This window comes from Aphelocoma coerulescens, chromosome 3 (assembly GCF_041296385.1).
Source record: "Aphelocoma coerulescens isolate FSJ_1873_10779 chromosome 3, UR_Acoe_1.0, whole genome shotgun sequence".
Lineage (NCBI taxonomy): Eukaryota > Metazoa > Chordata > Aves > Passeriformes > Corvidae > Aphelocoma > Aphelocoma coerulescens.
The window spans coordinates 107,663,184-107,735,272 of NC_091016.1; the positions used below are offsets into that span (position 1 = coordinate 107,663,184).

Genomic DNA, 72,089 nt, shown 5'->3' on the forward strand with positions numbered 1-72,089 from the left:
AATTGAGGATATGTAGAAGAGGATTTCAGTTTTATGCTGAAACTGATCAACCTTACTGAAATAAAAATTAAAATGGTTATATATTCCACCAGAATTCCTTCATTAAAAAAGGAATTATCTTCTAGAAATAGCCTGCAAATGCAGGAAAGCCAAGCATATGAAAATAAACTAGAGGTGCACAATGCATAAAATTAATTATTGTGATTAAGAATGTTAAATTAGGTCTGGTTTGAGTCCCTGGTTTTCCAATAGGTACAAAAGTGCCTGATTAAATTACCTCAGGATAAATCTGTAAATGCCTTAGGATTTGCTCTTTTGAGCTTATTGCCATTGCACTATGCACTGTGAAGAATGGAGTAAGTTTTCTATATTGACAATGGCCTTTTTTTTGTTCCTTACTATCCTTATTTTCTTTCTTCCACTATTGTATTTCTCATATGTCCTGTGTGAAATTGACCTCTTGCTAGCTAACATAACTCTTACTTCAGAGGTGTGAAGGCTTCAGTAATGTTTCCATTAGTCTTTTGGGAAAAAACCCAAACCATAATATCCTTGGAACTGTGCTATGCTCACCTTTGTCACTCATAATACTTCTGTTCTTCCAGTGCACTTTTTTATAATTTTATTTTCTGCACGGCTACAAATATCCATATTTATGAAGTACTCATCACCATGGTATCCAAATACACTTCAGTTTATTAAAAGGATTATGTGACGTGACTGCTTGTAATAGCAGAGGATTAGACATGATGACGCAGGTTCCTTCTAGACTCCTGTTTCTATAAATTAATACCATAAAGCATTTCCCTAAAAATAGGTACCATTTAGAAGGTCACTATATAACATTTAAAACAGCACCAGTTTTAAAAAGTACATCATGAGATGTCCAAGGACTCTGCCTTCCCTCTTCCGGGTGGGCTGTTAGCAGCAGGTAGGAAAATCCTGCAGGCTCGTGTTACACTTGAATGCCAGCTGTCTTGTCCTGGCTCAGGCAGTCTCAGAATGGGGGAAAATGTGACAGGACAAGAGATAGTGTGTTTGAATTGAAAGAGGGTACGTTTACCTTATATATTAGGGAGAAATTCTTTATTTAGAGGATGTTGAGGGCCTGGAACAGGCTGCCCAGAGAAGCTGTGGATGCCCCATTCCTGAAAGTGTTCAAGGCCAGGTTGGATGGGGCTTTGAGCAACCTGATGTAGTGAAAGGTGTCCCTGCCCATGATCTTTGAGGTCCAGCCCAAGTAACTATGATTCTGTAATTTAGACTATGCTGTGTATGACCAGCTTTATTGTAGTATGTACTGTAGTATACACCTGGCTTAGCTGAAGGCGTCTGAAATGACTCTCACAAAAGAGGGTTGATAGGCTATATATATATCTATGAATTAATCTTTCTAAATTTGTTACATTTTTCAGTGTTGTTTCAAAAGTCAAAGGTTATGTTATTAGCAATTCATTCTGGATTGGTATTGTAGAGTAAATTTTTTGTTTTCCAGAATGGTCATTCACATTCTTGGGCCAGGCAAAGAAGACATTTTAATTTATATGGGATTGTGTTTACCAAGCAGACAGTGACAGTAGAATTATAGTTCTGTAGATCCTAGCAGATTGTTATTGCACCAAATTTAAACTAGTAAATCATTAGAACCATTCCAAGAGGAAGATTCTCTGTGTGTTGTAATACAAGGCTTATACTATTATATGCTTCATGCATTTTTTGAAAACATTGATAAGTGGAGAGTCGAACAAAAATATACCAAGTAAGTAATTTTAATAAATATTGCTGCTTGCACTCTACTGAAAGTTGCTTCATTTCTAGCCTTGTGAAATTCAGGCTCATAATATGAAGGAGTAGGAGCAGGTTCTCACGGTGACATTTCAGCCGAACAGCTCTACACGTGTTGCATTCATCTCCTTGAATGGTGTATCAGTGCCAGGCCAGTGCTGGACGAAGTACAGCAAGTGTAAACACCCCTTTATCTGAGACTTCAGCTTTGTTCATTTGCAAACACAGCTCTGGTTGAACCACCAGGAGATGCTGAAAACTCAGTAAAAACTGAAGTACCATCAGTCTCTGGTCACCATTTCTTCAATGGTGTAAAGTTTTTTGAAGTGACATGAAACATAAGGCCTTGAAGGGCTTGTATATACTAGGAACATGATTTCAGCTTGGACACTGTGTCCAAGTTAGCTTTAGATCTAGCTGGCTTAGATGTGGTAAGTACTGAAGTGGCCTTGGCATGTGTTTGCTAATCAGGCAATCTTCAATCTGCTGAAATTGGTAGTGCAGCTATTAAATTTGTGTTCCAATAAGTCAAGAATGCTGTTTCTAGCCAAGTACACTTCTATGGAAGACTCCACACGCTCTTGCATTGAATATTAAATCCTATTATCAGGATTCAGATCAAGATTCTCCTACCAAGGTGAAAGAATTGGTTTGCTGTGTTCCCACTAGAACCTGTAAGGAGAGGGAACATTTTTCAGTAACATACTTTTGTAAGACTTAAAGACATATTAAAATGGGAAAACTTTCATTTCATCACTTAAAATGGTCTTGCTGTAGACAAAAAAAAAAAAAACAGCCCTAAATATTTATTGAGCTGTGGGTGTGGACAATAAATTTTTTGGCTGTTAGTTTGCTAGACCATTGCGGGTATGGTATGATCACTAGTTTACTAACAGATGGACATCCTTTTAAAGCCAAGCTGTTTTATATTTTTACCATTTCAGTTTGGATGGAAACCAGCTTTTTTACCTTATGTTGTGCTTTTTATTTCTTATGTCAGAGGACAAAATCACTTCCAAAATGTGCTTCTGAAAAGCAGAAACATTTCTGTAATCCATATGCACTTCTTCACCAGACCAATACTTGCCCTGGGTGTTCCCCTCCTAGAACAGTAGTTATGCCTGACCTGAGGGTCTCCTGTCCCATCCTCTCCCTCTATCAGTGGAATGCTGTTCAGTTGATTGAAGGCCAGGTACAACAGACTTAGGAGATGTCATGGCAGATGCCAGGCCTAGGGGTATTTTATCAGTCTTTTCTGTTTGTTCAAGTATTCTACCATTTGTTGGTTTTGCCATCTGTCACACTTTGCCTGGTGACTCTCTTTGTTCTTACTGACTGTGTGGTAGGCTCTGCTGCCTATATTTAAATCGCAGATCCTGGACCAAAATCAGAGCTGACATCCAACTCCATTGTTATTCACTCCTGTACATGTAAATTTAAAATTTATGTAATATAGATTGTACTCTAGACATAAATTACTATATATATATAGATAGAGGTTTTCACTGGTTTCTTAGTAAAGAACTGCACGTCTGAGTATGATACAAGATACTACCCAGCGTATTCTAAAATTAAGTATATTGTGGGTCTATATGCCACTTCTTTATTGATTCCAACGGCTAATGTCAAAGACTCCTTATTGCATGAAATTTCTTGAATTATTTCAAACAGAAGAGTATCAGTGGAGGCATAATAACTAATAAACAATGAGTTAACATCCCCTTCATTTTCCTTAGCCCAAAAAGCAAACTCTACAGTTTTTACTCAAAAGGAAGAGATTGATTGAAGGAGAAAAGCAGTGTGGCTAAAGAAAGGTATGCTTAATTTTGGAATCCTTACAAAGGTAAAAAAAAAAAACCAAACTAAAACCAGTCAGAAGTAATTAAATTGAGCGAATTGGGTGAGATCTTACAGGCAAATGATACATAAAAAAGTGAGGAAAAGCCTTTAATTTTCAGAAGTACAGTACTAGTTATGGAGAAAGTAAGAAGAGTAAATAGAGACTGACTTGGCAAAATCACAAACTCTTTACTGACATCAAAGGATAAGAAGTAGGTGAAAAATATAAACTAAGTCAAATTGTTAAGGATATGTATAAGGAAATTATAAGAGGATATATATAGCACAACTAGCAGTAGACATCAAGTGTAAAGGAAATAGTTATTTAACTCTATTACCAGAAAAAGAGATTTTTGAGGAAGATCTGCTCCTTCTCACTGATGATTGATGATGCTGAAAAGTATCAGTATTAATGCTACTTTAAAAAAAAAAAAAAGTAGCAGTATTAATAAAATAGCAGTATTTAATGGTTGCTTTTTCTATTGGTTTTCACAAAAAGAAATTAATAGTTACATGGTGAAAAGCTCTTTAGTACAATTATTACCACAAATTGTTGAAAGAGCAAAACCACAGTACAGTGTGGATAGATGAAGCAGGTATGTTCTTATCAACTCTTTGACAAGCTTCCTCATAGGCTAGTTACAAAAAGAATAATGACTCTTACTGGTTATTTTGTGAAAGCTACCTGACAGAAAAGTGAAGGGATGCATCATGTTCTACTTTGAAAAGGAAAAAGGTGAGTCAAGGAAGCATAGGTCAGGCAGGTTTTTTCTGGAAAAAAACCTTTGGGACAAATAGCAAAACATGCTTTTGTAAGTATTACAAACGTAAGAAAACGAATCGAATATATAATTTTCAAAAATTAACTGAACCAACTTATCTTAGCTTCCTCTTGTAGTAGAACATTAGACCTTGTGAGCTGCTACTCCTACGGCTGTCACTTGGGATTGAATAGGGATTTGTGCAACAAGGCAAGTCACACTAAGTCATGGCTGTCACCCTGCCTGGCTTCCCAGTCTTTAGAAATTCCTGTTGTCATTACAGTGACTCTTTTCATGGTATCTCATTGATGTGGGTTTCTTTCCAAGGTTACAGAAAATGGAGTTTCAATGCCAAATTTATGTTTTAGCAGGCATTCTAGCCAAGCACCAGGTGAAGAGTATAAATTAAGTAACTTTTCAAAACTGTTTGAAGAAAATTGCAAGAGAACATAAAATGATTTTGAAAATCCTTTCTTCCACTGTAAAGGGCAACAGAGACATTCCGACAGGTCTTTAAAAATGCTTGCTATTATATGGAATCTAAATGTGGAATAATAGGTACAAAGAAATGTAGATTATTTCTGTTTTGTTCACTTGACTGTAATTTGATTGAGTCAGCTGAGAGAAGTAGCAAAGACCAGCTGAGACAGAGATGGTTTCTTGTTGACATGCAAGTGGCTCCAACCACACTGTCTCCCAAGGAAAACGCAAACAATCAAGTGTGCTGGTCAGCAACCCAAGTTCAGTGTTTAACTTTCAGTTACGGTGAGAACCCATAATTCCTTTGTCCTGTTATCTGCATGTTTTCCCCTGATAGGTTAATGTTTTCCCCTCCCAGTTTTATGTATGAAGTTATGTATATTAATTGCCCTTGTTTAATATGTATCAGTTTCCAGAAAGTTCTTTGTTCCTCGACGCCCCCTAAGTCCCTCCTATGTGTTACTCCCATTGGTTCCCTTACTGTCAACCCCACCTACTTGCTCCTATCTAATTGTCTGAGATCCCTTTCCCCGCCTTCCCCTATCCCCACTATAAAAATCCCTGGTAACCCTCAGATCGTTGGCTCTTTGTCCCTGTCAATTCACCTGAATAAACTTCTGCGTGGAGCACAGAGTCCCCTCTCTTTACTCCTTTGCCTCTGCTTGCATGCCTTCTCAGCCAGCTCAGGGAGAAGCTCCCTTGGGTGAGGAGCTGCCTGTTTTGTGTGAGTGTTTCAGGATTGCTGTAGAAGTGGATGGGTCTGTGCTAGACCTCTGGGCTCTCTTTTTGCTAGCACGCTGCATACGCCGTTAGTTTCTCAGAGCGTAACAGAGCCAGCAGCGTGGGGACCTGGCCAGCGGGGACCCAGATGCACATGAGCAAGGGAGCAGAGCAGATGCAGAGACCACATGTTGGAGCGAGAGTGCAGAGCAGCAGCAGGTTCCTGGTGATGAGGCATGTCAGGCTGGGAGATCAGATCACAGGTCTGGATTAGGCCTGGTGAGGATAACCAGGGTCAGAGACAGACCCATCATTGGTGGGGCCAATAAGACTTATTAGTGCCCTAAAGGCACTTCAGCTAGACCTTGCTGTTCCTGTATGATTTATGCAAGCAAAGATGTGCAAAGGCTGCTGGCAGAAATGCCTGTTGTCCATGCCCACTTTTATATAAAACTTCAAGCCATTTTCTAAACAGTTTTGTGATTTCTTTCTTTCTCACCTTACCTGTCATACTATTAAAACTTTTCTGTGCTGCAATTAAGAGTTATAGCCAACAGTGCCTGGGAAACCTGAAAATATTAAAAAATTGAGAATTAATTTTCATAATTTTCCAAGGCTCAGCAGTTTGTCAGAAGCTGTTATGGATGGTTTACTACTACTCTCCAGCTACTGTAGTTGGTTCATCAGTATTTGGTATCCCTTAAATTGACTTTGTACTGGTATAAGCCAGAAGTGTTTGCAGCTTCAGCACTGATGGAGCAAGAAGGATAAAGCTCCTCTACTAAATATATGCCTACTGTAACATGCATCTGACATTTGGGATAAGAGCAAGTAATATATTTTGAGCCTGCAAATCTTATCAAATAGCTGGGACACCTGCTCCCAGGCACTAAGAGTCTTTGTTTATTTTAACATTTACAGTTTTTCTCTGCCCAAAAATTCTTTGATCAAAGACTCAGAAAATGTGTACACCATATATCAAAATAGTAAAAACCACAGTAAGGATTTACTGGATTAAAACTAAAAATCCAGGCCAAAGTTTCTATCTAAGTTTTCAAATGAACTCTGGTGCATTTGGCAAAATGTGAAAGTTCAGTTTGTGTTAGAACATGTGAGTTATTTTTTTAAACAAACTCCTCCTTAGTGGCCTCACGGCCTCTAAAATGGGCAAAGAACTTTAAAATGGAGGGAATAAATTAATTACTTAAAGAAGTCTTTGTTATTCTAAGCTGTATTTGTTTTGTTATTTGTAACAGGTACCTTTATTGCTGTGGGAACCTCCACTGCTGGATGATGTTAGAAAAGTACTTTCTAGGCATCTTCCTGATCAGCAAAATAAATGGTGAGTTTTGCCTATAAATCCTTGAAAACATTTTCCTTGCTGTTGCCAACTAATTGCTTTTCTTCCACACAGAAGTCCTTTCATAAATGCTACATGGAATTTAGCCCTTGGTAGCCCTCCTGCAGGCAAATAGAGTCAAACAGGCCAGTCTGCAAGTCACTAATTTTCTAGACTAAAGCTTGTCATCTCCCAGGAGAGAACATGTGACTTAGAAACATTTTAAGAAACTGTTCTGTTTTTTTCTTTTTCAGTTGGCAAAAATGTGTCAGAAGTCAGTGTTCTGGCATCTATATTTCACACTTGGATTACCAGTTCTGTGTTATATCAGTATTTAGTATCTAAACTATTACCTTTATCGAGTTCCACTGCTAAAAGGACTTAAAAGCTGTCACTGGCCATCACAGGCTGCGTAGTCTCTTAAGCAGATTGAGCACTACTGCTATCACATGATATTGGAAAATGCATTATTTTTAATTATTTCTTTGAGTTCTAGTTTACTATGCTACATTATGTACATCTACTGGTTTGAAACTAGAGAAACTTTAACGTCCCTACCCAAACAATTTTATGATTCTATACTTATATATCTTTTATACAAGATGTATGTGTAAAGTAAATAATCTGCAGGAATTCACTTACGAATTTGTTAGAAACTTCTCAGTAAAACATTTTTCAGCATTTTGGAATTTAGAATTAACATTCATAATTATCTTGACCTGAGTGAACTATATGAATTTGAAGGAAAATTGCTGCTTAATCAGAACGAATGTCAAGTACTATTTATGGCAAAGGTTTATCAAATGGACAAATACAGACTAGAAAAAGTGGAAAGGATTCTACGGAAGGTTAGTGATCCACAAGACTGAATCCAAGCTGATAGCTGTTGCAAACATTGTCCCCCGCAGTACTGCTAGGTATAAATAGAGGCATAGTTGTACACTCCTTCAAATAACATTCAGTGGGCTTATAATGTTCCTGGTGTCTTGCCTTATAATTGAGAAGACATCTTAAGCACCCTTTTTTTCACAGTCTCTACAGATATTGGAATGTTTTTGTGGTGTTTCATTGATGTATTTTTGAGCATGGGATATGAAAAACACATGAAAACTGAATGGGGAATTCATCAGTTTTTTATTATATTTTTACTTTCTGGAAGAAAAATTACAGGAGTTGATACTGCGTTAGGAAAAAAGAAGCAATGAACCTCCTTGTTCTGATTAATCCTTTCACTGGAACTTGTGGGAGGTCTGTATGCTAGAATATCAGTGTTTCCTCCACTTCACCAGGTTCTCAGGGCAGACAGCTCACTCCCCTGTGGTTTTAGTGACTAAAACCAAGTGAAGGACAGCAGCCGACTTTGTCCTTGTATTACTCTCCAAAGCCTTAATCAGGTATTGCTTGGATCAATTTCCCTAAGGTCATAACAAACACAGCCAGGTAACACTGTGTGCATGACCACCTTTCAGAGACCCAGTTTTGGCGGTAACTGACTTGTTGCCTATGCTAAATATGTTTCAGTGCTAGAATACTTAAGGAAACAGCCCTCTTCTGTTAGTCCTTATTTGCTCCTTTTGAATAGTATGCAACACTAGAAACAAAAAATATGCAGCAAAGGCAACTCACTGAATAAAACAGTTTACATTCTGGCACAGGCATATTCAGAGATCATAATCTTACAGAGAATTCGTGAATTGTACAGAGAGGTTCTCTAAATAACCATCTATCTGTTAATAAGGAAGAATTAAGGTCTTTGAACTGTGGACAGATGCATGCAATTAGAAACAAGATCACATTATTTTTAATAATGGAATGCAAATTCACAGCAAGGGAACAGGTGCACAAATGTCACGGACCATTAAAACTTATCACAGGTGCATTATGAAGCATGTGGGGAAGCAAGTCAATTCATTCTCCAAAGACTGCAATAGGTTTGTTATTATATAGTAAGGAATACGGCAATATTTTTGGAAAATAGCTTTGTCCCAAGTAAGAATTTTACTGCTGGATGTGCATGAATTTTCCTCATTAATAGTACTAATATTTCAGTTTGCTGGGCATTTTTTACTCAGACTGGGTTCTATATTAACATGTGCTATCTATGTATCTTCAGAATATGAGATATCAGTTCATATCTAACCAGCAGCTCTTACTTACCTTTAGAGGTGTATCTCTGGACCTAGCCTTGGCTTCCTGTATGGTAACTCACTGTTAGACGTAATTCTTCCAGCTCTTTTGGATATTTGTGGATGGTTTCTCAGTAGGTCATTTGGTTCATAGGATAGGCTGGGAAATGTCATCCCCTTCTTTGGCAGTGCCTGAGAAGACAGAGGAAAGGACACGTGTCCTGTGTGCCCTAACCAAGAGCAAGCAGATACAGCTGAAATTTCATCCGCTGTAATGGCAGATATGTTTTTGCTGCTCTTTGAGTATCCATACATAAATAAAGTGTTACAGTAGAAGCACTTGGTAAAGTGCAATTTGAAGGTTTTTTTAAATGTGACACTAGGAGTCCTAGCCATTAGCATTTTGAGTGCTTCCTCTGCAGAATAGCTTGGCCTGACTCCTTCTTGCTTCAAGTTGGCCTAATTCCATAGGCAGCAAAGAGTTGGATTAACATTACCAGCAATGAAGATCAGTTGCAGACTTGCAGCAGTACAATGCATAGTGAGTCTGGAGAGGAAATACCCTGTGTACATATCCTTAACATAATTAGACAATCTGCATTTTTTTTAAACTATTGCTGGCTCACTAGAAGTTCACTTGTATACTAACTGTTACTTCATAGTAGCTATCATTACTGTACTTTTTGCTGTATGATAGATATTGTTGATTGAAATAAGCAGCCAATGAGTAGGAATCTGCTGTGGGAAATCTGCATCTCCTCTAGAGGCTTATTTTTTAAAGATACACTTGTAGAAAAAGGAAATAGTCACTTTCAAGAAAAACAGAGCAAATTATGAAGAAAAGCAAGCTGAAAGTTTAAAATTTTTTTGGATCTCCAGAAACTTAATTTTGAAATGCAGTTTTGCTTAAGGAGCTTTAAACTAGATTTGAAGTGGTACAGGAATATAGCTAGGCTTGACAGATATAAGCTATGCAATGGGGACAACTGAAGGAACCGCCCAAGTAGCAAAATGAGACTTCAGAGGGGATACCTCCAATGAGTACAAACACCCAAAGGTGTAACCATGAGACAGGACTGTTGGGGTCTCCCTTTGCACCTCTACTGGGATATTGACATACTTCAACACTTCTATAAAGTGCCTGTACAGAAATGCACACAGTTTTGGGAACAAACCGGAGGAACTAGAGATCTGTGTGCAGTCACAGGGCTTTGATCTCATTGCAGTTACAGAGATGTGGTGGGACAGCTCGCATGACTGGAATGTTGTCATGGAGGGCTACATGATGTTTAGGAGAGAAAGACCAGGAAGGCATGGTGTTGGAGTTTCCCTCTGTGTGATTCAACACCTGGAATGTATTGAGTTCTATCCTGGGGTGGATGATGAGTGAGTTGAGAGCTTATGGCTTAGGACAAAAGGGCAGAGTACCAAGGGTGACACTCTTGTGGGTGTTTGCTACAGGCTGCCTCATCAGGAGGAGGGAGTGGACAAGGTCTTGTACAGGCAGCTTGGAGCAGCCTCATGGCTATAGGCCCTGGTTTTTGTGGGGGACATTAACTACCCTAGCTTGGTCTAACCTGTCCAAGGATGTCAAGGACAAAAAGAACAGCTTCTTAAAAGACATTAAAACCAAAAGGAAAACAAAGGATAATTTGTTTTCAAAAACAAATTCAAAAACAAAACCTGTTACTAAATGGAAGTAACAGAGGACACAGAGAAGGCAGAGATCCTGAATGTCTTCTTTGCATTGGTCTTCACTGACAAGACCAGCTCTCAGGATTCTCTGACACAGCGGACCAGAGTAAGGGAATGCTGAAAGTGCATTAGGAAGAGCATTGGCAGCAGGTTGAGAGAGTTCAATTCTGGGCTCCTCAGGACAAGAGAGATATGGAGTTCCTGGAGTGGGTCCAATGAAGACCTACAAACATGATTAAAGAACTGGAGCGTCTCTCTGACGAGAAAAGGCTGAGGGAGCTGAGCCTGTTCACCCTCAAGAAGAGGTGAGTGAGAGGGGACCTCATCAATGTCTGTCAGTATCTGAAGGGAGGGTGTCAAGAGGATGGACCAGGCTCTTCTTGGTGGTGCCAAGCAATAGGACAGGAGGCAATGAGAAGAAACTGATGCACAGGAAGTTCCACCTGAACATGAGGAAGAGCTTTACTGTGTGGGTGACCAAGCACTGGAACAGATTGCCCAGAGAGGCTGTGGAGTCTTCCTCGCTGGAGATAAGCAGGAACTGTCTGGACACAATCCTGTGCCATGTGCTCTGGGATGGTCCTGCTTGAGCAGGGAGGTTGGACCAGATGACCCTCCATGGTCCCTTCCAACCTGACCCATTCTGTGATTCTGTGAGAAACACAGTAGATTTTGTGGAATTTCTTTCTGTATTAGTTGATACATGAAATTAACAGTATTTTAGTTTGTTGGTTTTTTTTTTCCACAATGTCTAGCCATAGAGGTTGTGTATCCCTAAAGCTGAAAAGTGAGCATGTAAATATACTCTGTTCCACTCAAAAGAGAAACATATTTTTATTCTGACAGAAAAAATCAAATTAATGACCAAGTAAAATGAGAACATTTTTAGTCAGAAATGTTCATCTGAAAACACTCTTTAACAAGAGGTATTTGTCCTGTCAAGTATATTAGCTCCCTTCTTGGCTCTTGATGCAAGTTCCTCCTGTGGGATGCTCTGCACTGTGGCTAGGGAGATTAACTCTTGAGATGTCTTGGTCTTCAGCAGTTTTTCTCCAGGAAGGGTGCTTCTGGGGATTGTCCATTCCAGGGATCACTCCCACTACACAGCAGGAAAAAGCCTGAGCTGGGCTTGGGTCCCTTCCCAGGACCATGGACATATTTTCGTGAGCTTTGTGCTGTGAAACACCCACAAGCACGTTCATTGCCAGTCAGGTTAGGCAGATTGTGCCTTCAGTGTGGCATTACAAAAAAATCATTTAGTAGGTGTTGGCACAGACTTAGGTAGAAATTTAAGGCCACTGAGCAAGTACCAGGGAGGTGGAGGAACAGGATGTTTTAAGGAACATCATAATCAGACAGTTGGAAATTATTGCACCCTGGTTGAAACTTACTTGATTTTTTGGATATTTTTCTATATTATATATTGATGTTTTTGGTTTTTTTTGATGGAAGCACATAATTTTCCTGATGTTTTCTGGAAAAAGAATTGTCCTGGTTTATAAGTGTTTATAAGCTATAAGTGTTTAATTGATAATTCAAGAAAATGACATTTTCTGAGGAAATTTTCATGTTAACAGTGATTATGGTTCCATGAATATGTTCCATATTCCTGAGAGCTTTTTTTTCTGACACACTTAAATTTGCCGTTCTGTTGTTCCAATTAAATTTAACTGTTAAAAGTCATGATCATGGAGTGTGGTGCCCATTAATTACATTAACATAGCATTCCAGACCACTCAAAATCATAGTCATATTGGTTGTTTTAGAAAAGTTTGCAAACTTTAAATCTTTTAATCTAGGCCATATACAACATGAGCACAATAGAGCCCAAAACTACAATGATGGATTCTCTTGCCTCCATTGAGAAGAGGGACTGCTGTTCTGTACTGCTGGTGGTGTTTTATTTTTAATATATATATTATTTATTTATTTAAAGGGCAGTAGCTTCATACTTTAAATGCTGAGAGTTGTAGATCTAAAGCCATTCTCATAAGTGTATGTCAGTGATATTTATTTCCAAAAAAAGGGAACACTAAACATTTATTCTTCCTGATCATGGCTAACCAGTTATTCAGAAACCTGGGGCTGTGAGCTGTGGACATAAAGGCTGCAGTCTGTCTTAATGACTGGAGAATGGACACCCTCACTATAGTGATGTGAAATTCCTCGAAGTGCTGCTCTCTCCTCAGCAGCATCACTTCAGACATAGCGGGAGAAGTCTGTCTCAGTCAGCTACTCCTCATCCATATTCAGGCACTGAGAGCACGGTATTGTCCTGTGCTGAAAAATCAATACTGTGAATACTGTGTGGGCTGAGTCTATTTGATCTCTGTGGTTGTCATGGCTACACTTCAAGGTATTGATTCATCCGCAGGGATCTCAGGGTTGGATGGTCCCTGTATTGAGGCAGAAATCTTTTGTCCTGTGAAATCTAAGCACATTCTACAATGAACCCTGTTTCACACATGCTTAGACCACCAAAACTGGTTTGCTTTTTTTTCTTCTTTCTCTTCTAGAGGTATTGGTGGAAGAAACAATTTCTCAAATATTTCCTACAAATTCCAGCAGATTCTATTACCGATGATATTGCAGACATGGTAAAACGTACAGTGAAAATTATATGGATAAAATGAAAGACACTCAAAATACTGCTGTTTTGCTTCATTGAAAACAGTGAATCATGTAGACTGGGTGTATTCTCAGTGGCTGTTCCTTGGATCCTTTTGTTCATGTATTGGATCTATTATGGTCAACTTAAAGTAAATAAATTGAAAAGATTCTGATTGGAGAGGACTGTAATTTGCATTAGAACTCTATATTAGACACTGCCATTTCATACAGTTTCATACCATTTATTCAGTATTTTATACCATTTATTCAGTTTACTTTTTTGTAGATGTATATACGTGTACATAAGTGTATTTATAAAACAACAGGTCCAAAATTGCCTGTGAGATATATATGCTCTGATTTTATCCAGAAATCATGGCACTCTCTTTTGATACCTTTTTGTTTGTATTCATCAAAGTAACTGATCCATCTGTGCTTGCCATTGGCTTTGATTCCCTGGAATAAGTGTAACAATTTATGTAGTAATGTCTTAGCCAGTTTTACTGGCAGGGAACTGATTAAAGTAATGGTAAGGTAACACGAGACCAAAACACAAGTATTTGAGGTCCAAACCTCCATCAAGTAATCTAATCTCCCATGGTCTTAGATAAATTATATTTTGTATATTAGCATTTCTGAAATCAAATTGTTACTGGATAAAAAGGTGAATCTAGGGGAAATTACCAAAAAATATGGAAGGAAGGTAGTCAAACTGTATCTTATATTTATAATCAATTGTTAGATTCTATGAATATGGAGTGTTGCCTTATGTTACAGTGTAGATCTTTTTGTAAAAACACAGATAAATAATGGGAAACAGTGTTGTTCAGCCTATTAATAGAAGAGGTATGTTCCTAGTGTGTTGTGTGTTGAGAACACTGGGCTTCCTGACAAGCATGCAGATGCATGTTTTGAAAATGTTGGCTTGGGTTTGGGTGAAAGGGTGTCCTGGTAAAGGGATAGATGCTGTTTGTATTTGCACCATAAAATTTATCAAACATGAAGCCCCTGCCTTGTGCAGAAATGGCTTTCTCAGTAAAATTTGTCTATTTATTCTACCCACTGACTGTGTAGAAATCAATGAAAAATCCTGAGGAATAAAGGGAGAAGCCTGCCTCAGCCTTCTGCTTCCTCTCTGATTGCTGCTGAGCTTCTCTGAGGGACTGTTGTTTTATTTGACTGTGGCCTCCAGCTGAACCTCTCTCCAAGGTTTGTCTTACCTTCACTAAGGCTTGTGATGCTGAAATTTATGGAATTTTTTTTCTTCACAGTGAGGTACTGAGGCCCCCTTGTAATTTCTGTCTGTATTTCTGGTGTTAATAGCAGTGATCTTACCCCGTTTGTGTCATCTCTGCTAAGAAGCAAGAAAAATGCCTTAATGGGAAACGTACCAGGTTTCCTAAAATTTAAGCAGTTCCAAAGAATTTTGAATTGCATTTATGTGAGCCTATATTCCCTCCCGTTCCCTATTATGTGTGTTAGCTTTCCATCTGTGTTTTCATTCTTTGAAATCATTGATGGTGTATAAATATTGGAGATGGTTCTGCACATGGAGGAAGTACTCTTAAAAGATTTTTCTTTGGTTATCTTTGGATATACGTGTTTGGTTAATGGACCTACTTTCTTTGTTAGATCTTAAAAAGGTGTTTCTGGAGAAAAAACTGTTCTGTTTCTGATATCTAGAACAAGTTAACCTCTCTTTCTATACACAACTGACTTTCTCCTTCCCTCCCTAGAGTTTTCTGTAGTTTTTACTATTGTTTTCTAATAGGGTGGATACTATTTAATGTCTTCAGTTTTGAGCTCCCCTCTTATCTGGGTTTTTCAGATTTCAGTCATTTTTCCATGAGACATTTTCAGTAAGAAGACGAAAACTCAGTACTTGTTATTGCCAAAGCTGTGTTCCTGAAAGAAGACAGGCAGCTTCCTACAATTAATTTCATCCTGAGTTGTGCTGTATTCTAAAGCTGCATGTTAAGATCTTGGTTAACTCAGAAGAAAGGGTCAATGGGCATTTCAAGCTGAGTACAGACTCTGGTGAAGTATGGTATTCATGTATTCCTGAATATCTCATTTTAAACAGTTGTAGAATCAGAATCTGGAGAGATGTGGGGCCCTGGAGCTACCAGTGACATGTTAGTCTCTGGTCTTTTGTGAGCATCTTGCCCAGCCTATGACCATAACCAGTCAGAAGCCTATTCTGACTCTCAGTAAACTGGAATACTTTGTCTCTTGGTGTTGTGTATTGGCCTGGAGGCAATGCTGTGGCAGTGACTGCAAATGTGGCTCGTACTGAACTATCTAGAAAATGGAAAGTGGGATTTCAATATACTTCTTGGCCATGTGTATACAACTTAAGTATACTGATACAAGGTAATATATCTGTGAAATCTGACTCCTGGATAATGACTAATGTCTGTGGAGTCAAGAATTCTTAATTTTGTCAAGAAAGATCAGGTTCAAGTAATAAAGTACTGTTTGGGAATAATCTTTTACTATTAACAATGCCTTCCTTTAGCTATGGACACATATTTCCATCCATTGTTTTAAGCAATGTAAAATACAATAAATAAACAATTTCTTATTTTTATCTCTTTTTAAAAGGATGTATTTGACTAGTACTTTCCTACAATAACAGTAAACACCCCTAAAACATTGCTCTTTCATAAAAAGAGGTGGAAAGCAGCACCAGAAAATGGCTTTCAACTAGCGAAAGTAGAAAAAATATATGATATGTGGATTTGGTGGCTCTACTCTGGTTACTACAATCAGTGTATGAGAACAAAATCAGATTTTCCATTTTAATGTATCTAAAGTTACGGAATTCTGTCAATAAAGATATTCTATATGATAAAAAACACCTATGGAAAAACAAACTTGAAGAGAAAAATGCGGACAACAGACTCCAGCTATTAGCTCCAGTCTGTTTTATTTTTTTTGATTTGATTTTTTGTGAGAGTGGAACTTGGTCATGACTTACTGTCTTGTAGCAGTGACTAACTGAATTAATATTTTGATTGATATGATGTGAAAATTTGTGTAAATTCCATTAAATCCAGAGCATAAATTGTTAGGCTTTGTATTAATGCACTCAGAGTCAGTCCTAAAATGTTTCTTTTCAAAGTGTGCAGTTGGAATGGGGTGTTGTGGTGATAAACTTGGAGAATAATACACAGATGATGCTGCATGACAAAAGAAGCAGGAAACCTGGGACTGAGGGGAAAGGAGGTAGCACTGGTGGCTGTGCCTCTCATAACTTCACCCCAAGCTCTGGATCTCCATATATCTACTACAAACTGGAACAGTGATAGTTGAGATCTATTTAAAATCATGGCGAAGTTACTGCATCTACTTTTCAAGAACAAACTTAGGAAAAGTCTACTCCATTTTTTTTTGGTTTTTTTTTTTTTTTTTGGTTGGTTTTTTTTTTTTGGTTGGTTTTTTTTTTTTTAATTTGAAGTATATACTATCAAGAGAAAGCAAAAATAGTTGTGTTTCAGAGACTCATAATGCTCCATCTCTGGTTACTGCAGATACCTAGAAAGCTTTCTAGGTGTTCAGAAAAGCCTGTAGTTCTTTTTTTTTTTTGTAGGAGCCCGGGATAATTCATTCATTTATGGACTGTTTAGGGTCTGAATTTCAGCAGTAATCTGCTTAGTAAGCTGTAGCTGATGTATTTTTAAACCCTGCGAAAGGAAGCTATTGCAACCAGCTAGTGGTCATTTCTACACAACTGCTATAGACTGAAATCTGTCTGGAGAATAGTTTAACTGCATGTTCTTTCTTGATTTATGCTTATTTCACAGGAACTAGTACCTCTAAATGTGTGTGCACACATATGCAGACTCTGCACAGTACATGGTGTTTTTAAAAGTCAGAAAAGATGTATCTTAGAAGTGAGGTAATTCAGCTTTTGTGAGGTTAGGAGAATAATCTACACCACTGAGAGGAAAATATAATCCAAATGTTGTTATTGAAGGACTAGATACATATTTTTAGCCTTTTTCTTCTCAAGGATAATTCATTATACACTGAATACTCACAGTGCCTGAGCCTATTTAGTGGAAGTCCAACCAAATGTACAATGAATGTCATTGGCAAATGTCATAGCTAAGTGTAAAGACTATAAGGAGCAAAGACTTCCCATGGGAAGTCTTACCAATGGGATAAAAGGTGTAATTTTTTATTGAATTCCACCACGTTGTATTAGAAAGCGAATTCTAAAGCAGTTGTGTTTGAACCAATTTAAAGCAGAGCAACATAATTTAGTCTGATGTGCGATGACAAAATGTGCCTTTGCCTCACCAAACCCACCAAAACGTGTATTTTTGATAATCTACAGTTAAAATTCTTGCTAACATCAGCAGCGTCTAAAGAGGAGAGAAATGGCTGTGAGGAACAGCTGTGGCTTACTTCAGTTTTCTTAACTGCAAAGAGAGATCTTAGAGTACAGCTCAAATAATTTACTACTCAAATAGTTCTTTTGCAATAAACATTTGATTATGAGAAACTAAGAGAGCATCTGTTAGATTGTTTTAAATAACTATGTCACTTAATCGAAATAGCTTCTAGAGTTAAGGCTTCCTTTAGGAAGGTTTCAGCATTTGCATCTGTTGAATGATTTATATCCCTGACATTAGTTTAATATTATGGGGGAAAACACAGTTCAACCTCCAGCAGGCTGGTATGAGATGTGAAACTGTTCCAGGTTGAATTTTCCTTTTTAAATTTTTCATGAAATTCTCTCAGCAGGCCACTGTTCAGCTCTGAAAGGATTTTGAACCTAATAACCATAACTGCTTCAGTCTAACCATCAGGAAAAAAAAAACAAAGGGGAAAAACCCGCTCCACTGGAAAACAAGCATTTCATCAAAACTCTTTTCCTGCTTTTACAACAGCATAATAACACTGAATGGATTTAGGGCCGTCAATTGTAAAATTATCATTTTTCACCAAAGCAACATTATATTAAATGCTTAATTATTCATTACTAATGCTTGTCATGGTGAAAGATTGGTCTCAGCAATTTTTAAAGCAGTGGGCCTGGCTTTTCTTCCTTGAAGGTTAATGGCTGAGCCCTTGGTTTCATTACCTTCCCTAAACGTATCACACCTCATATGTCTCAGCTTCGCTTTTTGCTTGCTCTCCTCTCTCTGCCTTAGTGACTAAATAGTGGCAATGCTGAAAATTTGGTAGGGTCTGTTGCATGAACTTTGTTTTGGTGTTTGCATTGGGATAAATTGTTCACCCTGGCAGTAAGGATGGGTGGCAGCAGAAGTGAGGTTGGGGACTTTGTAAGATATAATCATTCTTGGCTAAGCTGAATCATTCCTGCGGGGGCCTTTTTAAAATGGTAGCACTTAGCTTTAAATGGAACAAGATGCACTGAGATTATGAGCAAATTATGCAACTTGCAGAAAGCTATTTACTCATTTGAAATTACATGCATGAAATATTGATGGTGCATTAGTTGCATGATGGCAGTAAAAGTGGACTGCATTCAGTCTTGCTAGGTGCAAGGCCAAGGGACTATAGCCTTAAGCTTTTACTCTGTAAACTTCTGAATGTTTAAGGTTTGTATTTATCAGGCCAGTTTCAATATAACCTGTAAATACAGGGTGAAGGTTGTTTGGAGTTTTTTCAAAACTTCAACATCATCTAAAATCCCATGTAACAGAGAGGTCATTAATTTCACAGAATGGGGAATGGTTGTATTTTTGCTATGGCTAGAAGAAATTGCTCCTTATGTTTTTTTTTTTTTTTTTTTTTTTTTTTTTTTTTTTTCCATACTGCTATCCTTATGTACCTTTACAAGTAAGGAGTTTTGAAAACAGGGCTGGGCTGACTGTAATTTGAGCTCTTCTCCACCTCTTTCAAAGGAACAAGGTAAGCCCAGGTAACTGTACTGATTAAGAAATGTGAAGAGTAAGGAACTGAAACAGTCACTGAAAATTCAGGAGTGACAAAGCACACCTAATGGCATTATTTCCATTAATATTACCATCACTACTGGAGATTTCATACTTGATGCTAATTATTGAACTTGATTCCTATAAATAAAGGCATCACTGTATAAATAATGAATTTTGAACCTATCCATACATGTACTAGTCTTCTATAAATATAAATGTGGTAATTTTCAGCAAAGCTATTCAGTGCACTTTAAAGGAGATAAATAATTAATATGAATTCCATTTAGTTATTAAAGAGTCACTGTCAAGATAAAAATCATTGGAGTTTTTAACAAAATTCCCTGATTGCTAGTAGTCAGATTGATAAATGAAACCAGAATTATTTGAAATATCTTGTTCAGGCCTCACCTTTGCTGCCTCTATTAATATCCACCCTTTATATACAATGATGGAAAAAGAATATTTGGCCAGATAGAAGATGAAGGCTAAAAATTTCAATTTTTTTGCTGTCTGTGTGCTTTTCATTCAATCTAGAAATAAAAGTAACTATTTGTTTTCCTAGTTTCTAAGTTTCATTTGTGGTTAGGGGCAGTATTATCTTTCCCTTGTTTACCCCATTCTCTTATCTTAAAAAAAAGTCAGAAATTTAAGATGCTGTAAAATATTGTAATTATACTTTCAATTAAGGACATATATATGTTACAGTTATATATTTATGTTAATAAAAATATTTGATAAATTAAGAAAAGGCAAGAGGAGAAAATAATTATTGCTGCATATCACAGAGATAACTACTGATTTAACCACTATTGATGATAAAATGATTATTTCCTATCTGATCTTAAACCATTGGCTGTTTATTCTATAAAGAAATGGCAGAAGGAGCAGAGGAGAAAAAATGATTATTAACAGCATTATTCTGCTGCAGAACTCAGAGTGTGTTGTTGGCCCAGTTGTTATTTCCTGATGAAGGTTGCCCAGACTGTTTCCTTTTGCTTATCCTTATTTGGGAAGATTTTTACTTGTGTATTTCTTATTCATATTGTGACGGTTAAGCAGAATCAAAATACACAGGAAACCTTTAGTCTCTTATACATGTAAATTTGGGTAAAACCCCAAATCTCCTTCCTCATAGTATACAAATATATTTACTTCTAAACACATGGAAAAAGAAATATGGACAAAATACTTAGGGTCCTCTTTAGAGCTTTTAAATTAAGCATAAACTATGCCCTTTCAGTGTGGCATGTTTTCTCTGTCTGTAAAGGTTAGGTCACATCACAAGAAAGTCAATAATCTGCCAGCAGCATTGCCTACTGGCCTTTTTAGTTGTTTAACACAAACTTACATGAAGTACCAGTGGATTCCAAGGTTAGTCTGAACCTCTGGGAGCCCTGTGAAGGGGCTAAGAATAACTTAAGAATACCTAAGAATAACTTAAGATTGTTGGAAATAGGAGATAGGGACAACATAATAAGACCACTGTTCACCTTGTATTCAGAAATGCTTCTGATGCTCCTAATAATAAATGTTGGCTGCTGTACAGACTGTGAGTTTGTTCCTGCTGTACTCTCTGGGGAAATTTGAGCATAGGCTGAAAGAGCAAGTTCCAGTCCCACAAGAGTATTGTTGTATTAGCAGAGATGCTCAGCTCAGCTGGAGTAATGTCATGGTGCACCAATGCTGCTGTCACTGTGCACCACAGCTACCTGGGGTATTCCTGTGTTGCTCTGCTTTATGTAGCGTCAGTGTGCTCTAAAGGAGATGAGGGAGGATCTTCTCGGTCCAGCATAATTTCTCTTTGCTCAGAAGAGGTGGGCCAGAGTCAAACAATGCCATATGACTGTGAAGATTGGGAATTCAGAATATGAAATGAATATTCATCTGCTACTTTACCATCCACTCTTGATAAGTAACTGGTAGTATATGTGGGGAGATATAACTGTGAGTACCATGAATCTCTGGTGCTATCCCAGGAATAATACTTTTGTTAGTAAATTCTTTCCTCATCAGTCCTGCCTGCCTTCCTGCCTGCCTTCCTGCCTTCTCCTTTGAGATAAAATTGAACATCATATTTAGTATAATATACATCTTTGCTAAATATCATGCTCTGAATGTTTAATTATTTTACATGTAGAACATAATTAGCCATTTGTTTTCTGAACTGTTTTGATTAGAGGTTCCAAACGAGTAAGTAAACGGCATCAACACCACCCTGACAATTTTTCTCTTACAGGAACATTGTATTGTCTAAACTAGTTTAATATTGGTGCTGGAAAAAACACCTCATGCTATTGTGCTGAACTCACATTTGTTTTTAAGGGTCTAGCCTCTTGAGTGCTTGGAGAGTGAGTTACATGGATTCTGTTCCTAGTGAACACGTCCACCTCCATCTGGCTGTTTGCTTTCATCTTGCCTGAATGAGTAGGCTAAGATTACAAGAAAAATTGGAGCAATGAAAATAAGTCAGTGTTTTCATAGAGTTTTCTTGCAAGCGTGATGGGGAAATTAGTAAGTGGGAAGTGTCTGTCAGACAGTCTGGTGACTTGTTAACAAAGACCATCCTTCCCAGTGCACTGCTCTTAAAACCCTACATTAAGACCTCAGAAATGCTCAGTTTCCTTCAGAGAAGGAAGTCACAGGGAAGATTAAGTGAGTTGTCGACAAACTTTTGGAGAGATTTTTGAGAGAATGTTTCTTCCAATTTGTAAAAGAAGAAATTTTTTTTCAGAGAGGTCCTAATTTTGAGAAAATTATTTGGGAACTGGCTTTGAGATCATGTTTACAATTTCCTATCAGAGCAGAATGGATTACATCAATTTGATAGTCAAGTTGTGAAAACTGTGTACCTAAAAGGAACAGCTGTGTTCAGGCTCCTGATTGTGCATGATCTTTTCAGCTTCTAAAAAGATGGGTAGTGGGGTAGCACATGAAAATATTTGTGCTAGAAGTACCCATGCATATCATCTCATCACCCCAGTGACATTTGGAAAGAGGGGAAAGTAATATCCAAATGTTCAGGAAATGAATATGAATCTTGGGTAAAATTCTGCTTCTTTTCTGCACTCTGAGAGAGAAATGAAAGCTGAGCAAATCAAAACCTCCACTTCTGAAATTCTGTTGACTCTGGGAATTTTTTGGTATAGTGTGAAATGTTTCTATTGGAAAAGACTTGCCTCACAGTGATCTCAGGCTTATTTAAAGATCCTTCAAGTTAACGGAGACTAAGTGGCCCCAATTTCTGAGCCTTTGAATTTGAAACCTTAGGGATAGAGAGATATTTGAAGAGAGGTTACAAAATTATGCTGTAATATACAAGGCACTTCAAGCTGCAGAGTTTTTATAGTAAAGTTTCCTCTGGTTTTGGAAGGAAGCTGGCTTTTGATATTGTTCTGATGCTTATGAAACAACTGAAGTGAAATTCTATGATACTATGAAATACCTAAAAATGGATGTTGGCTGCCTTCTTTTTTAAACTCTTTCAAAGATTGTTGCATCACTGTGTTGGGAAAATAAGACTCTTAGCAAATTGGCACCAGTATCTTTCTTATTCCAGCTGTTTTCCAGAAATTCTAATGATGTAGCTGACAATTAATGATATAACTTCTACTACTGAGATGTAATGAGTTTAAAGTATTACAGGCTCTCTAATGCCAAACCATTTGCTGATGTAAGTTGAAAAGGCAGCTTAGTGATCTACACCACACAAGACTAGTCAATATATTCTTATTTCATTCCACTTTTTAATATTGAAAATCTTGAGGAGAAAAATCTGCTCTGTTCATTTCTTCTGGTGGTTCACAAGTGTTATCTCTTATGCTTCCTTACAGGAGCTATGGAAAAAATATAAGATGTGACACAGAACTGTCAAACATCCTGGGAATGAAACTTCCAGGTATTTGTCAGTTTGCCCATGTTGATCCATCCTTAGCCTGTCTGATACAATCTTCACTACAGGCAAATCAGTGTAGTACAGAAGAGTCAAAAGGGTCCGTAAATGGAAGTTGCACTTCCTGTATTTTTAATTTTCCATGGATGTGCAGGATAAATTGAAGCAATTCAAAATAATTAAGGCAAGCTAAATCATCACATAGTGTAAGTTGCCATATTAGTTGATGTAAATAATTTTAACTTTGTGGCATTTATTTCCTTCAGGACTTAACCTAGAGTGTATGACAAAATGGACGCATAGATGTATGCTTACATGAGAGCTGTGATGTTATCCAAGATCTGTATTTTGTACAAACAACATGGAACAAAAGCCAACCCACTAGGGGATGTAAATTGCATTTGAGAGAATTCTTAATAAATTTTTAAAATTAAAATTAAACGTCTCCTTATAATTCTTTCCCAAAACGCAAAGAATTAATCATTCTTCAGGTTTTTATTCCTTTTGAAACTAACATTTTTTAATGCCAAGTGAAGCAAATAATTTATTTATAATACATATGATAATATAAGAAAATGTTAGTATAATAGAAATAAAATACATTTAAATGACCTGCCACAACAATTTTAGTATTTGTGGTACCTGTACCTGAACACTAAGGGTTTAAAGGATCATTCTGTTCTTAAGCTACTTGTTCTAAACGCTATCACTGTTCAAAGAATTCTCTGTAACTCAGGTGGGAGAGACACTGACGTGCAGGCAGGTGCTCTGTAGTTTGAATACCAGACAGAGCAAGACACTTTTTGTCTTTTAACATAGTCCAGAGCACCTGTGTCTGCAGCTGTGGCTCTACCTTGTCTTGTTCAATTGTATGAACTTTCACATGAGGTCTGCACTCTGGGCAGGACATTTGGCTGGAGGCCTGATTCATTCATTACTTCTGCTTTCCTGTGAAGCATCCCAGATGGCTTTTTTGAGTACTCATGGTGTGAACCTCAGGTATTCAGGTACTGAATTAAGTACCCAGGTACTGAAACGCTCCCTGTGCACAAGTATCCTCTTAGCTGCTATAGGCATTTTTAAGCAATCCCAACAGCCTCCATTTATCTCTTTCGTCCCTACAATATGATCACAGAGCATGGTTAGAAACCTATGCATGTTTTTTGCTAACCACAGGAGAAGATAGGATTTGTAGTGATTTTGGACTCAGGACAAGTATCAATAGCCTGCAAAGGAAAAGTGGTCATGAGGCACCAGAGTTTTCATGTTGCTTATGGGATCTCATTCCCAGATGCACAACAGAAGTAGCCTTCAATTCAAGCACAGGAAAAATTCAAAGGCAGCAACCCTCTAAAACAAGGGAAATAGTTCTGCAAGTCATCTATTTTTTGTCTATGTCAGATAATGCTGATTTTTTGTTGCTACTATGAGAGAATACCAGAAACATAATTTCCTTTCTGTTCAGACCATTCACAATAAAGAACTAAGTGGTAGATATTTCTGTCAAGGCTGTGATAGGAGAAGAGTGTATATGACAGCTTTGAATCACTAAATCATCCAGGCTTGTGTAATAAAGAAGTGTCAGAGAGGTTTTAGCCCGAGGTCCTACAATTTTGAATAAAGAAGGACAGGCATACAAGGTGCTCAGAAAGAACATGTCTTTTGTTAATTCCTAGAATTTTTAACAAAAATAAAGCAATTTTTAATGTTTTTCTTAGAAGCTCAATTATTGTATAAAGCATCCCAGAGATCTTGAGTTTTTGTAGAAGTGACTTTTAATTCCTCCTCCCAGTTTTGGAGGAAAGCTCAAAAAAAATCAAGAGGATGCTGTCAGATTCACAATAATACAGCTATGTAGTAAGTTTTAGTGCTTTTAAATGTCAGAAAATTTACATATTGTCTTTCAAGTCCATGTCATTCTCTTCTTGTATTCACAATCTGTGAAAGTTCAGGATAACAAATCTAGGCTCATCAGGCAGTGATTATGTGATCAGGCTCCATGCTGAAGTTCTGGCTGGATACTGCCAACCCTAAGATTCCTGGTTGTTGGTTTTAACTTTTCATGCCCTGTGGAAGGTATCTTTTCAGCTTTTTACCAGCTAGGCTAGTGGTTTAATTCCTTAGAAAGCCTTGAGCAGCCTAGAGAGGCAGCATGGGCGATCTAGCACTTTAGTAGCTCTAAAATCGGTACCTGTATCAGCTGCAAAGCAAATACCATCAGCAGAAGCAAAGAGGGAGAAATATAGCTCCCTGCCCGCTCAATTTCCTGCAGTTAGAAGCTTTCAAAAGAAACAGACAAGAAGAGATGTTCACAGGAAGGTAGCTCAGCCAAGAGAGGGCAGGGCCTCCCTCGACAGTCTCTTTTAATCGGAGAAGGGGAAAGGGGAGGACTGGGGGCAGACCCGGGGTGAGCGGCCAATCAGACACTGCTGAAGAGTCTGAGTTACATTTGGTTTTGCCCGTGCTTAGAACAAAGGAGCTCGGAGCACGTGGCAGAGGCAAGTGTCTTTGGGAGGGGAAGCTCAGAGCAGGCAGCAACGATGCCCCACACACTGCTGACCTCATGTCAATCGTGCATGCTCTCCTGTTGTTTTCCTTGTCCTGTATCCATTAGTCCCTCACCTCTGTTTCCTTTCCTTTTTTTTCCTGTTAGCCCTGTACTTACCAAACAAGCATCCAATAATGTTGATAAAAGGCCAAGTCCCTCTAGTAATCCCTTTTTCTACAAAGATAAAAATCTCAGGTTGTATTGCAAGATGCTGATGCAAGCCATGGCTTTGTTCATGCTCTTGAATTCTTTCTCTTCTCTATTTAAGCTCTAAGGCTTGAATTCATCTCACCAAATGCAGATGTCTCTAGTGTAAATACTCAGCTCTGAACTACTCATCAGAGTTTTGCTTTAGAGAGAATGCAGAAACAGGCAGTTGTAGACTGTGATTCAAATAGTTCTAACACAGAGACCAAAATAGACTAGAAGTCATACTTTAAATAATCCTGTTAATTTCAAGTGACCATGGAGAGAGACAAGGATGTCTTTTGTCTTGAGATGAGTCTCAGAAAATCGATAGAAGTAGCCTACCTTTATGGGCAAGCTTATGGGTACCCAGCTGCATGCCAGGAGGAGTGAGGTTCTCCACACCAGCCCAGGTATTTTTGTTTATGTGATAATAATCACATGTGAGTTCTTTGTGCATCATTACTCCTCTTTGGTGTATTGATGCTTTGGCCAGATTGCTTGCTCTTTCCAGGTTTGCCAGTTACTGCAGTCTTTATTCTGAGATTAGTTTCTTTCCTTCCCTACTTGGCTTCAGCTTTTCTGAATGCTTGTCTTGACCTACAGCCTTGAAGCTTCTGCTGTCTTACTGTGTGATGTCAAACTGCTCATCATGAAGCAATAAATTCAAATTCACTTGGAACAGAAATGGTTTTAAGGAGTAAGGCTGTGATATCCTAAGCTTTCCCTGTTGTCATGGGTTAGCAAGCATAGCCCTGGAAGTGAGTCTTTTGCAAAGAGGTGCTTACAGCTTCCTCTATGACCTGATAGAACGTATCAACTGGCTAGTTTGAATATTGACAAATTTTTAAGCCACATAGAATTTTGACCGCCTCTGTGGTCCACATTTAAGAATGGACAAACCCTGCTCTGTCTCTTGCTTCCAGCCGGGGAACAGGTAACTGGGCTGGGCCTGTGCGGGGCCCAGCGGGGCCTGCCGGGCCCAGGAAGGGACACAGCCATCCTGGAGCCGATGGGCCCTGTTCCACCCGCAGCCCCCATCTCTGCTACGTGCAGACGGCGCGCCCCGCCCCGCCTCCAGTGCGGCCGAGGATTCAGCTGAAGCTGCCCTGCTGCCCGGCAAAGATCATGTGACCAACGGCGATAAGCGAAATTCCAGCTGCAGGGCCTGGGTGAGATTAAGCCTTTTAGTGCTGTAAGTGCTGCAGACATTAAGCAAAGAAAGAAGAGCTGAAATCCTGAGGGAGGAGAAAGAGGAGATGCTTAGAAGCTGAAATTCTGTTGTAAAGCAATGGTGGTGATGGACTATGATACATCAGAGTACCCGTTGTAATTTCATGAAAGCATGGGGGTGGTGGAGCGTTCAACTTGTACTTGTGAGCAAAAGCACCTGTGCTGGAATAAGCAAATGCTGAAGCAGCTGTAATTTGATGACAAGTTTGAACAGGGAGAGATGGAAGTGATGCTCTTGCTCCAATCAGAACGAGAAGACCTCTGTTCCTAGAGATGCTCCCAGAGATAGTCCTAGAGATGAAGATGATAAGGACCCTTATCTCCCAGGAAAAGGGGAGGGCCTCTATTCTTAGAGATGAAATGCTCCCAGAGAAGGGTGAAGATAACTTTTGTTTTTTGAACAGCTCAACCTTAAAATGGTACCCCAATAGCTCAAGATTGGACCCTCGAAAGCAGTTGTGGGAAAAGCTGCAAGTTGGGGGAAGGGACTCACATGTGAGCAGAGAACCAACCCGGGCGGCTGTCTCGTGATACTGAAGCCATGAGAGAACCTCTTGTGGAGATGTCTCCATAGCATGAGCAAGAGAGACCCCTCTCCCTAAGTGAACTGAACAAGGTTATTACAGAAGTGGTAAACAGACTGAACATCTCAAGGGTTGTCTTTTTACAGTGGGAGAAGGGGGAAAGGTGGAAGGAGGAGAAGAGTTCTGAAGGTGTGGTATGATTTTTTTTTTTTTCCTTTCCTTCTTTTAGGTCTGTTAATAAACTTCTTTACATTCTTTCAAGTTTTGTGCCTGTTTTGCTTTCTCCTAATTTTTATCTCACAGAAGGTAAATAGTAATGAGTATTTTGGACCAAACCACTACACCTGTACCTCTCTGTTCAGACGATCATTTAAGAGTTGTACTGCTACCTCTGGAGGCAGTGCTGTGTCCCTGTAAGGAATGCTCACTTGTCTGTATACATAGAAAGGAAGTTTGTAGGGAATTTCAGGGGACAGAGCAGAGAGTTTAACTGAGGAGAATTTACTGAAGATGGAACTAGGAGATACCTGATGACTGGTCAGGCAGTTGTCTAACCCCATCCATCTCCTGTGAGTCACCTGTTTCTTCTTGGATATATTCCATATGGTGCCTTTCACCAAGAAACAGTTCTCATGGCAAAGCATGTAAGCTGCAGGCACAGAAGAAGAACATTTGATAACTATTTAATCTACACAAGGATCACATATCATCTACTTGACATATCTATTCTGTATTTTGCCATGGCAGCCTTCCTGTGGGTGAATACTGAGACATGCATGTCTTAGCAGAATTTGGGTCTGCACTTTTAATATTTCAACATGTAATTATAAAAGGGTAATCTGGCAACTGATAGTACTAAAAAGTATGTTTCAATGCATAGGCTAATGATTATGAAAGATAATAGGCTTTGCATGCTAAACAGCTGCTCTGGATTGGAATGTATGAACAATCATTAATGCTAGAAGACTTCAGCTCCTACTTAACAGCTTTAAAAATTTATTTTCCACAAAAAAAAAAAAATCACAATTGTTTGTAATTGTTTTTTGCATGTGTGATTTATTTGACTTTTCTACCAACATATTTTGCCTTGGGATAGCCTTGGAAATGAACTGAGTTATCTTGGTGAGTTTTTCCTGATGAAATACTTTAAAATAAATTAGCTTTCTAACAGGTTTATGGCTTGCCATCTGTACTAAATACATCTCTATGAAAAAACACTTCAGGCTAAACATAAAGGAGGCTTGGGAGGTAGAATCCTTAGCAGTCTAACAGCCTGAGAGCCAGCCTGAGAGCTGGGTAGAATTCATGGTGCTGTTAGGCGTTTAAATTCCTTGTACTGTGCATTGGGAGAAGCAGGATGCTTTGGACAGCTGGCAGAGAATTCAGGAGAGAGGGTCTGTCTGATACTGAGGTTACAGTTCAGGACTGCTGAGCATGTCTGACATATGGGATTCAGGATGTGTAAATTACTCACTGAAGTCATGCATTTAGGTGTATAAAGATCAGCTTTTGTTTAAAAATAAGACAGGTTATGGAAATTAGACATTCTTGAAATGGGGTCCAACTTTTTTCTAGGTGTCACTCAGACCAAGGAGTTCATGGACCTCTTGTGCAATGTAACATAACATGGTTGTGCATAACAACTCCTAACACAAAAATAATGCAACAAAACCAAATGTTTGAAATGATATATTTAATAAATCCAAAAATGCAAAGATCAAATTAAAGAGAAAATTGATTTCAGGGTATGAAAAAAATGTAATGTGGTAAAGAAACTGGTAGTTATTAAAACAAAATAGAATGGCTGGAAGCTTTAACAGTGGGGGAGATACTTCATGTCAGGAGATTTAAAAATTGGGATTGTAAATTTTCCTGAGATATGATCTTTTGACCCTTATAACCTTAATCTGTAGCATCTGAACACAAAACACTGTGTATTAGAGAAGTGATGGTGCTCGGATAATCACAGAGAAGGAGATAATTCTAAGAAACCTAGGAGAGGGAAACAAGGATGAAGGCTGAGAGTAAGAAAGAAAGAAAGAAAGAAGGAAAGAAAAATTGGAAAGGCGACACCTGTATATACTAATAAAAGGAAAGGGAAGTGTGAGCTTGGAAGGCAGAACAAAACCAGCACAGGAAAGAGCACAGTGAGAGTAAATGTCAATGCCTGTCAGCAAGGTGGAGCATAAGGGGTTTTCCGATTTGATTTGTTTTCTGAAGGGGGCTCAGGGGCTCAGTGGCTACAATGGGAGGACAGTGGCCTCCATGCCTCAAGAAAGCTTTTCCATTTGAAGTCCCTACATTGTGTTTAAAGATAAATGAACATAAAGGACTTACAACACAGCTATATAATTGATGAATAAATTACTATTTCTTACCAGCAGAGGGAGAAAAAAAAAGAACATAAATTATATAATAGCACCTGGAGGGTCTGAACACAATAAAGGCTACACTTGTGTGCTTGATATTGCACACACAACAAGAAGTAGCTCTCATCCAAAGGGCAATACTGTCCTGTATGTACACTCAATGTGAATTCATTCGGGACTACAAATTACACTAACCCATAGAGGGGATGTTGGCTGTAAAGCCTAATGTTGTGATTCCCACCACAGTGATTGTCTGAGTTGTGTGTGCAGTATTGACACTCAGGCCTACAGATGCAAAATTTTAAATCAAAATTTCATCTTCACAGAACGCAATATAAGTACAGTGAAATTGTAAAGCAATAAACCCAGAAAAGATTAAACTCTATATCTTGCAAGCTGATTTATATATAATGTGCTAAATAACTGACATAAGAACAAAACGAGTAGCATGCATTTTTCATGTGCTAAAGCTATCTGTTTAATAGCCTCTTAGAATATCCAGGACTTCTAGCCAAGCAGAAATGAAATGTTGTATTCATTTTGTTATTGATACTTGGGAGAGGAGGGAGGAATTTTAAACAATTTCCTGAATATTTTTCTCACTGATGTCTGGGAAATGGCATCTTTCCAAGACTTTGAATTTTATTGCATCTATCAGGGTTGCTTCTGTTAAATTTAGAACTCAAAAGAAAAATTGAGAGACAATTTTTTTAAAAATAAAATTTCTAATAATTTTGGGTGGTAAAAGAACTTTGGCTATCTGTTATTTTTAGGCCAATACACTGTGGCCTTACTGCTTTCTTTTAAGGACTCTGTTGTTTGCACACAACATCAATTGTAAGAGTTTATGAAGCATAAGCATTTATAAAATTTAAGGAGAAAGAAATTACTAGTGACTCATACCTTTAAGATCACTTTCTGTTCCTTGTAATCATCATAACACTTTATAAATCTTAGAACAGTTTGTGGCAGAAAAATCATAAACTATTCTGCATATTAGAACTTTCAGAAATACCAGCTCCTCTGCTGTCTTATTTCAGCTTCTCCACCTTCCCAAAAGACCTACCAGCCTGTTTAATAATTAGTTGCTTCTAGCCCCAATTAAGATGTCTTTAAGGGCACTTTGCCATCCCATTTAAGAAACATCACAACATTAGATGTGAATATATAGGCTTAAATACTTATATAGGCTTAAATACTTGAAAATCTAAGGATTTTAGATTCTTCTGAGAAGCTTCTAAAGAAACTTCAGTGATAGCGTATTGACAAAATATTTTTAGAAGCAGAAAGTGCCTGATGGCTCACTGCTTCTTAGTTTGTAATCACAGAAAAGATTCTGCTGCGTACTCCAGATTACTTTTAGTCTAGTGGTCTGCCAAGCCTATTTCGCTTTTTTCTCTTCCAGAGCTGTTATAAAGAAATTGAATAAGTTGTATACTTTTGAATCACTGGACCTAAAGGACTTCTTACTAGGGCATTTGAGAGTAACTGAGGAAGTCTCATAAAAATTAGGAGTTATACTGGATTTGTATAAGACAGCTAATGTACTAGAAAGCTAGGAAATGGCAGATGTGCCCCCTGTCAGCAAAAGGAAAGAAGGAAGCGAGGAGTGGAAAAATTAATAGATCAGTTACTATTACTTCAACTGTCATACATAATCAAAGTTTCTGTAAAAACATAGAAAGAAATGCAGAAAATTAGGAGCAGTAAAAATTTGTGTAAGGCAAATTAAGCCTTAATTTGTGTATTAAGACAATAACCTTTCCTTTCACAGCAGAGTAGCACTTACTGCATTAAAAGAGCAGGGAGCAGATTTCATAAATCAACATCTGCAAGGCTTCTAATACTAATTAACATGGCTGCTATATGAATTTTAAAAACCAAATAATCTAATTAAAATATTTGTACATATATTCCTAGTTTGGGAATAGATGTGAATGTGTACATACGTGCTCAAGATTCTTCAGGGCAGAAGAGCACAAATTTACAAATGTACTATTGTGAAAGACACACTTCACACTCTAAACACATTCAACAAAGTTACATACAAGGCTGTTTTACATTTACCAGGATTGACAGAACAAAGGTCATCTTCTGCCTCAGATAAACCACTCCTGCCTTCACTTCCTGTAATTGGTCTGGTTCTAAATCAGCATCTCCTCCTGGGCCCAGCTCCCTCCAAACTGTGTTACCAGTATTGTCAGTCAAGAGCTGTCCATTGATTAAAGAGAGGTGGAAGAGATGAGGAGTAGAGGGCTCAAACTGAAGCAAGAAAGATTTAAATCAGACATCAGGAATAACCTTTAACAACAGGGTTAGGTAAGTAAGTGCTGCAATATATTGCTTGGAAGAAACTCTGAAGTCTTAACCTTGGTGGTCTTTAAGAAAAGGCTAAACAAAAGTCTCCCAGATATGAGACAGATACAGCTGATTTGGCCTTGGGACAGGTCATTAAAATATCTGTTAGGATCTTTTTAGATATTACTTCAGATATTTTGATTTCTGACAGTTTTTCCTGGTTACAGTATTTGAATGCAGCCAAACATATATACATCAATTTGAGGTGACTGTGACAGCCTCTAAATGTATTATGTAAACTGGAATCTGCATTTGCAGGAAAGCTTCCTGTAATCACTAAGACAGTGTAGCTGTCTGCAGCTACACTAAATTAGCAAAATTCTGCCAATCATAACAGTGCAATTCCATCCAAAGGCAGTAGGGATGCATGGCCATAACTGATGGCTGAGATTTGCTTATTTGTCCTTAAAATCTAATTTCTGCTGGTGGATGGCACGGAGGGAAAAAATTTAGTACTAATATAATGCCATATCCCATATGACAAAATTAATTTATTGAAAATGAAATGTTCTGTGTGGTGTGCGTCTGAAAACACATTGTTTTCCTGTCCTAAGTTTTAGACCTTTGAAACTGGAGCATATTGTTTTAAATAGTCAGATAAATTAAAAGCTATTTATGTTAAAGTGTCAGAGAAAAAAATTTTGTGTATTTGCAACCTGGCTAGAATTCCCCCAGCTTTGCACAGACAGGAAAATACAGGTCTCAACATTAGTCTACTAAAACTGAGGCTCTTAAAGCTTTCTAAGACAAATTTGTTTGAAACAGAATTGTTTCTTTTGTTATACAATCACATATTTTGACTAGAAGAATCAAAGAAGCATTTAGTTTCCAGGAAAAAGTGAATTTGGATGATACCAAATCCTAAGTTTAGACAGGGTTACTTCAGAATCCAAAGGAGGCACAGGAAAGATCAAAATCACTGGTGAAAAAATAATGTGGCTGTAAAAGGTCAAATTAAAATGCATATCAAAATCCACAACCCTGTAACAGTCAGCAGAGTAAAGTAGCTTAGGACATTGCTATCTAAAGTCACCTTGAATTTCTCACAAGCATTGATCATATATTTGATACCATTGGCATGAAAGCTGCTGCTGCTGTCAATTTATAAGCCAAGATATGAAAAAAATTTAAGTCTTTATGCTGATGAATTTGTTTAGCTGTATATTAAAATATTAATCTCTGATCAACTGCTTTTCAGCTGAAAATTCAGATAGCATACAACCTACTTGATGTAATGCTAATTATATGGATGTTTGTAATAGCTATACAATATTGAAATACTGACAAAAATAGCTTTCAATTTACCTGACTCTCCTTGTCAGACTGTGAAGGTGAATGCTCTTTTACCCAAACTAGTTCTGATCAAAACCAGACTGAGGTCAGCTGTGGGACAGGAGATTGAATGGGTTATCACTAACGTCGATTGAGAGTGATTTGGTTCAGCTGCTGCTGCATTTCAAAGGAGCAGTTGGTGATTGTACAACATCAAAGAGCCGGAAGAAGTTTTAAATTAAGCTATAGCTCTTATAACCTTGCTAATGTGACCATACTCCACGTTTTATAAACAGAAGATTATGGTGTTAAAACACCATATATTAATGGTATTTTTGTTAAAAGTTAATTTCAGTATGACATGACTTGATGTCAGTAGTGTTTGCCTAAGGAACCACTGAATACGGGCAAAATTTTAATATTTGACCCCTGATAATGCTGGTGATATGCTTACGATTTAAATGACGCATGATGTAGAAACCCTCAGGTACCATTTCATTGTGGGGTAGGTGGATCAACATGTACTCTGAAGTGATGACTTTTCCATATTGTGTATAGAAATAAGATACTTTAGTTTGTATTTAGGCATAAGAAACAGATATTGAAAATAATGAGCTTAGAATAACATGAAATAATGACAAATATATTCATTATATTTAATTTCTTATCTCACTGTATAGATATAGTAGTGATTTATAGGCTTGAAATTGTATTCAGAGGAAGTTTTTATATCTCCTATTTTATAATGCAGGAAAGAATATGTTGAGAGAAAAATAATCTGGAGCTGAGCCTCACTTCCAATAAAATATAAGTGAAAATTTAGTTTATTATTCATATTAGTCACATTTTAATTGGGCAGAATAGAATTTTTCAAGTATATAAAAAATACTTGATATAAAAAATTATAAAAAAGTATATAAAAAATTTTGAATCTAGTGCCAGGAGTTTCAATTACAATGCATGTATTTTCCATTTTGCTTGAATTTTTTTTTTCCACAAATATTATGTTGAAGTCAAGATAGGTACAGGTCATATTAATAAACAGTGTGCCTTTGAACTTATAGGCAATGCTTTTGATCTAAAACTTCTTTTCCTTCCAGTCACCAGCGATTCTACTACTACCAGTTAATTCTGTGCTTTGCATTAATATCTGAAATAAACTAGGCTTAAATTTTGATCTATACTTACCAGTCTTATTTGTTAAAACATCAGTCAGAAAAAATCAGTCTGTTGAATTGCATGTGAAAAGCTATGTTTAGGCTGTAGTCCTCTCCTTTTGTTTTGATGATAGCATCTTTCATACTTCCTTCTACTGCTTCTCCCAGTGGAGTCTTCCTGAAACTGATGACATCTTCTAAGTGAAATAAGATTCTCCTCATCTACTGGCTTTACTCTCCAAATGAAGCATATGGAAGTAAAAGTAAACTACTATCCAAATAACACTCTGGTGCTCAACTCATTGCTTCTTTCTGCAAATTTCACAGTTGGTGGCAGTACATTGAGTCTGCCAGATTCTATCGGTTCTGAAACCATCTATTAAAATGGAAGGATAAAGAACTCTTCTCTCTGTAGCTTTCTAGTAGGTGAAGCAGAGCCCTTCCCACAGTACTGTGAGGCTCACTTCCATGAGCCTGAGTGGATTCAGGAGGGAAGACATTCTTCATGCATCCTTGTTTAGCTTCTTGCTTGATAGCAAGAGAAGGACGTGCAGTCTCAATTTCTTTCTCTGAACCACATACTTTGTCTCAGAATTAGAACTACGTTGGTGTTTTGCTTTTTTTTCTTCTCAGAAGTAAACCCTCCAATTATGGAGAGCTGAAGTCCTGGACTTCCTGCAGTTTCTCTTTAATATGCTGAGATTAGGTTGCCCCAGAGTGATATAAACCAGTAACTCTCATCTCACTATCCTTGATTACCAGCCCTCAATGTATTGTGAGAAAAACCCAAACAAAACCCAAAACAACTAGAGCTTTCAAACTCATGAGTTAATAATGAATAGCCATTTCTCAATTCCCTTAACACAGTTTCTTAGGCTTTTTGATATAGCTTCTTATTCTCTAAGATGTTTCTTAAGATTATTTCTCTCTATAACTGCTCTTATTTTAAATCACCTTATTTAGTTTCTTATGTTGTTTCTATAGCTTTTAAAAACAAGGGAATTGGGTTCCTCTTTAATCTCCTTTGAAGCTATTGAACTTTTATAAACATAATTTAAAGGTTCACCAGTTTTCTAGAAAACATCTGATAATGTTTATTGACGCATATTATGTGGTCCTGCAGATTTGTCTACTTTAGGTACACCTCATACAGCCAATTCTCTTCTGTGTATACTTCTGCTCTAACAACCTGAAGGATATTGATTCCCAATTGGTTCACGACCAACTCCTTCTTCTGTAAAGACATGGACAAAGCAGTTGTCCAACAATAGTGTGAAACTCAGCACTGATGCAAACTCTACACTGCTTCTTAGTGGCACAAAACTTTCGTTACCTGTCCTTTGCATAGATGTTTCTGTAAATGAGTTAAAATGAAGAATTATAACCTGGAATCACCTGCCCCTCAAACCCCGTTTTTGTATCTGTTTATGGTGCACTATTTGGTGGTCCTGAAAGTTGCCAGTTCTGTCCTGAAGGTTGCAGAGAATGCAAGGCAAATTTGCAAAGACAGCTGTCTGTGTCTGAATTATAGATGATGAGCATTTATCTTAGCCTGACCTTTCACTTTTCTTTAACGTTTCCTCCATCTTAGGAAAATCTTTGCAGAATATTTTTTTCAAGCTTTTCATAGAGTATATAGTCACTTACCATTACTTATATTATGAAGAAAACATGCAGAAGCAGCGACTGAAACCAGTTAGTCTTCAAAGAATGAGTGGTAAATATATAAGAAACTATTTGAAAGCTGGACGAAATTTTGTGTTATGGAAGTTGATTGAAGGAAGGAAAAACAGACAAAAATTTTTGTTGTTGTCAGGAACATATTCAATTGAAAAGATGCTGAAGTGATGCATCAGAGTCAGTGGGGTTTCACTGAGGAATGCCTTTCACAAGCTATGCTAACAGACTGGGGTAAGGTATTGCTACCAGTGTACTTCCACTGACAGATATTTTTATTTCCTTCTGTTTCAAAGCTACAAGAAGAATATGAATTTTAGTTACTTGGCATTAGCTGGGTTAGCTCTGCTCCTGTCTTTATTTTAAAAATATGCTTATCTCTTCTATCTCTCATTTGACTGTTTAACTATGGGCAAAACCTTCAGTTGATGTAAATCAAAGAAGTATATAAAATAAGACTTCAGGGTTTGCCCTGCTGCTGTTATCCATGAGGTGTACTTTGAAGGTTTCAACTTTAATGAAATGTTATAAATGCCTCATAATTGTTCCATTTTGTGCTGTTTGCTACGTGAATTTAAGGGCTAGCCTTGTTGCAGAGATGTTCATGAAAGTGTTGGATAGAGATAAGAATATGATTGCATGCTGATGAAATCCCCAGGGCAGGAATAATGGTTAATTATTAAATCCAGAAGATCTTATTGAGCTGGAAACCCCTTGGCATGCTGAAGCCTAGGGAAACAAGTTTTCTCCAACTTTTATGTTTGTGTTGGAACCTAGACAAACTTCCTGGAGATGGCACAAACTTAAGTGTCTATATCAGACTTTGGAAATGTACAGGGCAGAAACTGAGGAAAAATTCTCAGATACCAGGGACTTAAGCCAGAGAGAAAGCCATTGTTTCACATGAGGAAGGATAGATGTTTCAGAAGCTCAGGAAAGATAATTGTGGCTGTTGAGAAGAGGGAGAAAAATGCAAAGCTTCAGAGCAGAAACTGTGTGCAGCACCTGATTCAGAGGATTCTGAACTTTGTTTTATAGTGTGCTCACAAGAAGGAGGAAGCTGGAACAAGGAAATGTGTGTGTGTTTTAATTTTTTTTAAATTCAAATAAAATTAAAAAATAAATAATTGGTGTCATGTGAAAAGGGGAGCTTTCCTTGCCCCTTGCTGTGGGAAGATTTACTCAAACCCTAAGTGTTTGATTTTTCTGTCAGTGCCCCAGGGAAGCCGAGACCCTTGTGCCCGTCCAGTCTGTCAGTGTCGCGTTATGGGGACCCTTCACTGAGCAGTCCTGCTGGATGGGAGGGCAGGACCGACTTGTTCAGGGAAATGCACCAGCAGCAAAAGGGAGGTGCCTCAGCAGGTATTCTCACTCTATGATCCCTCAGGGCATCTTCCTCTTCATTTGAACTGCCAGCTCCTGTGAAGGATTCACACCAAGAGTTTACAGAATAACACTCTTTATTAATATAAAATTGTGGCAGGTTAAGGTTTGAGGATTGGCACTGATAGTATGTGACCACAAAAACGTGTTCAAAGCAATACATGGACAAGCTCTAATCCCCAATGAAAGTATTTAGCTTGCACAGTGTGGTTCTTATCCAGTATGTGTTGCTATGGGACAGAAGAGAGGTTCAGTCCATTGACTGATTCCAGCAGCTGTGATGGAGTCTTTCCTAACTTTTCTCCCATTCTCAACTTAGTTTTACACTATTTAGGTGGAGCTTGAGTGACTTCAGTCATAAATACTTTTGCTTCTGAAGTTCTCTTGCTTTGTTCCTAAAGATACAGTCAAAAAAATATAGAGCATATGCCCAGTGAGGGGTGGTTGTTCCATGGAGGTGGGTAACTTTGGGATGGAGGTGTGCATTAATATTACAATTAGGCTACAATGAATGAAGTTCATCTGAGAAAAATGATTTTCCCACAGTGATTGGCTCAGCAGCAGGACATCTCGTCCCCTATCTGCCCTGGCTGACAGGTGTTATGTGGTTTATCAGCTGCAAAGTACCATCGAGTTTTTCTCCCTGCAACGATTCCAATACAGCCTGTCCATGGTGTCTCCACTCTGCTCCACCCTCCGTTCCATCCCCCTTAGGGGGTGCAGGTGCTATGGTTGCAGATTGTGGGTGTGGGAAATCATTGTGGAATAGGTTTTGAGCATGCCAACCACATTCCATCCAGGGAGCAGCAACTGCCTTTTACCCTATAATTTCCATACTGTTATAACATCTGTTACGATGTGGATATAACTTGTCAGTTTCCTCTGATTTTACCTCCAGCCATCTTTCCACAGTTGGGTTTCATGCCAAGGCAATTGGTTTTGAGTTTAGGAACACATACGAAGATTTCACATTGCTGAAGCATGAACTGAAATATCTTGTACAGGTGGAATATTCTGAAATAATGCTCTTACGCTATTAGTGACTTTGGTTGACCATATAAAGCTTGACCAGAGCTAAGGCAGCTGTGCTGTTCCCAGAAGCTGTAACTTAGAAATCTTCCAATAAGGCTAAACTAAAGGTATTTAAATCTAAGCAGTTATCTGCATTTTAGGAGAACAGTGGCTTATACTGTTGGTCCAATAGTAACAACAGTAATGGAAAAGGTTAAATGTGTTTTTTAAAATATCCAGAGAACCAAACTCATTACTGACAGACTCTTCTAACAATGTGTTTTCCTGTTAAATTCATACAACTTCTAGCATGTAAATGAACAGCTACACTTCTGTTGTTGGATAAACACACACATTAGTTTAAAATTAATTTTTCACATCACAGAAGAATAATTTTTATCTGCTCAGAAAGTCATAGGGGCACCACTGTTACCTGTTTCCTTCTATATGAGTCTTTAGAAATGGTAAATTAGCTGATAAAGTATGCTGTAACTTAGCAACCTTAATTTTTAAAACTGTGTTTTATGTTCTGTATATTAATATAATACCATAGGAGAGAGACACAAAACTATTTAGCGTAAACGCCTGTGAATTATTTCTTAAGGCAGTTCAGTTTATGCTAGCAGATATGACGAGCACTGCCTTCTGTTGTCTGCTTACAGTCCCACTTTTCTTTTTGTTCCATGCAGTGATATGATCCTACTTTGCAGCATGTTTCTTCTGTACTCTGGTATCTTAAGGTGTTCTCCATTATATACTAGGGTTTTTGATAAGTAAGTCTTCCTGACCACCTTCCCTGCTGAGTTTCATAGTAGTCTTGATTCTAAATTGTATTTATTTCCCCTTGGTTTAAAGAGTCACATTGTAAGTTTTGTCTTAAGCAGAGCTTTAAATTTATAGACTTTGTAAGTGACCTCTTGTTTCTCATTCGACACTGTCAAGAATCAGACCTTGCTGCTGTCCTGGAGCCAAGAATTTAACCCACAGCTCACTTTTTTCAAAGGTGATTGGGCTGCAGTGAAACCATGGATAAAACTCCTCCTAATAACCATTCTTTTTGCATTTTTTAAAAAATATGTAATGTTCAGAGGCCTCTGATTCTGTAACTCACCTTGGCCACAGTAACAACAACAATAAAATCTGCTGCAATTATATAAGACAAATAATAAAGCAACTTGGAAGTAAAAACTGATAAAATAATCTCTTCAATTCTGAGGATAGCTATTGAGAGTTGCATAAACATCAGTCTAGCTTGCACAATGCAAAAAGATACAGGGAAATCTGCACCTTGATATGTACAAGATATACTGTTGTTTAATTCAAACCATGCTACCCAGGGAAAAACTACATTGTGCATTTTTGATCCAATTTCTTATTCATGACATAATGTTCTCTTTCTTCACAGTCCCAACAAAGTTAGCATGATTGTGAAAAGTATATGCAGCATGTCTGCTGTAACTCACACAGCACTAATAGCTGTGGACATTTTTGCTTTTTGTTGGGGAGAGAGCCCACTGAGAGGCAAACTGAAATTCCCTCGGTCAACATGAAGGTTTTTACTGATGCATAAATTTCTTGATTAATTACAGATTGCAATGTTTGAATGGCTGTTATGGTTTGGTAAAATTTATATTTAGCGTTAAATTCTCAAGTTAGTGTTACATTCTCATAATTCTTGTGATCTTTTAAAAATAAAGTGTGCAGCTGATTGCTGTGTGAATGTGGATTCTTTAAGGTGCTTCTGGGGAAAAATGGGTTGGCAGACTCTTGCTCCTGGGAGGTTACAGGTTGAAAGCAGAAAAAGTTTTAACTACTATTACAGTAAGTCAACATGTATCACCTTTTAAAATATTTAATTATTGGTCACTCTAACAACATATTCAATCTAACAGATAGCTATTCCTTTTAGAGGTGTGTCACATGTATGTTGGAAGGGAAGAGACTGGTCTGTGATAGCCCTTTGCTTGCCTTATGCCCCTTTGCCCCAGGACAAGCTCTTCCTACCATCTCACAACTTCTGAGAGAGCAGCTGTGCTGCAGCTTCCATTCACAGCATAAAAAAACCCCAGACACTTTATCTTCTTCATACCTGTGGCATACAGCATTTTATTTCCTTGTCAAAGGGCCAAATATATACATGGATCTCTCTGTAAAAGTCCTGAGTAATCTTCTAAGAGATTTTGTCTGTGTCTATAAAGGGTTATTAAGAAAATCATGGTTTTTTAAACAATATTTATTTTAGATTACAGCTTTCCAACTTCTAACATATGTAGGGTGTTTATTCATCTTATACATTGATCTCAATTTTTATAGACCTAAGCAAGCAGTTAAGCATCAGGGAAACTCATTTTTTAGGGAACATTTACTATAAGTATTGTATAAACAAATTATTTTAAACAGGTATTTTAAGTTAGAGATTCTCTTGCCTTTGTTCATGATTTTAGAAGAAAATATTGTCTTACATGAGGTTACTAATTCTACAAAATACTGATGAGCTAATGAAGAACACTGAAACAAAATTTGGAAAATCATGCTACTTAGAATGAAAATTATATGTAATAAGAAATCCATAAATGTTACTTTCGGTTCCTGGGTGAGTCATTAATGGAGAAAGTGCCAAATCCAACCAGCAAGTTATTGGCAGCAAATAGATTAATTAACTCTGATGACAATTTACATAGTGTATTGAAAAGATAGTGCTTAAGCAGGGACATCTGGGAAAATGTAATCTTCATGTGCTACTAATGACCTAATTCCATCTCAGAAGAAATTGTGGGGAATGGAGAAGCTTGTAAGAAAAGAGCAGATTTCTGTAGTTTATCAGTTATCGTAGCAGTTTCTAATGCTTTCACAGGACTTGTTTTTAATTTATTTCAACATGAAGACAGCTGAATGGAGTTAGTGATATACAGGGTTGAGAACAACCTCTTGTGTTAACCCCAGTGTGATAGAGGTGAAGATCTTGAAGAGAAGGCTGCACAGGAGTACGAGATTATCCCAAGATTCATGGTACAGGATTGATATCAGCTATGTCTTTAATATAAGAAATCAATAAGTGTGTTTTATGTGGATTTAGGTTGGTGAATAAACCATACAGTAAAGTGGAACTAGACACTTGCTGCAGACATGTACATTTCTATCTTGGTATGCAAGATGCCAAACAGCAATGAGAAAGACAGGTATGTATGAAACAAATCAATAAAATGCTCTCAAATTTCACTCAGTGTGTTCTTTTGCACTGTGACTGTGGCTTTCCTTTCATTTATTTGCTTACAGTGACTGCATGTTGAAGTACATCTAATTATTTGATGTTTTTCCTTCACACAATTTAAGGAAAATATTTGTCTTCAGAGATCCTTCAAGACAGTACTCCTGTGCAAAAAAGCAGAATGCATGTTTTTACATTTCCTGTATTTTGTGGTGTGGGTTTTTATTAAAAAAAAAAAAATGTCTAAGTCTCTTGTGATGGTTGGATTGTTAGTGTAATCAACCTCTTGTGAAATGAATGGTGGACTAATGACTAGAGATGTGTTCAGTAACCCACGAATAATTCCTGTACCCGGCCATTACTTAAAAAGAAGAGAAAAGCTTTTTCTGTGAGTGAACCACCAGTAATTAAAAATGACAAATTCATGTAAGAGTGTAAAAGTTAATGCTGTTCTTGAACAGATCTAAGCTCAGTACCAGACTTTTTGGAAAGAGGGAGTTTGCTTTTATATCTGTACCCAGGTCATTTGTACATAAAGCAAGGAAAATGTCTGAGAAATAGTTCCTTTGGGCTCCACCACCTCCCTGGGCAGACAATTCCAGTACTTTATCACTCTTTCAGTAAAAATTTTTTTCATAACATCCAACCTAAATTTCCCTTGGCACAGCTTAAGACTGTGTCCTCTTGTTCTGTCAGTTCTTGCCTGGAAAAAGAGACCACCCCCCATCTGACTACAACCACCTTTCAGGAAGTTATAGAGAGTGATAAGGTCACCTCTGAGTCTTCTTTTCTCCAGGCTACGCAACTCAAGCTCCCTCAGCTGTTCCCCATAGGGCTTGTGTTCCAAGCCTTTCACCAGCCTTCTTGCCCTCTTTTGGAAGCGTTCAAGCGTCTCAATGTCCTTCCTGGACTGAGGGGCCCAGAACTGGACACAGTTTCCTCTCCATCATGCTATGCAAACATCACCGACTTGCGTCCTCCCTTGTGCCCTCTTTTATTCTTGGTTGCAATTTGACATCATTTCAATATGAGACATGAGGAACATTCTTATCAAGGATAGAACCTGAAGTTCAAGGATACTTTCCTTGAGTGTGTGGTTATGGGAGTGGGAGGATAAGCTCTAAACCATCTGAAGCTGAGGAATACTTTTATTTGTCACCTTAGGGACAAATAGGCTTAGGCTTTTACCTTCAAGCACCCACACAAGGTGTAATTTTTCACCTCCATTAGGAAGCTTGACCACGGCACTATGTAGTACTGATCCACAGAAGGTGCCAGTTTCAGGAGAGCTGGGTTAGGAGACCTCAAGAGACAGACAGGTGCATTTTTTTTTTTTTTTTTTTTGCACTGAGGCTAAGGGTGCCAGTTTAGATGGTTTAGATCTGGAAGATATCCAGTAAATCCATAAAACCAGAGTGTTTGTTCATCCCTTTGCTATGATTTTAGGATTATTTCTGATAAAAAGTTGGTGGTTTGCTTTGACAGTTACTCGGTTTTTTATCAGCTGCTAAGAACTGTCCAGGCTTCTGCCAGGGGTTCTAAATTCAGTGGGGTCAGCTGAACATGCATCCACTGTCTGGGGGTCTGCCTGGAGTAGCATTTCTACCACACTAAGCAGGAACTAGATAGCACTGGTGAGTGAGCCAGAGCTGGAGGACTGGGACAGTTTGTGAGAGAACAAGCAGGAGCAGCAGAATTGTGGGAGAGGAAAAGGAAGACGGAATTTATTACTTGCTTCCCAAAACACTACTTTAAGCTTCACATGCTGATAGGATGTCCTAGATAGCATGGCAGTCCTGACATAGCGAAGGAAGATTACAGTTTGGGGAATTTAAAAATCCTGTTTGGTGGTAACAATGAAAAAACTTTGATCATAAAAAGATTGTTGTTAGTAGTTGGAAGGGAGGAGTACTAGGATGGGGCTGGTCTGCACATAAGAAAAAAATGTATGATACCCTCTCATGGGCTCATTAAACAGCCATCTACACAATATTTTTCCATTTTCTATATTAATCTAATTTTTTGATAAAAGAAGAGTGGCTTAAATTATTTACCTTAGTATCCTTACAGATCTTTGTCCAAAACCAGCCCCCTTGCAGCAGCAGGGACTGGTTATACCAGGCCAGTTCACAGAGGTACTCCAAAGAAAACAGCAGGGAGCAACTCAGAGCTGGCATTAATTTCACCACTTTGATGGTGGTGTAGGTGCAGCTGGGCAGGTCTTAAGATCCATCTCATCTCTGCAGAGTGGTGCAAGACATGTTGGTGTCTTCATGTTGAAAGTGCTGGTACTCAGCTGCAGGGACAGGGTTTCCTTTTTGAGTTTTAACTGTACCAGCATTTCTTGCTACTAGGAATACGTCTGCATAGGAAAATCATCTAACACACTAGACCACATTAGTTCTGGCCATTGTTAATTTTCAACAGAATGTTGATGTTAATTTTCAACAGAAAAAGCTTTTTTCTGTTAAGATGGTTTTTTTGTGTTGCAGTTTTTTTGGTTTTGTTTGTTTGTTTGGGGTTTTGTTTGTTTTTTTTAAAATTAATAAATTTGGCAAAAAGCCATGTGCTGAAATAAATTTGCAGGATGCGCATATCTGGCAGTTTTTATAGTGTACCTAATGGTAACTGGTCTTTTTATGCTCTTACTTATTTCTTTTGTGGGCAAGTGTCCTGCTCCATGTTGGTGGGAGTGTGGGTGTGCATGAGCAGAATTCAAGATAAACATGCAACTGATGTCACTATAGAAGAAGCAGATTCTCAGTTATAACTTTGTGGATTTTTTAAAAAATATTAACTCATTTTGAATGACCTTTACTGATCATTTATTCTGAATGTTTTGCTCTGACACTCAAAAGATAGTAAAATCAGACAGCAAACTACAGGAATAAATATTGTTTCCCTAATCAGCCCATCTGGTCAGGACCTGGTATTTCAGTTTGGAATGAAATTCTGACATTCTGAAAATTAATTGCATTATGAATCAAAGGGAAGCAAAAATCTCAACTCCCCTCTCAGCTTGGTGATCTTACAGCATGTTCTTTGACAGTGTTACTTCTTGAATTGGTTAAAAGGTATTTCAAACATATTTTGATTCTTTTTTACACTTACAGTAATTACTAAGATTAATATAAAGATTGAAATGAACCACTTAGCCTCAAAAAGGAATGACAGTAATATTTTATTTCAAAGTTTTTCTTTGAAAATTTTGTCAAGTCATTGGGTTCTTCCAAAAAGTAAAATTTAATTAAAGCTTCATGAGCTGATACTTTTGGAGGAAATTGTACTGCTGAGGGATTTTCAGTCAGCAACAATTACCTGTTTGGATACCCTTTGTTTATTTAGATTCCTTTTTTTTTTTTTTCCTTAAGATATAAGAAAACAAAGAATTTGAAAAAAATAGGTATGTAAAGTACATAAAGAATGAAGACAATCTCATCTAACAAAGAAGCATCCACAATTGGAACACAGAGACATTATTATTAAACAGACTGTTTGTACTGGAGTACTGAAATGGACTGAAATTTGCTGCAAATTTGCGTAGAGCATATGATTTTTACACCCTTGCAGTGAAAAAAAATATCCCCATCTATGGGTCATGCAGAAGTGAGTGTAAACAACTCTGAACTGCAATATTATTTCCTCCATACTCCAGATTGCAGTGGTTAACAGCAACGACAAGGGATGGGAAGAAGCATATGAGCCCTCTCCCCACTGTGCTGTTTAGCAAAGTGAATGGTCTTCACAGGAGAGGTGCTCCTTCTGTGGCCTCCTCTGGACTTGCTCTGATAGGTCCATGTCCTTCTTATCTTGGGGCCCTTAGACCTGGATGTAGTAGTTCAGGTGGCATCTAATGAAGGCAGAGTAGAGGAAGAAATCACCTCCCTTCATCTGCTGACCACAGTTTTTTTTATGAAGCCCAAAATGAAGTTGGCTTTCTGATTTGCAGGTGCACACTGCTGAGCTCCTCTGCCAGAGAACTTAAGGGCATGTAGCCCCAAACCCAAGGCTGTAGTCGGCCAGATTTAGTGTTAGCATTAGTCCCATTTCCAGCAAAAATACAATTTCTGTTATAGTGAAATTTTCTTGGAGTAGATGTTATATTATTCATGTGGGACAATTCATGTTGCATCATAAATATGCCATCCACCTGCCTTAACCTTCTTGCAGTTCAGGTATTCCCTTTCACATCAGCACAATTATGGGGAATCTTTAACTTTCATTTGATCAGGCCTTAAAATTTCAGTGATTTTTTTTGTTAATTAAAAGAGGTAGTTTCTACATCTTTCAACCTTAAGATATGTATCATATGAATGATGAGAACTTCTTAGAGGCCTATCTTAAGCAGGGAAACAGAAGAATGAAGAATCCTTTACAGAGCCTGTCCCTGGTGGTATTTCACTGGATTCCTCATTCTGGGATCAAGGACAGAAAGAAAGTAGTTCTTCTTTTACTAGTCAAATATGTATCTAGAAAACAGTTGTGGTTTTAGTAGCTACATTTGTGGAGCCATTTCAGACTGCCTCATCCAAGGTCATGGTCCTGCACAGCCCATGCTGGAGCCATGTGCCATTCTGGAGCCCATACTGGAGCCATGTACCATTTGCTCCAGTACTTTTACTTTAAGCTAACAATTTTAAAATAACTGTTTTATAGTCGTTGAGGGAGCCTGATAGTACATGATCCAAAGCACACTGAGATCGGGGTGAATTTTCTCTGCAACTTCTAACAGGTTTTGTATTTGGTACATCATGTGTGTAGAGAGTCGCTTGATTCCGCTCTCAGTGAAGCATATTTTTACTCAAGAGTTTTGACGCTTTTTTTTCACTATCTGTTAATAAAATGTGGATGCTTGATTTCACCAGTCTGTTGTTGTAATGGGTTGGGTTCAAACTACAGTCAGAGCTTGAAGATTTCCCTGGTAATTTTGAAATACTGCTGGGAAATCTGTCAACTTATCTTTTTGCTTTCTCGATGATTATTGAAGTTTAGACAAATCATGATTTCAGTTATGACTGAATTACATGACTTAAAACAGCTCTTTCATGTTTTAATCAGCATCACCATGCACAGTCTCTAGGTCATTATCACAAAAATGTGGAGCATTTTCTTGACCAACTGGGATTTTTGCTTTTCTTTAGAGAAGGCTACATTTAGTACAAAATTATTTGGGTTTTTAATATATTATTCCACATATAATTAGAATTCTGCATTATCTTCATTATTACTGCTATCTACTAGACAAAGTAATGGACTATAAATTTGATGTATGAGTATGTTTCTGTTAAGAAGAAACACGCATACAAATTATTTCACTATTAATTTGCATTTAGTGGTATCTTAAATACTTCATAACTTTGTCTGCAATATTTGAAAAATTTATTGAGCAGCCCTATAGTAAAAGTTTACCTTTTGCAGGATTGATTTTTAAATTCATTTTGTAATTAAGTTAATTATGTGTGGCATCTGAATGCTAAATCTAATTACATAATTAGACATCTGCATTATTAACTGATCTGCAGTGACATAATAAATGCATCCTTTGAATTCCCTTGTCTTTGTACATTTGATTTACAAGTTATTTGGTGTATAGTTGATACAAGAACATATATTCCAACTGCTTTATTATTCCAAATTTATGAAGTTGAGATAAAAATGAATGATTTGACATATGGTTATTTAAGCAAATGTAAGCTAGATACAGATGATTTGTAACATGTTTCTTAAATATCACTGAAATGCAATGAATTGCTTTTTGTATAAAAACATTATATGTGAAAATTTCTTCCAAAATTAAATTATTATACACTGGAAAAAAAAATTATATTGATAGGGAAGCTGAAAAATTCTGGTGAGGCTGAAAATGCATTTAATTAACATTTAAGAATCAGTAGAGAGTTGATGAACTGCAAAGAGATATTAGTCAGCTATTTCTTAGATCAAAGCGAAAATGATAAGACATGATGACAGAGAAAGACTGAAAATTTTGGACTCAATGGGGAGAAATAAGTAATTAGATCCATGAGATGAATTATAGTAGAGTTTCTAGTAGCTTTGTAATAATACTTTATAAAATTGGAGATGTCTGAATGGTGAGCAAAATCTGTCACCCCTTGCTCTTTTTTCCCCCCACAAATATCCTGTGCGTTTAGGTGTGCAACCTGGATTAATTTGAAACAAAAATCAGAGATGAAGTTTGGTTTCTAGGCCCACATAAATTTCTAATTGGTTCAGTATTTAGCACACTAATAAGGAATGCAGTTCTCTTTATGCAATGAGGTATATTTATTTGTTCATAATTTAGTGCTTAAAAATGATGAAATTAGATGATGTAGAACCTTCAGAAATCTGGAATTAGGGCACCTTATAACTATGTTGGACATTATCTACTTGGAAGGGGAGTACAAAATCCTCAAATTGATCACAGAGTATTAGAATCAACTAGTTTGGAAAAGACCTTTGAGATCATCAGATCCAACCTATGACGTACCTTGTTAACTAGACCATAGCACTAAGTGGAACATCCAGTCTTAAACACCTCCAGGGAGAGCAACTCCACCACCTCCCAGAGCAGCCCATTCTAATGCTCAGTCACCCTTTCTGTGAAGAACTTCTTCCTAATGTCCACCCTAAACTTCCCCTGGTACAGCTTAAGACTGTGTCCTCTTGTCCTGTCACTGTTTGTCTGGGAGAAGAGGTCAACCCCAACGTGGCTAAAATCTCCTTTAGGTAGTTTTAGAGAGTGATAAGGTCACCCCTGAGCTTCCTTTTTCTCCAGGCTAAACAACCCTAGATCTCTCAGTTGCTCCTCACAGGACCTGTATTCCAGACCCTTCACCAGCCTTGTTACCTTTTCTGGACATGCACTAGCAGTTCAGCATCCTTCCTAAATCGGGAGGCCCAGAAATGGACACAGGACTCGAGGTGCGACCTCACCAGTGCCAAGAACAGGGGAGAATTGCTTCTCTGGTCCTGCTGGCCACACTATTCCTGATACAGGCCAGAAAGCCGTTGGCCCACTTGGCCACTTGGGCACACTTTTTCGGAGTCCTTTTTTCACTAACAAGGCTGTTCTGCCTATGGAAACATTTGGACCATCATGTTTCTCCTATATAGACAATGGCATTGAAACACCAACTTCCCTTCTGTGGGATTTTTGGGATTCTGTGACACAGAGATTTATATCCCAAGTCTTTGACTAAAGTTGAATTTAACATACTTTACAACATTTCTATGCCTCCTTTTGTTGCTTTTTAAAAGATAGATTCATTAATATCACAATATCCCTATAAATGAATTATATTGTTCTATAATTCATTAGTGGATAAGACACAGGCACACAGCTGGCCTTCAAGTGATCCATCTAGATTAATTTGCTAGGTTTTTATGTTAACTTGAATAAATTGCATAAGCTCCTGCACCCTGGGATTTTTTTTTTTCATTTTTCCCCACAATTTTTAGTACTCTATCAGTTAATATTATGATAGTTTTAGAACAGAGGTTGTCTATTTCTGCATTTCTGTCCTGTGCATGGAAGAATCTTATTTGACCCTCCAGGCACTAAAAATGAAATGAAAATTGCAGAAAATTTACAGAAGAATAAGGAGAGCACAGAAAGACTATTTTATATAGATTCAATTTCTCAGAGAATTCATGGCAGTGGCAAAGCAGAAATGGAGGTTTTCTAGTACTTTTCCATACCTTTTTAATGGTTGTGCTACATGTCCTCTGAGGAAAAGCTGAACTCACAGCAGCTATGTGCTGAGGATGCTGGCTAAGGGATTGTCAGTGTAAAGGTGTCAGAAAATTAAAATAAATAGCATAAAAGGAGAGTATTTCTGAAAGAAAAATAATTTTCTCTAATTAAATGTTTCACATTTCACAAGTTCAATAAAAGTCAAACAGTAAAAACGTTTTCAATGTTAAATTTTACCTTCGCTAACTTGGATATTCTTCCTCTAAAACTCATATCTCTTGTTCCAGGCAGTTTCTGATTCCACCCCAGAAAAGCATGATTTTGAAATAGTAGCCATTTTCATGCATCTCCCTCCCTCCTGTTCAGTCAGAGCAGATGTGTCATTGCATACCAACCACATGCTGGAAATCTGGCAAAGCTACAGCATAGATCTTAAGTCAGCCTACACAGAGACAAGAATCTCTGCCTATGCCCATGAATACTCTGGGTCTTTTGCTTCTTGGGCCCAATGGTGCCTTCCGAATGCAGATCAGCTGAAAAAAAGCTTCAAGCTACAAAATAAGCCTCAAAGTTGGCTCACCTCCAATACCATCTGTGCTTTTAGATCTTAAACATCTATTCAGATGCGTTAACGTGTGAAAATCCATTGTTTCATTTCTAGTAGTTAGAGACAATGAAAAATAAAAGGGGAGAAAAACCACCTGTGGCACGGAAACCCCTAATATTTTTTTTCATTGAAGAGGGTATGGGGACAGAATACCACTTCTGCTGTACGCGCTGTATTTCCTGGGTGAATGATGTGAAGACTAATACTATGTGATGTATAGTGACTCAAAGTGGAGTTTTGCATGTGAAAGATGTTATTCTCAAGTAATAAAATAGTTGCATGGCATAAAGACAGGCAGTTGATTTTAGGCCAAGTGTGTTCATTTTATCTTGTCATCATTATGGAAAATTAATTTTTATACTCCTTCACTTGGTAGATTCTGATGTCTCATGTTCACAGATAAAATCCTAGATGGTGCAGAGTACTGCTCCTACTACTACTATTGGTATAGTAATTTTTATATTTCTTCATGAAAATAGTTCATCTGTAAGAGAATACAGATAGAAGATCCATATCTATGTGTAATATTGTATATAAGTAAGAGATAAAAATCCCTCTGGAATGCAAAAAAAAGTGTTGCATTTCTTTTAGAGAGTTTCAAATTAGTCTCTATATTTTATATAAAGACTCAGCCACATGTATTGTGAGTAGTTGAACATTGTGCCTTTTTTCTTTGTTTTTATAATATGCATTAAAATCCCGCATAAGAATTCAGCAGCTAAACTCCCCATGTTTGGTGGAAATCTTGGCACTGTGGCTACTATAGCCTCTGCTAGTGACTGTATCTTCACTTTCTGTTCATCTCATTGCACATTGCTTTACAAACACCTACCTCACGTCAAGTCAAGTGTGAAAGAAGTTATAATAGTTACATATGTTTGAATTCTACAAGTTGTCATTAGGTGGAATGTTACAGCTTGTGCTGTGCAGGCAAGCAGAGAAGATGATGAGAACAGTCCATTAAGACTGATTTTAAGAGGCCTTAAAATCTCTTGAGTCTAGGATCTGTAAGTGTTGCCCATTTTAGAAACTGCTTAAAATTACAGACCTTGCTGCAGATTTGGGATGAAGTTTTTCAATACTGGAGCCTTCCGATTTTTTTAAGTAGCACTCTGCAATAAATCCTTCCTTGATGCCTGTTACGCTACTCTTCCACAGTTATTCCAGGGGTATTTCTGCCAGTCACTTGTCAATCCTATGTCCATTTTTCTGAGAGTATAAGATTGCTGAACTGTACAAATGTCACTGTCAGAAAAGTTGCCAGTGATTTCTCTCTCATGATTTTCGGTTGCTTGTTCCCACTTGGGCCCTCTATAAGAGGGAAAATACAAATACTTCTCAATATTTCCCCACTTTTCTCTACCCATAATTTTTTAGTATCTTGTTGATTATATAATGACTACTTCCCACTCCTTCAGGCTGGATTGGTGGGCATTTTGTGTGCTTGTGGTACATTTGGAACCACTAAATGCTCTGGTGCTGTTGATGCTGCTGAATCCTTCCTGTGTTGGATAGGACAGTTTTAAATCAGCAAAGACAGTTTTAAATTAGCAGAGACAGTTTTAAATCAGCAGCTTCTTACTTTGGCAGTGCAAATAATCTGAGATCATAGAAATGCTGCTGGCATTTATATGCTGCTCCTCTGATGGGACTGTCAGCTTTCTTGGCTCTTTGAAACAAATCTTTCCTTTTGACTATCCAAATTTTGCTTGAAATTTCATCAAGTTAAATGGCTTTTACCAGGCTGAGAACTGCTTCCATCCCTGCTTCACAACTGTTCCCTGGGCATCTGCAATATGATATTCTGATGCTGAGGTGGAAACTGGAGTCAAAAGGTGTCTTAGAGTGTACAAACGTGTAGGAGGAAATCTTTGTTATATGGGTTACCATCATTAACCTACTATTTTTTAGAGATTGGATGTGTATTTAGTGACAGATGATTATCAAAAGGTCTTTTCTATCTGTTTTACATTCCTTTTCTTTCTCTTTGCAAAAACTTCTTTTTGAGAGAACAAGCTATTAGTATTACTTCAGCTTCATGAATTCTACTTAACCTGAGAAGTAAAATATTATTTATTTTCTCTTTATTGACAAATGATGAGCCTGAAGTAGTAAACTTTGATGGAGATTTAATATCAGCCCTAGAAGCATTGCCCTGTGACCACAAAAATCTTTCCATACTTTAACATTTAGATCTATGATTGCTACTTGCAAGCTCTATTTATTTATGAAAGAAATTAATTTATTCATTTGTACTTAGTATCCATCAGACACATCAGGGGTGATACCCTTCGAACAGTGAATTTTTGTCAGCTAAGTATGCCAAAGGCTTTTCTTGAACAAGAAGTCTTTTTTAGCAAACAGTAGCCCACAAAGGAAGCCAAGAACATCTGGAAGGTTGGCAATGTGTAAGTGCCTTTTGTTTATGATACATGTGTGTTAAGTGGTTTGAATGGAAAAAGAAAAAAATTCTGAAGTTACATTTTTGCACCATGCATCTAGGGTTTTTTTTACACTTCTGTGATTGGTTATTCCCTAATAGGATGCATTAGATTCATTTCCAAGTAAAGCAAAGATTTCATTGAAACAACCTTTCCCAATATTTGCTGTTTCAATTTTATAACTTCTGCTTTATTTTAGCTAAATATATGTTTAGTCTTTGTGGTTGTCCACTGATTTCAATAGGAGTTAGTTACACTGGACATACAATGCCTTGAGGAAACTTCTGCCATAGCATAGGATTCATGTCCTGATATCAGTCACCTGTGCACCATCCCTGGGGCAGTTGTCTCTTACAGGCAGTGGACACAGATCCTGTCTGTCTAAGGCAATTAGACATCTGAGTTGAATGGTTTGATGGATGTTCTTGCCTCTCCATCTTGACTGTATGCAGGACCTAGGAAACCAGAACAGAATAATTTCTTAGTAGGCTCTCTGCTTCTAGATTAGAAGAATCCCATTCCTGGTATGTTATCCCCATTTTTGCTGGGGACCCCAAGCCTGGGTACATCCAGGTGGGGTCTCACCAGGGCAGAGCAGAGGTGCAGAATCCTCTCCCTCGCCCTGCTGGCCCACACTACTTTTAGTTCAGCCCAGGACACATTTGGCTTTCTGGGCTGCAAGGGCACATGGCCAGGTAATGTCCAGCTTCTCATCCACCAGCACCCCCAAATCCTGCTCAGCAGGGCTGCTTTCAATCTGTTCATCCCCCAGCCTTGGACTGTGTCTCGGTTTGAAAGACAGGTGTCTGCTAAGGAAGGCAGAAGCCTCCCTTGGAGTGGCAGATATAACCCCTTTCCCTCTGAGTTATTATAATTTTGAAATCAAGGGTCTTTAGGCAAAGATGTGGGAAATAGGAATAACAGTTCTTTACTATATATATATATATATATATATATATATATAACCAGTCGAACAAAACAACAACAACAACTATGACAGTAACAGCAAACACAAACCCAGTCCCGGCCTTCTCGGCTGTCGGGCCCTTTCCCCTCGGGTGCAGTTCCGCTCGCAGCCGACAGGGATCGCTGGCGGCTCCCGGTGAGCAGGGCAGGTGCGATGGTTCCCCCGCGGCTGCAGGGGGCGCTCCGGAGCGAGCTCGGGGAACACGCGGCTGCTCTGGTGCCCTGGGATCCCGGGGAAGGATGGAACAAAGGAGCTCCACAAACCGGTGGGCAGCTGGTCCCGGGTTCTCGGAAACAGCAGGCTGGACTGGTAGGCTGGAGCGGCAGGCACAAACACAAATCCCGGGTGGCAGACGAGATGTATCCAAAAGGGGAACCCCCCCGGGGCTCCAGACAGGCAGGGTGAGCACGGCTACAGCGTAGCGAAGGCTCAAAACAGCAGCAGGGCGGGGCGGCCGCAGCCCAGGCTCCAGCAGGGCAGGGAAAGCAGCCTTGGGATCCCCGGTGTTGTTTCCAGCAGAAAGGAAAGACGCCGAAAACGGGAACCAGCAGCTCCTTTCTCTGCACCTTCTCCCTCCAGACGCTGAGAACGAACTGAACTGCCAGCCAGGTGAGAACAAAAAGCTTGGACAGGCCCTTTTGTCTTTCTTAAGTACAGTCATTTGTGCCCTAGCAACATGCATATGGGAGAAAATTCCTCTAACAGAAAAAAAACTAGGACTAAACTAAAACCCCAACAGACTGATACCAGGGGTTTCCCCAACCCAGGTGCAACACCTTATTCTTGGTCTTAAACCTCATGAGATTCCCATGGACCACTTCTTGAGCTTGTCCAGGTCTGTCTGGATGGCATCCTGTCCTTCAGGAGTGTCAATCACACCCCTCAGCTTGGTGTCATGCAGACTTGCTGAGGGCACACCTGATCCCTTCGTTAATGTTTTTAATGAAGATATTAAACACCAGTTCCAATACAGATTCCTGAGGGACACCTCTTGTCACTGATGTCTGTCAGGACACTGAGCCATTGACAACTATCCTCTTGGTGTCCAGTCAATTCCTTATCCACCAGAGTCCACTCATCAAATCCAGCTCTCTCCAGTTGAGAGAGAAGGATATTGTGGGGACCTGTCAAAGGCCTTATAGAAGTCCAAGTAAATGACATCTGTAGCCCTTTCCTTGTCCACTAATGCAGCTGATCCATCATATTTATCACACAGTGTTGTTCTCTCCCCATTTTTTTTGTCTGTAGCACATCAGGGTTCTATAATAATTTATCCATTAATAAATTAGGTTTGAATTTTCAAGTTCATAGATACTTAGATTCTGGTTTGCAGAAGAGCTGTAGATGGGAAATGCAATTGCATTCTTACAGCACCTTATATGTAGGAATAGAAATTATTTCTAGAACACCTATGACATGGAAAACAGTGACAAACAGCTGCATGTAAAAAGCACAAAACTTGCAGGCTATGAAGTGACCTGTATTTACTTACAGGTACAAAAATCCACTAGTAAGGATTGGGGGCAAATGTTATAAATGTATTTTTTTTACAGCAATCACTTAAAACCTGTACTTTTGCAGCATTTAAAAGCATAAAATTTAAAATACCTATTAGCTTGAGATTTTTCAAATTTGTTTTTTCCCTCTAGTTCTTGCTACTTTTACTTGCAAACATGCATGGCTTTTAAAATTGTGGCATTAAACATTGAAATTATCAACACATCTTTCAACTTCTTGGAATTTTTAGGCTTTACAGTAAAGCCTAAATTTGAAGAACACAGTGCTCACCAGATTTTATGATAAAAGCATCCCTGTGCCTGTGTCTCACACCAATGTGACATGAGATGGATGAGATGAGATGACATGACATTCTTCCTGGGGGAATACATCAGCTGGCAGAGACCTTCACCCACGTATAGGTCAGTTCTCTTTTGAACTGATGTGAGATAATTGCAAGAGGTGTGAGAGCCTACATAGCTGGGTCAGAGGGTGAATCTGCTCTTGTACAAATGCAAACTCTCAGCCAGAGTAATATTTACATATGTGGGAAAAAAATTTAGCCTGATGGTTTCATAGATGAAAAAAAGGGTTGGGTTTGTCCTGGTGTCTTTGCTCCTCAACTGCTTATGAGCCTAATTGAATTTCAGCATGACTAAACTCACCGCATACTAACAAATTGCATTTCACACTGGCTCCCACACTGTGGCAGGGAAAGGGAGTTTGCTTCAGGTGCTATTGCCTTTTCCCAATGGCCTGAATAAATAGAAACGGGAGGGGGAGCTGTGGGAACAGGAAAAAGGAAGGTAATTACTACTTTGCTTTTAATAAAGAAGGAAGAGGAAAAATTTCCATTTGTTTTAACCCTACTTGCGCTCACCTGAAAGACAGCATTGTGTGACCTAACAGAACAGGGACTAAGGAAGCATAGGGTGGCCAAGTATAAATATGCTGGGCAGAGAATGAGACACTACATTGACACATGAACAACCAAGTGTAAATAGCAGACAGGAATAAACACAGACTGGAAATCCGAAGATTTCTAGCTCATTAGAGCAACAAATTCTGCCTCCTAGTAGGAGGAAGTAAAATTTTAAGCACTGTTAAGGTAGAAATTGGCAAGTTACTGAAAAGTTTGTTGACTGAATAGCAGGGAATTGGATTCAGAATTCCAAAGTTCTCCTGGACTTTTGTGGGTTTGAGGAAGGAAAAGTAAATCAAGCTTGGTGTTGTAGACAGTCCTCTGGGAGACCTCACTTTCGGTAAGAAAAAGCAGATTCACAAGAACCTGAAAATAACCCAAGGTATTAATGTACTTATGGAGGGGTGACTCCTGCTTTAAATCTGTGTTCTGGCAGGGGAGAAGGTGGGGGACCTGTGCCTTGCACATGTGCTGTAATTGCTCTCTATGCTGGCCTCTGGGAAAGGAAGAGGGTAGCACTGCTGTAGCAAATGCCTGAAATATCCTTGCTGTCAGCTCATAAAGGAGGATGCACAGCTGCGAATCCTCTGAGGAGTCAGCTTCTTTCTGCCTAAGTGTGCTAGGAGAGCAGTCTAAGAACTTGCCCTAGTATTCTTAGCTGTCCCTGCTGCCCAGCTCAGATGGCTCTCTTGGTTTTGCTCTGCATGCAATATGCCCGTGTTTAAAGCTTTAACTGTGATATCCAAAGGTCTCCATGGAAACAACTTCAGCTACCTAAGCTAGCACACCTGTCTTGAGTGTGACCGTCATCAACACCTATCATTCCCTGGAGAAGGGAGTTACCAACCTCAGTGAGTGCTGCCCACAATAGGTGGATTGTGCTGAATTCCAGCATTGAATTCCTTTCTACACTTCATCAGAGCAGCAAAAACTTCAATACTACAAAGAAAATCTTCAGTCATAGAGTAGATAAAAAAAGCCAAGTAATTTCTCACCTGGTGAGGGACAGAAAGAAACAGAGTTTCTTCTAAAATTACTAAGGTATTTGTATCCTACTGTGCTAGCAGTGATATTAAACTTTCCCCCCAATAGAATACATGGAAAGTGAGTATGGTGTTCTTTACATTCACTTAATAGGATGAATGAGTAAAATTCAATAAATAGAACATGCACTACAGACTTATGAATTGCTCTGCTTTTGTGAGATGTTTCTTTCCTTGTGCTCCTTCATCAGATCTTCAGTCACAGTTATTTTGCTGCCATTTAGCAAACACTTCCCCTTTTAATAACTGGTCACATATCTTGTTAATCAAATTTAGTGAGGGCTATGGTGAAATGACATAGTAAATGTATTAAGCAATATAAAACTGCACGTACAGTTAAAAATATAGTTCTGATATTAAAAATAGTTCCGTGATCAGTGTTGAGAACATTTTTAATGGTGTTAGCATTGTTACAATGATAAGAAACTATCTTAATATCAAACTGAAATTACTTCTTCTTTCTTTAGACCTGTCTTGCCATGCTACTATGTATTTTATTCTATACAATTTAGACACAAAGAGTGTACCCATGAAAGATGAGATTTTACAGAATAATAGTGGAACAGTAATTGAAAATGTTATTTCTACTGCATCATACAATTTGATCTGCTTTTGCTTAATTCACACCATAGCTAAATAATTTTCTCCTTCTAAGAAAAACATTACAAAATATTCTTATTCTAGTTGCCCTATGTCATTTGTCAATAATTGTGTTGCTTCCGAAGTGAGATTTTCAGCTAAAAACCCTCTTGTCTCTAATAAATGGGGTCATTTTATTCATTATTTGTGGTTGGAATGAATAATTTTAATGCTTAAATGGAAGCTTTAAAGCAGCTACACAGTTAACCTGGGTTTTATCTAGAGACAAAAAGAGTAATAGCCGAAAACCAAAACAAAACCTACCTTTCCCACTTTCTCAACTAAGGCAGTAATTTTTAACTTGACAAGGGGATTCAAAACCAGCTACCTCTTTCACACAAGCTCAAAACTGTCTTTTCTTCAGTGATGAGTGATTGTGTTGACAAAACCAAACTCATCCCATCCCACACTTATCTACTTGGTCCTGGACTGCGACTGAATGCCAGAGCATGAAAAGCCACATAAAACCTGCACACACATGGAATGGGTGCAGTGAGATGGAAGACACAGGTACATGTAGTACTTCCACAGCAGTGGAAATACAAGCTTCAGGCTGAAGGCACACTCATAATTAAGTTTGTTGTAACTTTTTGTGCTTTTCTCAACACTTATTGTTGCCAGTGTACCCTGATGACTGAGGCTGGTAATGGTGTTAGTGGGACAAAGCACAGCTTTTTTTATCTGAGTAACAGAGACACAGACTCTTGCATGATAATACCTGTGAAAATAAATGTTCAGTCTTTTAGATGGTTTTCCTAGAGTATGACCCTCTTAAGAAAAGCCACTTTTTATTTTTAAATTTTAAATCATAGGACAGAAGCAGTGGCAGTCTTGCCATACAGCAGGGCTTCTCTGTTTGCAGGAAGTTTTTGAACCTGCCTTCTCTCTGGGCTGAGTGGGATACTTAAGCGTTACTAAAACTGAGGTTGGAAGAGAGAGAGTGAGGTGGCTACCCCACAGCTACTGCACCAGTTCTGTGAGAGGCTGGAGGATGGTGCTGGAGAGACCCTCGTGGCATTACACGTTTGTATAGTTTAAATACAATCTTCTACAATAGACTGGGGAAAGTTTCCTCTTCAAGAAAATGAAATATTTGGGAATTATGCAGGATAGCTGTTGAGAGGTGGCTCATGCTGTTTAAATGTCTTCATCTAATGATGAAGGAATTCTGTTAGAAGAAAACCATCAAGGATTAGAAGATGCTGAACTACTAAGATGCTAACTGCTATTTCTAAGGACAAATTTAAGTATCTAAATAAGAAATAACAAAAAAAAAAAATCTTCCAGAAAGGAGGAGACCTATTCCGGATTAAGGAACTACTGTGAACTTTTGTTACAGCCCATTTTTCTAATTTAATGCCTAGGCCTTAGGAATTTATTTTGATGTGGGCCATACTTAATCCTAATGATAACTCTGACTATAAGAGGTAACTGGACAATGAATCAGCTTGTATCTACTATAAATTTTAAATTAACAGTGACAGGACCCATCTGAAGATGAGACGAATCCCTTGTGAAGAAAACAGGTATAATGACTGTCTTCAAAAGAGTTCAATGTCTTTTTTTTAGTAATACTTTAGAAAATGCCTACTTGCAAAAGTACCAACATTATTCCTTGATACTGAATGCTCTGATAATGCATCAGATTCCATGGAAGTGATTTCTGACAGTAATTCTTCAAGAATTGTTTATCAAGTTTCTTGTCACATGAGTTTCCTTGTGACCAAAGTTTCCATGAGATAAACTTATAAATGAGCCCATCCAGCAAGAATAAAAGATTGTTCAAGACTCTAATAGGTCGCAAATTGGATAGCTGAACAATCCTCTAATCTGTTGTCTCTTCTTCTTTCTCTATAACTAAGAGTAGGGAAAAAAAAGCTATGAGCTGCTGTCAGCTGTAATTATTCCTAACTCAGATAAAATGTCCTGACCTGTGAGACGTAGGTCAAATGTCAGAGAAGGCTTATGGGAAACACTAGAATGTTGAAGGATTCTAAATAAGCTTTGCAAGTATTTACCCCTTTTGTAGAAAATAGCTGTGAGTTTTTAAACCAGAAAAATTATAGAAAATTTCATGTCATGTCTACAGTGACCCTATTCTATACTAATCCCTTGTCAGGCCTATTGATGAGTTAAGTGGCTTAATAATTATTTTGCCATCAGAGATGACACACATTGATGCCTCTTCAGCAGACACCTTTTTTATATATTTTATGTCTGGTTTAGAACACCTTAAGTCACTATGTTTAATGTTGTCTGTGTATATGCATTCATGATAAAACTTGAACCAACATGTTTTAATTTGGATGAATTTGCTAATCATTCAGGTCTACTAAGTAATCTATTATAGTGGCAAGAAATTAATAGAATCCCAAGTTTTACAAAAAAATTAATATCATTTTAAAGTACAAAAAATTTAGTACTTCTCAGAATTACATTGATGCTATGTTTATAGGTTGTGTTGGTGTGACGGTAGCTATAATTCTTCTTTTTTTGTTAGCTGGAGTAATCTGTAATTTATCTTTTGTTAATATGTTAAAGTTCAAGTCACTGGAGAAGTAACTTGAACTTGCTTATGAAAGGAGATGATTGGATAAAATGGTTACTACCAACTGAGAACTGAAGCATCAAACCCACAGTTTTGTGAATATAGCCTGAAATTTTTGTTTATGCTGGACTAGTCACTCTCACATGATACAACCATTTTTCACTTTAACCCCCCCTGCATCTAGTACACAAATACAGCTGAAGGAGTGTGCCTAGCTTGAAGTGAAGTAGGTTAAATGTGGAGAATAGGGAGCATGATCAGCACTTACAAATGCTCCAGACTGAAGTAATTATCTTTTATGTATCATTGAATAGGATGTAAAGTCAGGGATATGTGTCAAGCAGTGAGAACCAGGATATTCAGTCCAATTTGTAGTACCCTTTTCCTTGTACATTACTATTATTACTCTGCTTATTTATAAAGCATTAAATGCATATTGAATGTCTTTAAAGGTGAATAGGTTGCTGGCTTGCATAGAAGAATCTTGTTGACTTACAGAATGAATTACTACTCTCCCAATTCTTATACTGCTTCTGTAGCCAATACAAAATATCCTTTTATTGGACATTCTAATGGAGAGGACACTTTGACTGGATTCCGCTCCCCTTTCTCCATTCCCCTCTTTCTTCTGTACTGAAAGGTTGCCCCTATGGTGTGCATCCAGTCTGACAGAAGTGACTGTTAGTTCCCACCTGGAATCATTAAAGGATATTGAGTTGTTACTTGATCAATTCACCTTAGTCTGACTCCACTGACGTTTTAAGCAAAATGTATGATATATTGAGATACTGAGGAGAGCAGAATATATTGCAAACAAGCAATTGTTGATTACTTCCCCCAGAACATTAAAATATAAACCAATTTTCTGTTGAGTCATACCAAGTTTGTTTCAATTTTTCTGCTGCTTCAAATCCATTTTAAGTCACCTGACCATTCTTCCTGTAATGCACAATAAATGGAATCACTTTAATTCTTTTAAAAATGCATGTAAAAAAGAATCTTCAATTTTAAATGAACATAATCTATATAGACATTGGTTTATTGTTGAGCTTTTGATGGAGTACCCTTCCTTCTCAGGCCAGGATAGAAGAGCAGAGGAGGCTGCTGTTCTGCTAAGTTCCTTATTTCATAGTCTCATAGCTTTCTTGAAGGCAGAGTTCAAAGGGGGTTACATGATAGAGCCAAGCAGCAACAGCAGGCAAAAACCAGCTGCTTCTTCTCCTATATGCTCTATGTGCTCCATATATATTTTCTTACAAAAGTGTGGATTATATTTGTTAATTGACCAATAAGATTCACACACGATTCTAGTTTTCCTTTCCTTAACCTATCTTGGTCTAATTCTAACAGTCGTAAGTCTCACACAAGTGTTACATAGGTATTACACAGATTTGGTGTACAGTTTCTATCAGCTCTTATTGTTCATGTGAACACTCTATCTAAAAAATGTGAACAGTATAGTTCTACCTATATTTTGTCTAAAGTAAGGAATTCTGTGAAAAGGTAACACTGCTGCAGTAAGAACTGTGTTTAAGGTCTCTGCTGCAGCTTTTTAATGTTTAAGGCACTTAGCATATATTGCTACTAAAAGTTAAAAATCTATATTTCTATTTCAGTTTGGTGTGACTTCATGTATCTCAGCTTATCCAAAGGTTTTAATTCAAGCCCTGTGCTTTGGCTTTCCTCTGGGCCTGAGTCCAGAGAAGCTTTCACTCCAACAGTTTATGTAAATGGTAATGCATCCCACAGTATTTTTCTCCTAGCACTAACCACCAGGACACCCATGTGTCAGGTTCTTTCTCATTATTATTTCTTCAATGGCCTTTTCTTTAATGTTTTAGCTGATACGTTTGAGATTAAAACAGCGTATTAATGCTTAAAACGCAAAATTCAGGTTTATGTAGAAATTTTATAGACTTTTTTATTCTTTAAAGATGTTCTTTGGAAACACATAATTTGCAGGCCATGGTTAGATGTCTGTTAGAAGAGAAAAAGATGATAATGAGTTTCAGTAGAGTTAGAGGGATTGTTGTATTGCAGTTTTGCTTTATTTTTCAGATTTTACCAATTTTAGGGGATGAGTAGGCCAGCTCTGGCTCCATCTCAGTTATGTGGGAGATTTCCAGATATGAGAGATTTTGTAAAGCATATTGTTCAGGTCAGTGGGACAGCTTTCACAAGTGACTTAATGAAATTTGAACAATGCTGTTCTTTTAAAAAACCTGGTTTCAATATAGCAATATTGTTGTGGTAGCTATCCACCCATTAACAGTCTTAAATATTAACATTAGTCCAAATGGTTGATTGTTTGCCAAGTTCATTCCAATATTCTCCTGCTATAGCTATTACAGTCACAGAAAGAAGCTTGTGATCAATAAACAGAAGCTTTCATTTTAGACATCAATCCTTTATTCAGATATATCTGTATTTTCAGCCTTCTAGTACTTATGCTCACAATTCTTTTTCTCTTCAGTACATAGTAGAAATAGATTGAAGTAACTTCACCATCCTTGACACACCATAAAACTAGGAAGCAGATAATACTGCATATCACAAGAAAGTGTAATTTTTGATGCCTTTTTAGTGATTCTCTAAGTACTACATGAGTAGCAAAAAGGGCAGGGTCTGTCTCCTGCTGCTGTGTGGAATCAGTAATTCTCCATCTCTGCCTTTGATCAAAGCACCTGTGTACAAACTATGATTACTTACGAGAAATTACTCATTCAGCAGGAGATGGCTTGCCATTAGAGTGGATAATAGATAATGTAATTTTTTCATACTGTCAACTGGCACACATTTATGCAGAAGTTTAAGCTACAATATGGTAAAATAAACTTCTGTCCTTGGATTCCTTTCAATTTTCCAAACTGGGCTCTTCATACTTGAAGTCACCAGTTGGGGAAAGAAATTAGTACAGTTTTAAGACTGCTACTTCTGATATAGAAGGGAAAGAAGTACACTTGGATAACTGAAATTTGATGACAAAAATTGTGGCTTTTTAATACAGAGCTTCAATTTCTTCTTTGCTTAAAACACAGAAGCCAGAGTATAAGAAACTGTAAATTTCTGTTATGTCTTTTGCATCTTCACCAGCAGTTAAGTAGGTTTCCCTGAATACCTGTATTATATTGATTTCAAATAATGATATGAAAATGCTTAATTTCTGGTTTGTATGTGCCTTTATTATTATTTATATGGTATGACTCAGTAAACATAAATTTTCCTGGAAAGAGTCTGTACAGAGATGTCATTTCTTCTGCCACTGTCCATATCCCAGTGCTTGCCTCTCATTCTAAAAAAGATAATCTGTACATCCTTGAAATTAAAGTTTGATGTTATATGAAGTACACATATATAAAAAGAAACACAACTACTTTTTCATTGTATAATTATAAAATCGTAAAATAAACTCAGCAAAATTCATTCACAAGTAAGAAAGGAATTGAAGTGCTGTTTTTAATAGCTATCTTGCAAAGAGCGAGATGATGGTAAATTTGGGAAACATTTAAATGATCAGTATAACAACTTTTGTTTATGTAGTGTAAATATCGATTTTTGAAATATTTTTCCTGCTGGTTTGAATCCAAGTCCACTAAAAAATAGAGAACTTTGAGATTAAAGTCTTATGGTAGTGTCAGTTATTGTTTTCACTATAAAACTTCTCTATTATATAAAACACTCAAATGTATTTTCTCAGAGGAAAGAGAAAATCTCAAACCCAAAAGACATTGCAGAATATGTAGAGGTTTAAATATCTGCAATAGATTTTAGGAGTTATTTGAAAAAAACATGGAATTACTATTTCCTTGTAATTTGTGAAGTCACTTTTAGTCTTGACTGCTGTACTTAGCTATTTCTGATCTGTCATTTTTCTTGGTGACAAGTAAAAATTCTAATGACCTGAAAGCTCTCCAGAGCCACAACACAAGCCTGTTATTGGTACGTAATAGCTTTCATTTACTACTAAATTAGGGACCAGACCTTTTTGCTGCAGTTCACCCTTTCTTGTCTTATTTAATGAGCAGCACCCCTTCTGAATGAAAAGAAATATTACAAACTATAAATTAAAAAAAGAATCTTATGTAAATATACATATAATATCTATCTAAGATAATATGTAGTAAATACCTTAAATAATACATGATTTGTGAAAGATATTCTAACTGATCTTATAACCAATTTAAAATTCTTTGTATGGTTAGGAGATTTGACAGGATCAAATATGTATTAGGCAGGAACAAAATATGTAGTCATGGTCAAGTTAGCCAGTGACAGCATTCTGTTTCAGTCTAAGTTCTGAAAAACCCAGGTGAGATGACAGTTTAACTGTAACATGAAATTAAAAAAGAAAGAAATGTATAGTCAGACTTTCTTCAAACCAATATTTCAAAAATGGGTTCTTACTTTTTAAAGACGACTTGCTCTTAGGGTGATCTTATGATTGCAATTTTTGTTCCATATCTACAGCTTTTCTTCATCCTATTGTCCCTCTGCAGGGCAAAAATCTCCCACAAGTGCACAAATTGAATAACACCTTAGCTGAAGATTATGTGTTGGCTGTCAGGATAGTTAGAGAAGGACTGCTCAGAGCAGTAATAGCTGGCACCAGTAAGGGCAGCTCTGTGCAGTTAAAGTGTAGAACATGTGCTTTTGCCAACCATAAGATGGCCAGAGTAAGTTAAAGAACAGAGTAGGCCAAAAAAACTCTCAAGCCCTCCCCTCCCCCTCCAAGAAACCAGAATAAAAATTTGCTGATCAGTTCCCATCCACCCTTCAAAATGCATCCCAGAGCATTCCATAGCTTGTCACAGGGTCAGTAGATGTATGACAATATAATCTCTTTGTTTTTAGAATCTGTCATCCCCTGGCTGAAGGGTTTGACTCTGAGGGTGAGTACTGATAAGGATGTGGAAGCTGCTGGGGAGTTCCATGCAGAATGAGGGGATCTGTTTTAAGCTGGAAGCAGCTGCAGGGTCTCACTTACACCTGCCTGCCACAAAAGGGATTTGGTGAGGCACCTCACCACAAAAGCTTCCTTACTTTCACATTTTCGTCTAGATGGATAATCCTGATGGAAGGTGCAAGTTCTTATGGACTCCATAGCAAAAACTAAACAGAGAATGGCCTGACCTGAGTATACTGTATTCTGTATATGTATTCTTCATTATTATACAGAATTAATTGATTAAATTAAGGGAAATAGTACTTAATGAAAAAAGCACGATAAACCCCCCAAAACACCCCTACCCAATTTTTGTGTCTGACTTCCTGGCAATCTTTGATTTATTTTTCTATTATTAAGAAAAAAAAAAACAGATCAGAACTCTAATGATAACCATAGGTGATGTTACTGAATGTTTTATGCCCTGTATTGGCTGTAGTTCTGATTCTTGTATTTAAGATTATATTACTGGGTTTCACAAAGGTTCCCCTTATTTTAAATCTTTGTGGTTTTAAGCTTTCTGTTTAGATTTGCTGTTTGGTTTCATCCAGAAAGATGAACGCAAAGGAAGGTGAAGGGAGGGAAGTGATTCCTTTGCAGGCTTTAAGAAATATTTAAAAGCATCTTTAATGAGTGAATTTTTTTCCAAAATTTTATATTTTATCTGTAATAATAAAATTGCTGATCACTGTAAGCTAATACTGGAATGGGAAAAAGTCCACAGTGTGAAATGCTTTTGTGTTCCCCCACTGAAGTTTTGCGATTTGACAAATGTGTATACATAAATCAAAAATTTTATACTTTATAGTATTTTGTTTGCTACACTGTGTAAGTTGTGTGCTTTAATTAAATCAGCTACAAGCTGAATTACTTAGTCTCCTGACTTATTTTGATATGTCACAAGTCAATTAAAAATCCTAGCTATTTATTTCAAGAAAATACAAAGAATAGTGAAGGGATTTTCTCTCATGTATAATATTCTTTTACAAAGGTTGGCAATTCTTAAAAGCCCAGGAGACAGGGCTTCCCTTTTTTTTGCAAATTCTAATATCTATTTATACTTTAAAATCTAAATGAATACAACTTCATAGCTTGCACCTAAAAACAAAGGTGACGTACATCCATTACAGTGAGAGGAGAAAACTGCCATTTCTTAGAGAGAGAGAGAGAGATACTAATTCTTTTGGGTTTCATGGAACTACTATGGTTAGTTATATTAATTAAGGTCATGACTAGAAATTCCTGAGAATCAGACCCTTGTATATTAGTTTGTGTAAGCACAGAGTGCCCAAGAGCGCCTACAGTTTGTCAGGACAGATTTTTGGTGAAAGAAATTGTCAGAAGCGACATGCAGGACTGACCATTCTGAGAGAAGTAAGCATTCTGGTAGGTTTTTTTCTTTTTTTCTTTTTTTTTTTTTTTTTTTTTAATAACGCTATGAGTTAAAATTGTGGCATGAAGTCTAACCCTAACCCTAACCCTATACTTATACTATTTTATAAAATCCAGATCAAGGTATCCAGATTAAGATCATGTGAAAAGTTCTGGTATAAAGCCTCAAAAAACCTCAAAATAAAACTGTTAGTTAAGACTGGTCCTCAGTTTTAGTATCTCCTGGAGTATTTTACTCTGCAATATTAATAGAGTTGTTCTAATTAATGTATTTTCATGTAATCAGTACATAAATCATTGCTTTCTTTGGATACAATTCCAGTCTTCATTCCAGGAAGAGTTTAGGGTGTGGTAAAACTCTGTGTAACATGACCACGAATCTTGCTTTAGTATTAAAAATATGAGGTTGATGAAACTTAAATTTTGCAGAGATTTTTTTTCATAAGCTTCATTTTTTTGGGGTTTTGCTTACAGCCTGTTATTCCCAAATCCTCCTAATGGCCACTCAATCAGTTTTGTCAGTCTTGCATCTAGATGCAACAATTAGCATTAGGTTAGGGACATTTCAAGAGGAAAGTAAAACTTGAAAAAATGTGGAAGATCAGCCAGAGTTAGTATGATCTCTGTAAGCTGAGAAAGAGTGCAATAACAGGCACAACTCAGGTTGTAATTGGCATACAAAAGTCTGTTCTCTTCACAAAGGTCCATTGGATAAGTCCTGTCCCTCATTCATCCTGAATTAGTGATGGGCAGCCTGATTTTTGTACAAGTAAACAATTTAATCTGTCCTCTGCTATGTAGAACAAAACTTCCAAATACAGGGGGTTTTGTGTATTTTGATTGATATTTGAAAGGAGAGACACAGGGAGGAGATTAAAAACAAGGAAAGAGAAGAAGAGGAGTGGAAGAAGAGTATTGATTGTCCAACATTTTTTCTTCTACAGATGCAAAATGGATTTTATTCTGGTAAATATTCCTGAAAAAAGTGTGATAATATGTACTCATATAAATGCTTTTCTATTGGCACAAAAGTATCTTTCCAAGGGGAAACAGGGAAGGAACAGCAGAGGAGAGAGCAAACAGAAAACAGTCCACTAAAGAGAGTGAAGTAAAGCAGTGAGGAAGAGGAGCATGATAGGGAAGTGAGTTTGACAGCAGTTTGTAAGAGTTGGAAACTCTGTTCTGTGTTCTGTCATCAAAAACTTGGTAGTGGAGATTACCTAGAGTAGGAAGGAAAAACAAAAGACCTGTTACAAGCAGGTCACACAAGTGTGCCTCACACTTAAGAGACGGTGATGGCACAAAGACATGTTCATACCTCCTCCCTCCCACTTCCAGAAAGGATACTGTTTGGGTAAGAAAATTTTGAAACCTATCATTTCTCCTGCAGTTGAGCATTGGGAATCCTGGTAACAGCTAGTGTTGGTATTGCACAGATGATAAAGTACGAAAATCTGTATCTTTTAAACTCACTGCCTTGGGGAAAATTGTGTCTGGTTCCTTGTAGAAGACCCTCTTTTTAAAAAAAGAGGCAGGAAGAACTTGTCATCTGCGCTTCTCTCCCTTGCCCTAGAGAGATCCCACAACACCCCTCACCTCCTATTCTTGCAAACCTGTTCTGCCATTTCCTTCCCAGTTTCTGTCCTGATGCTAAATCTCAGTCTAGTCCTGCTCCCTGGCTGGTCAGTCCTTTGTAAAATCATTGTCTACAAGGCCTTTTATTCAGTGTTCATCTTGTTTGCACTATCACAGTTACTCCTCTTTTTGACTCTGATCCCTCCTCATCCCCATTCTCTTTCCACTGCGTTACTTTCTTCCACTACACCCAATCCTGGTTATGTCTCCCATACCCTGGCCCTGTTTTGAAGCTTACTGATAGTTGTTTTTATTATTGTTGCTTTCTCGCCACCTCTCTGGTTTCCAGACTCTCTCTTTCTTAGCCAGCTTTATTTTTATAATGCTCTCCATGCAACTTCATGGCTGACTGGTTCCTTTCCATATTTCCAGTCAGAAAAAGTCTTGCTCACACTTGTGTTCTAAGATCTCCTTATGAATAAAGAGCTCATTTTTGTATGACTTAAACAGAAGGAACTATCTGTTTGTGACGTCTAAGACAACAATGGGGCCCACATCTATTTCTGCCCCTTAGGTATTATTAGTCCAAAAATTAAACTTTATAATAACAACAGTTACAGGCTAGCTAAAAGCGTAAATAACAGTCACATTCTTCTGGGCATTAAATTAATCACTAAGGGAACAAGTATGGAGTGTCCTGGAGTGTGAAGGGTTTTCCTGGAAATTGTTGTACAGCTGTAAGATCTCATTTGAATACTTCTTGGGCAGTGCAGAGTGCCTGTAAATTGCGTGAAAGTGGCAATATTTTTTTTCACTTAATTTGAATTTGGGGTCTCTTGAATTTAAATTGTCCTTACAAGGAGCAGATATGTATTGATATATATGTAATTACTTTGACTAAAATATCTTCTTGGGTTTCTACTTGTAATGGAATAGAAATCTTGACTTTATAGTAGAACAATAGCATTATTAATGATGTGAATAGTTTCTTGATAATACTAATTACACTCAATCACAGATAACTCTCAATTAGTTTTTTTATTAACATGCAAAATAATCTAACAGTTTATTAATATATTTTATAAATGTGTTGACAACAAACTATAACACACAGTTAGCGAATATACTATTATGTGTGCTTCATTTCATTTGTAAGTTAGATGACCTTAATGGAACAACCAAGTTCTTTATATATAGTGACCAAACTCTGTGGAGAATCATGATCTTGTTAATTCACTAATTATAACAGCAGATAGTCTATTTATAATATTTGAAGACAAAAATTGCTATTTGCCTTTCATTTTCCCACAGAGGTTGTGGATACCCCACTCCTGGAACTGTTCAAGGCAAAGCTGGATGGTGCCCTGAGCAACCTGATCTAATAGTTACGAGTGGGTGAAAGCCCTACCCATGGAGCAGGGCTGGAACTAGATGATCTTCAGGGTCCCTTCCAAGCAAAACTTTCTATGATTCTATAATTCCATAATAATGGCTATGGTATGTTTAAAATACATCTGTTCTTAAATAGTGGTTTATTGTTAAGGTAATGTGTGTTCATTTTTTTGTTTATCTCATCATGCTTTATTGCCAGTAAGACAAGAAGTTAAATAGATATTACTGCTTCATGAGATCTCTGCCTTCTAGTCAATAGCTTATTTAAAGATTGCAAAAGCAGTCCTTAACTACAGTTTTTTTGTCTTTGTTTTTTTGTTTGTTTTTTTTGTTTTGTTTTGTTTTGTTTTGTTTTTGTTTTTGATAAAATCAAAACCAGAAAACAGGGTAGTGACTGAAAATTGAAGACAAACACACCAGAGAACTGGCATCTCTTGAATCACAAAATACTCAGTGCAAATGGAAGAAAAGTTTCAAGTTATTTTCTTGTCTATCAGACCATTTTGTTTGTTGTTGGTTTGGTTATTTATCATGAAAAGTACTAATACCTTGGCATCTGGTAGTTCTACAGCTGTTCCTAGCTTTAGTTTTTCGCAGGAGAGGTATGATGCTGAATGCTGTCAGGATGTTGCAGATAAGATGTGCCAAGGGGCAGATGCAGCTATGGAGGTCATGCAGCACCTCCTAGAAGCTTTCACACTGCATTATTGTCTTTTGACACATTTTGGGACAAATAAATAAGTTAACAAGTTGGAACTTTAGATAGAAAGAAAAGATTCCCTGCACTGTTTTCTAAGTACCGCTTCCTCATGGTAAGCTCAGCAGCTATACAGTAGCCTAGAGATCTTAAGGCAAATCATTTTTTCTTAGGAACTAAATTTGAAAACTAAAGAGAAGTGAGTTCTCTAAGTGAGAACTATAGCTCTATCATTCAGATGTTTATTTTGGGTTTCATAGGTTTTTGTTGCTGATTTGTACAGAGAAGGTTAGATGTTTTATCAAGTCTGTACTATCCTGATAATTCCTGGAATCCAGCAGTATTTTTGCATTTACTCATATACATGTACTCAAACTCATGTCAGGAAGTATCTAGTTTCTTTCCAGTTTTTAAAAATTTTGATACTTAAATAATTTTGATCTTTCTAATTCCATAAGGTAAAGAAAGGTGGCTACCATATGAAATATAAATTGCAAATAATTAGTAAGGTACATAATTACAGCTATAGCTTGGTCCACTTCAAGTTGTTAGTTATTATCTTGGGGAAACCCAATTTAATTTTTTAAAGGCAATGCTTTAAGAACTGTAGTTTCACTGGTTTTCTTCACTGGTTTACTTTTAAGCAATATTAATTATAGTTTATGATTAAAATCTTTGGCAGAGGGAGCACTGAATACAGAGCAGAATTATCCCGGTGCAGAAACACTGTTTGGCTCTCTTTGTAAGGTAAAACTTGTTTCCCCAACAGAGGAACTATAAGAAAATATAAATTAGTGTTACTTGGGCAATTCAAGTCTGAGATCCCTAGTGATGTAAGGATCACAGGTATGAAGTTTTGTTCTTCCCTTATGCACAAATACAGGATGATTTTTCAAATAGTGAAATAATAATTGATCAGAGATGCTCTCTGATCCTTTGCTTCATAAAGTCTTGTAAATAATCACACATTTTTTTAAGAAAAGTTCAAGCAGCTTTATAAAACCTGATGCCAAAAACAAATTTTGCTTTTAGAGATAATCCCCAGTGGAATGACTTGCAGCTGAATAATGTTTTGTCTTTTTATTGACAGGTCTTAGCTTCTTTATGTCTGTTTGCTCACATCAACCTTGTTATTTTTTACTTTACAAGAAAGCAAACAGCCTGCAAATCTTTTCTGCAGACAAGTCAATACATTTTTATACATTCTGGTGTTTTGTTTTCAGGGAAGTTCACGTGGAGAGGTGGGGCATGAAGCCAGATGTCCTGGAGATAATTCCTAGAGCTTCATCAAACTATGCACTTACTATCAACTGCTTTGAACAAATACTTCCCAATGGCAAGCTCACTGATGCTTGTCTGTTGACCTGAGTTCAAGAGGGAGAAGACTCATGATCTGTTGTTGCCTTAGAACACTGATCCATGCTCTGATTGGACAATGGAAGAAATTTTGAGGAAGGTGAGAGTGGGGAAAGATCCTGGTATTTTGAAAGTCTGAGTGTAGATTATATTTATCAGGGATGAGCAATTTGAGTGATAAAATGATATGCTGTAATGAAAATTTTTAAAAGTCAACAGTGGTAATTTTAAATATTGAAATAATTTAGCTTCCTATTTAAAAAATTTCTATATCAGTATGAGTCACCTTAGAA

General features: G+C 37.6%; 1 long non-coding RNA gene across 2 annotated transcripts; it reads left to right on the top strand.

Moving 5' to 3' along the window:
- Window positions 1–5,428: 5,428 nt before the first annotated feature.
- LOC138107393 (uncharacterized) lies at window positions 5,429–23,535 on the top strand. Of its 2 annotated transcripts, XR_011149479.1 has the most exons (5): window positions 5,429–5,589; window positions 6,842–6,927; window positions 19,171–19,241; window positions 23,098–23,162; window positions 23,423–23,535. It is a non-coding gene; the product is annotated as an uncharacterized lncRNA (long non-coding RNA). The 2 variants fall into 2 exon arrangements; XR_011149478.1 differs by lacking the exons at window positions 19,171–19,241; window positions 23,098–23,162; window positions 23,423–23,535 and adding an exon at window positions 13,262–13,586.
- Window positions 23,536–72,089: the final 48,554 nt, after the last annotated feature.